The 67,741-nt window shown below is 38.3% G+C and overlaps 6 protein-coding genes across 12 annotated transcripts in view; 3 read left to right on the top strand and 3 right to left on the bottom strand.

The window, feature by feature from the left end:
• Positions 1-3,900, bottom strand: part of gpr158a (G protein-coupled receptor 158a) — a 71,191-nt gene extending 67,291 nt beyond the window's left edge. For both annotated transcript variants that reach the window (XM_016673269.1, XM_007555746.2), the window contains exon 1: positions 2,388-3,900. In XM_016673269.1, coding sequence (XP_016528755.1) covers positions 2,388-3,220 — 833 coding nt within the window. In that variant the 5' untranslated portion in view covers positions 3,221-3,900. The remainder of the gene's footprint in view (positions 1-2,387) is intronic.
• Positions 3,901-6,256: 2,356 nt separating this feature from the next.
• On the bottom strand, positions 6,257-11,344 carry ptchd3a (patched domain containing 3a). Its single transcript, XM_007555745.2, has 4 exons — positions 10,352-11,344; positions 8,914-9,035; positions 8,023-8,168; positions 6,257-7,945 (listed from the first exon to the last, which is right to left on the bottom strand). The coding sequence occupies exons 1-4, from the start codon at positions 11,060-11,062 to the stop codon at positions 6,375-6,377; spliced, it is 2,550 nt and encodes an 849-aa protein (XP_007555807.1). The 5' UTR covers positions 11,063-11,344; the 3' UTR covers positions 6,257-6,374.
• Positions 11,345-18,549: 7,205 nt separating this feature from the next.
• thnsl1 (threonine synthase like 1) lies at positions 18,550-24,779 on the bottom strand. 3 transcript variants are annotated; one of them, XM_007555744.2, is made up of 3 exons: positions 24,663-24,779; positions 21,242-22,648; positions 18,550-20,125 (listed from the first exon to the last, which is right to left on the bottom strand). In XM_007555744.2, exons 2-3 carry the CDS (start codon positions 22,613-22,615, stop codon positions 19,322-19,324), a joined length of 2,178 nt encoding a protein of 725 aa, XP_007555806.1. In that variant the 5' UTR covers positions 22,616-22,648; positions 24,663-24,779; the 3' UTR covers positions 18,550-19,321. The 3 variants fall into 3 exon arrangements, with proteins under 3 accessions (XP_007555806.1, XP_007555804.1, XP_007555805.1); XM_007555742.1 differs by lacking the exon at positions 24,663-24,779 and adding an exon at positions 24,263-24,342; XM_007555743.2 differs by lacking the exon at positions 24,663-24,779 and adding an exon at positions 24,194-24,249.
• A 172-nt stretch (positions 24,780-24,951) lies between these two features.
• Positions 24,952-29,938, top strand: enkur (enkurin, TRPC channel interacting protein). Its single transcript, XM_007555741.2, has 6 exons — positions 24,952-25,249; positions 25,702-25,847; positions 25,925-26,145; positions 26,743-26,880; positions 27,946-28,088; positions 28,533-29,938. Exons 1-6 carry the CDS (start codon positions 25,170-25,172, stop codon positions 28,603-28,605), a joined length of 801 nt encoding a protein of 266 aa, XP_007555803.2. The 5' UTR covers positions 24,952-25,169; the 3' UTR covers positions 28,606-29,938.
• A 1,234-nt stretch (positions 29,939-31,172) lies between these two features.
• prtfdc1a (phosphoribosyl transferase domain containing 1a) lies at positions 31,173-44,364 on the top strand. Of its 3 annotated transcripts, XM_016673275.1 has the most exons (10): positions 31,173-32,899; positions 33,061-33,152; positions 34,522-34,628; positions 34,697-34,880; positions 36,659-36,724; positions 38,759-38,776; positions 40,183-40,265; positions 40,530-40,576; positions 41,640-41,716; positions 44,108-44,364. In XM_016673275.1, the coding sequence occupies exons 2-10, from the start codon at positions 33,102-33,104 to the stop codon at positions 44,153-44,155; spliced, it is 681 nt and encodes a 226-aa protein (XP_016528761.1). In that variant the 5' UTR covers positions 31,173-32,899; positions 33,061-33,101; the 3' UTR covers positions 44,156-44,364. The 3 variants fall into 3 exon arrangements, with proteins under 3 accessions (XP_016528761.1, XP_007555798.1, XP_007555802.1); XM_007555736.2 differs by having other exon boundaries at positions 31,173-33,152; XM_007555740.2 differs by lacking the exons at positions 31,173-32,899; positions 33,061-33,152 and adding an exon at positions 33,696-34,433.
• A 6,946-nt stretch (positions 44,365-51,310) lies between these two features.
• The window catches only part of arhgap21a (Rho GTPase activating protein 21a), an 81,100-nt gene continuing 64,669 nt past the window's right edge, over positions 51,311-67,741 (top strand). Inside the window, exons 1-2 of one of the 2 annotated variants that reach the window (XM_007555732.2) lie at positions 51,311-51,726; positions 53,799-54,040. In XM_007555732.2, the coding sequence (XP_007555794.1) occupies positions 53,963-54,040 (78 nt within the window). In that variant the 5' untranslated portion in view covers positions 51,311-51,726; positions 53,799-53,962. Of the gene's footprint in view, positions 51,727-53,798; positions 54,041-61,894; positions 62,651-67,741 lie in introns of those variants that run through there. The other variant, XM_007555733.2, reaches the window with a different exon arrangement.

The following is a 67,741-nucleotide window of genomic DNA, read 5'->3' as shown; positions in this document are numbered from 1 at the left end:
TCCAAACATCCAACTGTTCATCCATCCATCCAAACGTTCATCCATTCATCCATCCATCCAAACATCCAACTGTTCATCCATCCAAACATCCAACTGTTCATCCATCCATCCAAACATCAATCCAAACATCCATCCATCCATCCATCTACCCGTCCAACTGTCTGTCCATCCATCCATCTAAACATCCATCCATCCATCCATCCATCCATCCAAACATCCAACCATCCATCCATCCATCGACCTTTCATACCTTCTTATCTCTGATTTGTTATTTTAGCTTTAAAAATATTATCCATCTGAAATTGTGAGATAAAAATTAATCCCTGCTGTTAGTTTCAACCTGCCTGAGGGTCTAAAGGTAAATTAGCTCAGACGACCAAATATCAACTAAAGAACGCCAGTAATTAAGCAGCAATGCTTTGTTTGTTTGTTTTTAATACATAAACTCCCATCATTATGTGGTTAGAAATGAGCTTTCCCTCTGCAGAGCAATAAGGAACAGCACCAACTTCATTCTACAACCATTTAATTACTAATCGATGTTTGAATGTATTTGCATTTAGCATAACAAAATGTAAGCCAGATTTCTTTTTCATCGTTTTTCTTAGAGTAAAGTTTTAGATGCTAACAAAAGATGGGCGTGTGATCGCATTCATCACCTCAGGCGCTGCTTGTGAATTTGCAATCAAATTGCTCCAGTCTAAACATGTGAAGCTGCTCTGAGAGGCTTCGGACGGGGATAATGTCTGCTATCTGATAGCCTATTACAGCGTAATCACCGCAGGTTTTGGTCTCATTTGCAATTAATGCTTGTGTGTGAGCAACTGGAGCGTATCAATTAAAGATCAAGTAAAAGCAGCACAACACGACGAGCCAATCATGGGCACATGCGGTTTCTGAAAGGGGAAAAAATGCATTTTATAGCGTAAAGGTGCAACCAACGCGTTAAGTGTTGCCTCGTTTGTATTTGTCAGATTTTAGAAACAGTTTCTCATGGAGGGGGGTGAAAAAAAGAAAAAGAAATGACACGCGACACTTCCTGTGCAGCAAAGCATCCAGACGAGTGAGTCTGAAAAATGAATTAGGGCCTGTAGCCAGAGGTTTTCCACCGCAGCTACATCCAGTAACATCAAGGTTATTTTTAGCATCCCGCCGCCTTGTCAGACTGGAGGAGAGGAGAAACCCCCTCCTGTAAGGAGAGGGAAGTCGGTGAGAGGCTGCGCGTTTGCAGGGGGAATCAGCTCAGGGAAGACTCTCCAGATTTGGAAATGAAGTGCTGAATAAACCAACCTGAACTCACAGATTATTAATTTGTTTTAATTGGCGATGTAGCGCTTCATGTTAGTTATCAAAATATTTTAATTCTTAGGGATTCCTGCAAAATTGACGACTGAATCCAATGGGGCAACTTTTCGCCACTTAAAGTTACAGCATCAGATGGCTTCGATTATACTGTTAACATTATTATAGGATTTATTCTGTTTTTTTTCAAGTCTTTATAACATTTTTGACCAGTTTTTAAAGTAATAAATCAGAAATTTATTATGAAAATTGACTGAATGGATGAATAAATTGACCTTTTTTTAAAAACAGATGGAACTAGGGCTGAAGCGATTAATCGTGATTAATCAATTATTGAAATAATCGTCAACTAATTTAGCAATCATTACAGATGCAAACAAGATTAAGATTCTAAATAGATATGTAAATATGTTCTACACAAACTTCCTCAATAGGCATAGTTTTAGCTTCACCTGGTTCAAATTACTGTAAAAATATCTCTTAAGTCCCTTTCTATTAATTTATTAATCAATTAATCCATAAAATAATCAACAGAGCAGCCTTACGTTATATTGTAGTCCAACAGAAAGGGCTGAACTTTCCACAAGTTGATGTAAGAGGAATTTTCTTCTCCATCCTTTGCTACAATTGATCAAGCACACACTAAAGGAATGTTGTGTGACTGGATTTTAGGTGATAAAATTTTCATTTTTGTATTTAAGAAAATAAGGAAATTGGTTATTTATTTGCATTTCTACAAACAAATAACTAATGTAAAAAAAAAAGTAAAAAAATATATAAAAAATGTTATTTATGAAAAATCTAATTAACTGATTAATCGTCAAAGTAATTGATTAATCGCTAAAACAATAGAGTTGCAGCTCTGGACAGAAAAATTTAAGCATCTAGGAATGGTGAAATGGTTATAATGTTTGGAGTTATGGATTTAAAAACTTAAAGACTTTTCCAAGTTGAGTCGGAACAGAACTGAGTCGAACATTATAACTAGACATGAATTGGACCTGTTGATCTTGTGAAATGCCCATAAATTACATGCATTGTCTGACTCTATAAACAAACTGAAGTTAATTCGGAGGCGTTTCTACCTGAACTCCGGATCCAGGTTGGACTTTAGGCCGTAGAAAGCTGCGGACAGCGTCAGAAGCCAACGGGGGACAAAATTCCCATTTTCACACTCCAGGTAAGGCGCAGACCATTTGACATGCGTCCGGTCCGGGATGAAACTCTCGGCTCTTTCCGGTGATCCATCACCACCTTTACTCAGAACCCTTTTGTGGAACCTGGGCTCCTGCTTCTCCCTCATCGCGTGGTACCACTCGGTGTCCGCGGTGCGGTTGTGCAGATGGCGGCGCGCCATGCGGGGGAGGTCTTGGAGCACAATCTCCCCGCCGGCCCTGGTGGCTTGGAGGAGCACCGGGGGCCCCGCAAACGACGCATCCCCTCCGAAAGTGACCACCGCCCGGTGGATCTTGGCGTCCGCTTCCAGGATGCTCCTCACCAGGGCATGGTACCACTCCATGTCTCGCCGCAGGTTGTGCTCCCTGGACCTGTTGGCTTGCAGGATCATGTTGAGGAAGTTGGTTGCGTGCAGCACCGTCTCCAGCACGCCGCTCATGGAGTAATGCGGGGTTTCGTGTGACCTTCCACGCAGCAGAGAGGTGAGCTCGTACTTTCTCGAGCAGTTGGCGTGCCTTAAGGTGGTCGAGTCCCCCGTGTGCAGGAAAGCCGTGACCACCCGGGGCAGATGCTCCTCCGGTTTCTCCCCAGGAACCAGGCGAGACGCACGGAGGTGCGCCAACCGAGCGCCCAGGTTCGCCTCCACCTCCTCCTCCCCGACGGCTGACCGGTCCGCGTCGAACCGGCTCGACCCGATCACAAAGCCCACATGCAGCAGCAACGAGAGCCGGAAAACAGCCATCTCCCCCTGCAGAAAGCGTCCACAGATGTCTGAAGAGGAGGCGGGGGGATTTTACAGCGTCGTCGGGCGGGCGTGATGTGAAGAATCGACCAAAACTGCTCCTCTAAACCATCGCATCACCACTTGTAGGATATTTCTGAAACACCTGCACCTCTATTGTTGGAGTCAGGTAGATAGTTCTTCTTTCTCTCTCTTCTCAGAGATGCCTCATGCAGCTTGTTGATGTTGAAGATCCCCTCTCAGTCTTGGCTCTGCTGTGCGGCGGATGTTCTCCCCCTGCGTGTGGGCTACATACACTGAATCAAAACGACACGGAAGGAAGGAGAGAAGGGAAGGAGGGAGGGGTAGAGAAAGAGCCTTGTTGTTATTATATTTATATATTTTTTAAGAGTCAGGGAGCTCCTCACTTGGATGAGCAAAACGCACTCCGCCCTCTTCCGACCGCGGCAAACACCGAGCGGGCCTATAGAAGCCGGGGAGAACCGCGTCAGGATCCGAGCGCCCCCTCCAAGTCTTCCCATCCGCCTCATAGGGCTCCGGGAGCGGCATCGATCCGCCTATGGCCGCCGTTTCTGTCAATCACCGAGCCGCGTTTGGTGGAGCGGAGAGAAGACGCTGTCCAGGGTGCTGAGGCAGACGGAGAGGTTTATCAGAGGAAAGCGCCTGATTTACACCAAATGCGACGATAAGAACCGTATATTACTCACAGAGTTGGTACTTACATTTACTCAGTTACTTTTACTTGAGTAACTTTTTTTTGAAAAATAAATTTTTACGCTGTACTACTTGAGTAACTTAATTATGAAGTATCGCCATTCATACTCAGAGCTGGGCAGAGTACCCAAACATTGTACTCAACTACTTCAACATATTTTTATTGAAGTAAAAAATAAAGAGTAGCTGTCCAAGAAATTACTTTTAGAGTAAAAATGTATTTGGTAAACAGTCTACTCAAGTACTGAGTAAATTGATCAAATTATGAGTCATTTAATATTTAAATGTAAAATTGTAAAAATTCTCCTAAGTATTTTTAATCAAAAAAGTAATCAAATAAACATATTGAGTAAATGTAATTAGCTACTTTTATTTGTAAAAATTCTTCACTGAATTTTTACAAATAATTTTTGGTTAAAAAATAATTTTTAACCAAAAATTCACCAGACCCAAACACATACTTTCCATTTTTGTTCAAGTTTCATAAGTTTCATATTGAAAGAAATTGATTTAGATTTTGTTTTTTTTTGTTGTTTTTGGTCAAGATTAAGTCCAAATGAACTTGTCTTCCGGCTGTATATAATACACTATTCTATCAAAAATATATCAGTAATCTAATACTATAGGTAAATTATATTATCAGTATTTACAAAAAATTACATTAAATATGAACAAATAAACATTTTCTCTGCGACACACTTGCTAGCACTCCCGTTTAGCTAGCTTCTACATAAAGCTAATAATTCATGGATAGAAACTAGTTTTTAAACATTAATTCAAAAGTAGAAAAAACTCCAGAAGATTATTTATCCCCCGTTCATCACTTAGCATAGAATCAAATGTAAAATAAGAATGTCAGCTTATTGTTTCTATTATTTTAAAAGCTAACTTTAGCGCTACAGCAGCTAGCTGCTAGCATAGAGAAGTAGTTCCTTGAACAACTTCAGTCATCAACCGAAAACAGGCGTTCATTTTTTTCTTTCTTACTGAGTTTTGCCTTTGATAAATTTCACAATTGAATTGATTATCAACAACTTTAACAATAAATGGAGGGATGGTCTGCTGTTAGTGAAAGCTAAGTATTAAAGTATAAAGCAAAGATTTGGTGTGTAGTTTTTCATGAAGTGGTGTTTAAATTTAATTATTTAATGTAATTTATTACCAAAGATACAAGAAAAATTGACATGAAACATGTCTGCTGGATTAATCAGAGTTTGATAAAACAAGCTTTCCTCCTCATTGTCATTCTTTTTTGCTTCCTAGGTTCAGCTCTTAAATTTTATCCGTCTTCCTTTTCTCCTCGGGGTGTTTGGGCCTGTCACGTCACGCTGTGTGGACCAGAAGCATCTCGTCCAGTGGTGAGAGAAGACAGGCGTGACGGAGGGTGACAGAGCCCAGAGTCGACCCAAGAGCTGCGTTGAAAGATGGAAGATATTGCAAGTCAGACCTGGAAGATCTCTTGGCTTTTGTTTACCAAACTACGTCAAGCTGCATCCCTGGTTTGTGTTTGATTTCTTTTAGTACAGCTGTTTGGGGAGCTGCTTTGAACCACCTGCATGACGGGTTTCATTGATTCAGACTGTCTGCTTCAGTCTTTGTGCTTCTAGCTGGACAGAACAAAATTCTTCACAAAAAAAAGTCTCACCCTTCAAAATCGTCACCAGAATATTCAGGCATCTTCTCACTCTTTACGATCTTGTTGAACAACCGAGTCAAAAACTCTACTGCCACCTCGTCTTAACACTTCCATATCCGGATACACTGATCCAAACAATAATAATTAGCATCAAAAACAGTGATTTCAAGCCAAATCATTGTCATAAATGGCAATTTCTGAAACTTTTTAACCAGTTTCAATAATAAACCCAACTTGACTGCATTTTTTGATAAATACGATCAATTAGATTGGATATATGCTTGGATTTAATTCTTGTAAAGTCCCTTATAATTACGTGTTGTGAATTGGTGCAATACAAACACACTAGTTAACACTAAGTATGGAACAAATACACCTGTACTTAGGGTACAGTTACATTTTACAGATTTTTCCTTCTTAAAGAAATGTAATTGCATTTTTATATTTGCTCAGATTATCTTTGCCTGGTATTAAAACCTGTTCAATCATTTTAAATCACTAAGGTCTGTGTGTGTTCAATGGTTCTGTGGTTCTGTGTTGGCCTTGTGATGGACTGCTGTTGGGTAAATCTGAAATAGTTTAGTTAGCCTTTTTGATTTATTTTGCAAATACTTAAACCTCAGAAACACAAAATGATGCAACAAAATCAAATGCTGTAACATTTATTTACAAGAATACTGGAAAATACATTATTAATCCCAGACAACAAATGAAAATAACATAAAATATATATACATTCAGTCATTTTGGTCTATAAAATTCTAAACTTTTGAGCCTAAAATGTTCCAACCATCCCTCCAGTGGTCACAATTTACTGGATTTTAAATCTTCCTCGTGCTTTTCGTCTTCATCTGAGCTGCATGTACCGGCTGTCAGGAATACCGGCATAAAAACAAGGCCATGAACCATCCCAATGAACATGACCAGGAAAAAAATCTTGAAGAAGGTCCTGAAAGTGTGAAACTCAGACATGGACAACACCGACACCCCTAAAACTGTGGACAGGGCGCCTTGAATGATGGGGTAACCCAGACTGGACAGAGCGTCCACGGCCTTGTCTTCAGGTCGGGGCTCTTTGCTGGAGACGAAGGCGTAGGACACGTGAGCGGAGAAGTCCACGGTGAATCCGATGCAGACGGTGAAGACGATCATGGAGATGGAGTCCAGACTGACGTCCCACAGAGCCATGAACCCATTGACCCCAACAGTGACTGAACCGATCGAACAAGTGACCAACAAGGAGCAGATCGGGTTGGGAATCAGCAGGAGCGAGACGACCAACATCACAGCCATGATAACCCCGACGTTTTTAATGGTGCTCTTCACCACAACGTCATACTGGTCAAAGTAGATGAACTCATGGTTGTAGACCAATAAAGACGCTGCCTGGCATCTGCCTACAGTAGATTTGAGGATTTTGAGCATTTTAATTTCCTCACTGGCTTTGGTAATATTCACAGTCTGGATGAAAAACCGGGACGCATGGATGGCGTCTCCGGCCTGGTTCACATCTTGCTTAAAAAATGGATATAAATCAAAAAACGGAGGCAGATTTGAGAGAAAAATATCCTTATCATCAAGGTTTAGATGTTTCTCTTGACCATAAGACATGTAAGAGTCCAACCAGGATGTGTAGATGTCTCTGTCAACGAAGTGAAGCTCCTTAAAATCCTCTATGCATGCCTGAAGCTGAGATCTTTTATCCTTATCCCAGTACGCCAATTTCCCTTTTACAATGACCATGACAGATGGGCCATAATCATAAAAATACTGCCTGTCTTTAATGTTGAATCTCGTAACATGAGAGTCATCAGCTGCCAGATCATAAAGTTCAATTCCCTGCTGAATATGGAAACATCCAAACACACTTGTGGCTAAATACGCCAGATAAACAAAGGCTACCACGCCTTTAACCCACGGTTTCATCAAACAAGGTCCGTAGTAATCCTTAAAGAAATTACTCGCTGGTTGTTTTTTCTCTGCTCCTGTGAGCTCATCGTAGCTGCCTCCCACGCAGCAGATGTTGTACATCTCCGTCTGGTTCACTGACTTCTCTGATGGTACTGTCATGCAGGTTAGCCAGTGCCGGTTGCTAGCCTCTCGCCTGCCATTTAAAGCCACGAAGGCGCCAAAGAAGGTGATGGTGTAGATGTAGCAGAATATGATGGAGGTGGCGGTGTACAGACAGAAGGACTGCACCGACGGGAAGTCGGACATGACGCCGATGAAGAATTTGGGAACGTCCGTCAAGGCGGTGATGGTGATGGACATCACCGCTTCTTTGTAGGTGTGACCCATCCGCTTCGGTACGGGGTCGTTCACGTGGCTGTGCTGCCAGTCGGACACCATGATGAACATGTTGTTCAGGCCAATTCCTAGGAAAAATAACATGCTTGTTTTAGCATCTGCTAAAATGATGTCGAATTAGAAATATGTTGCTTTGTTTCCTCACCGAGTATTAAAAAAGGAGAGTTGGCCACAGTTATGACAAACGGCACTCCGATGTAAAGCAGCAAGCCAAAAGAGGAGACGACTGCCAGCCCAGAGGTCAAAACGCCAAAAACAGCTACCCACATTTTGTTCCTGACATGGTCCGATCTGCCAGGGAGGTTAAAATAATTATTTATTTAGTATTTTATTAAAGCTGCAGTATGTAATTTATATAAAAATATGGATTTTTACATATTTGTTCAAACTGTCACCATGTTGTGACAGTTTGTTGTGAGACAGATAATCTGTGAAAAGATATGGTAATCGTCAAAAAACAACTTACAGCTACAGGAAAACTGTGTCTACGCTAGCTGCAGCTTAGCATAACTAGCATGAGTGGTGATTGACAGCGCTAAGACCCGCCCCCTGACTCTGATTGGTTGTTTCTAATTAGCCCTGGGAGAAGGCAGAGGTATCTTTCTCACACTGTCATGACATCATGACAGTTTAAACAAATATGTAAAAAAAATTATATATTTTAAAATAAAAGTTAGGTAATGCAGTTTTAACACTTACAAAAATATTTTTTAGAGATTTCTGGCTATCAAAACATTTCTGGTAAAAAAAATTTTACATTACTTTATGTGAAACTTGTGCAAGAATTCTCAAATTAAATAATAAAAATCTATTTTTTTTTATGAATTTTGCCAAAATAAAACTTTTTGTCTGACATTTTAATTTTTCCCCTTGCACTTACACACAAACATTTATTAATAGCAACTCATCTTTGAGCCCATTAAGTCAGAAATTATGCAGTGTTTCCTGCGTGTGTCACTCTTTCATCGCTCAAACTGATAAATAACCGCTCTGTGTCCTGCGTCTGACTGCGTGGCAGCCGCTGATCACTCCTTACCTCAGGCAGGATATCACAGAGAAGCTTATAGCGCAGGCGTAAGTGATGAGGAATAAAGGGAATCCATCTATGGTGTGGCTGTCGATCTCCTCCTGCTTGGATTTAGAGGTGTAGTAAGAGACCTGCAAAGCAGCACAGCAGAAAGAAAATCATGTTTCGCACAAATGTTGTGATTTGAGCTGCGCTGCAGTTTCAACATGGTTTGGATTGCAGCAGATTTTCAAAAACAAATTACAATTTATGTGGAAATATACATGAATGCCTCTTAGCAAGTGGTAAAATTTTATGTTTTTCTCACAAAAAGCAAATTCACAATTTACAAACTGTTAAAATACCTTAAATTTTAGCTGTTTTTATATTATAAATTGACATTATTATGACATTAGAGTTATTCTCTATTTTTCTTCCTTGGACTTTGGCTGCTTTTTATTTATCATAGCATATTGTTCAGTTAAAGCCAAAAGAAATCAGAACAGTGAAGAACTGAAACTAAAATAGAACAATTTTTTTCTGTTTCTAGTTTAATCTATACAAAAAATACCAAAGATATTTCAGTTTGGCATAAAGTGTCAACAATTTTGATTTACAAACAAGCCAATGAGATTTTTTCTGCTCAGTTCTGCTTATTTTGATCTTCTTTCACAATGAGCATTTTTAGGAGGTCTTGTCACTTTAAATCCAAATAATGCTACTGGCTATGCCCCCCCCCCAACTCAACATTTGCATTCACATGTGAAAATGGCTGCATGGATGTGCAATTATATATCCGTACATCTTTGAAAAGCAGAAGCGGAGCCTCCTGCACAACCAACAAGAATGCAGAAAGTGGTTTTAACAACAAAACGACTGTCTTTTCCAGCAGCCATTGTACAGCCCATACAGAGGCAAAACGAGCTGGCCATGTATGCTGGAACTCTGCGGGGGTTGCTAGGCAACAGGGTGGGCTCAGTTGGGGTTGCTAGGTAACTCCGCAATGCCTGTTGAATGTGACTTATCGGGAGGTTTTTTTTAAAACAACTCATTTTCCAGACACCCAAAAACATTAAGTTATTGTCCAAAAAAAGCAGTTGTTTTGTTTTTTTGAGTGTTTGAACTGTTGTTAGAAGCAATTGAGACCCAAATGGAGGTAGAAAAATGTACAAAATGCTAATTTTGCATAATAGGTACCCTTTATGTGATTTGCTAATTGTACAGATTTAGCAGTTGTGAAATTGAACACATTTTTCAGTTGTCGAGAAAAATGTGTTCAGTCATTTGACAAAATGGCATTAATACATAGGACCAGATTGGTTTTGAAAGCTTTTTAACACAACAAAAAAAATCTACAAATCTTTTAGATTCATATATTAAACAAAAGTTTCTAATCCCATTTAAAATAAAAGTGTGGATATGACATTTTTTGACTAAACAAATGAAATAAAATGGCAGTAGCACATACGTTTGTGTGGTTCCTGTCCATCTCATGCGACAGCAGAGCTTTAAATTCTCTCAGCCATAACTTCGAGGCCTGGGCTGCACTTTCCTGGCTGTTTAAATAGTAGTAGAGCTTCACAGCTTGAGCCCTCTGGATGGTGCTGTTAGCATCCGTTACCACTCCACCAAGAGCAGAACCCAGGAAGACTAAACCGGACCCGTGGTTGTGTTCTGGGTAGGTGATGCCGGTTTCATTGCTGCCGATGAGTTCCAGGATGATGTTCGAGAAGCACTTTCCATTGGCTTTGGCACACACCTGGCTGAATCCCAGGCCCCTTTTGTCCACAGAAATGTTCAGGATCTTCTCGTTCAGTCTGACGATGTCCTCAAAGGCGGGGCTTTCCAGAATATTGTTGCTGTTCTTTGAGACGGCAATGAGGGAAGCAAAGTTCCCCTTGTCGTACAAACGGTTCTCAGAAAACATGGAGGTGTTGTACGGAAAGTTCTCCCTGATGAAAGCCCTCGTTGCCTTTGAGGGTCCTTTCTTGGGGGTAAACTGGCGCTCCAGGTCATTGTCCTCTCTGTCTTTGAGAAAAACAAACCCCCCACTAAGAGACGCTGTGATCAAGACAGGAATGACGAAGAAATACAGCGGATAGGAGCCAACTGTGGAGCCGAGCTTTTCAAAAAGGTTCGACAGAGGCCGAGAGAGGCAGTCTGTGCGTCTGCAGCCCATCTTTACTGCTGGAGGACTCGAACAGCATTCCTTATAAAGACTGGAACAGTCTTTCAAGGAAGTCAAGGTCAGCAAAAGTACTGCTGTTAATCAGGCTCCTTCCAGTAACACTGATAAGCAGCCACCTTAAAAAGATTAAAAAGTTCGGCAAGACTAAACCCAAGTCAAGTGAAATCAATTATGACGTGTTGTTATTTACTTATGTCACTTTTATTACCATAAATGGGAGACATGTAGAGGAGTGGTCTTTGTAAATTACTATGTAATTGTTGCACCTTTGAGATGTGAAACTGGCGAGTAAAGGTGATAAATCACTAAAAGAAAGCCATAAAAGAATCCTGCTCAATGGATTTATTGTGTTGGAGTTTAAAGGTTAACCACTTTTAAAGTAAACAGATTTAACAACCGGATACTTACTTTTTTATTTCTCGTCTTGTGCCGCATGACCCAGATTTTCTAGGAGTTAAGAAGTGTGGGACATCTTGGAAATTTGTGCCATAAAGATTGTTGACGTCAAAATCCGACGTCAACGTTGGGTGAGAATAAAGCTGTTTATGACAGATTTTTACTGCAGGATTAAAGGATTCACATCCAGGAGTTTCAGTTATTTCTTTATATTTAGTCCATATCTTCCAAAATATCACCATTTCCTCCAAGTCACTTTAATTATTAGTCTGGTGAGTGTATTTCTATTTTCTACTGGTTTCACAAAAACACATCAATAATTATAATGCATTTCCTTATTTTTTCCATCATGTGAACTCTAACTACAACCCCACACAGACAAAACCTAAATTATTTTCTGTAAGTTTCACCTTTTGTTTATTTGCACTGAAGCTTTGGTGTACATCCAGTAAATATAATTATAAAGAATAGGGTTCTGGTAATATTATAGAGGGAACCTCCTTCACAGAATCAAGTTAGAAAGTTAGAATCAAATAAAACGAAACTTCAACTTCTAGAACTGTGAAAAGACAAAACCCAAAACCAAAGCCTTGTCCACAAAAATTAATATACTTTATATGCATTACTGGAAAACAGAAAAATGTGTGATGGTGCATTCCAAACACAACACTACGGGCTTTTCTACATGTTAAATTCCTCATGCTTAAACATAATAATGTTGTGAAAAAGTCTTATTCTGGATCTCCATAGTAACCAGGTAGACCATCTTACATCAAAGTAGACGCCTATAGGTTTATGATATAGTAATTCTGACTTCTGAGTTGGAAAAATCAACCGAAACACTCCATGAAGTTGGACTTCCCGCTCAAAAAGCCGGAGTATCTTTAACAAGCCAACTTTGAGATCCAATATGGCCGCTCCATGAGTTAGCTGTGTGAATATGTTGTGACAGTTTGGTATGAGACGGATAGTCTGTGAAAAAAACGAGCTCAACTACTTTCTCCCAGTGCTAACTAGAAATTACCAATCAGCGTTGTCAGTCACCACTCCGTGTGGCGCTGCCCATGCCTCCCTCAAGTTTCACCCATTGTTCTCTGCCATGCTGCAGCTAGCACAGCCAGTCATGAATGCTAATGCTAGTTAGCATAGCCAGCGATGTCGGCGGATAAACTGTTTTCTCCAACGTAAGTTGTATCTCGGCCATTAGTACATTTAGCAGCGAGTACACAAGGTTGATTGACAGCACTAAGACCCTACAGGCAGATGACTGTAGGTTTAAATTGATGTTTGTAAGAAGTACTACGAACAATGGCTACGTTAAAGGGTAAACCCAACTGTAATCGCCCGTTTTGTGTAAAACATTAAATATTATCAACCTGAAAATGAATTTCTTGTTCCAAAAAAAGCAAAAAGCTACCCTTAGGAGTCTCTTTAAACCTTACCATCTGCTTTCTTCAACCAAGTTAATTACTTTTGAAGGTCTAACTCAATCAAGAATGAAACAAAAACTAAAAAGGGAAACACAAACAAAAGAGGAAACAGAATAAAGTTCAACAAACTGATCCAACTGATTTAGGGTATATAGATTCAAAGTCCTGCTGAACACCGATCTTTGATCTCCAATATCTACCAAGGAACACTGAGTTTTAATTTCCCCAACACATTCAGGTTTGCAGTGTCTCCTCCCATGTTGCTGTGCCAAATAAACCATCAGGTGCACAAACCATTTTTATATGGAGAGCAACCCAAACGACTCCTGGTTGTGCTAATCTAAACAGCAGAATTGGGAGTTATGATGAAGTATTACAAATGTTATTTTTAAGATTTTAACATCAGATTTGACGTGGGAATCCGTCATAACTAGCCTTGCCGTTATTTAACGCCTGTCAATCAGCTGTCATTCTCAGCCGAGGCGACACTCGTGTCTTATTTCACACAGATCTATCTAGGTCATTTCTTTTATTATTCTATGACTGATGGATGCATTCCAGCTCTTTTATCACAGGGAGAAAATCTGACTGATAGTAGCCAGAAGCTTGATGAAGACATTGGGTTAATGTATTTTCTTTCAACATCCTTCAGTTATTCTGCTCACCTTTAATTGAGTCATTGTCTAGCACTATGTAAGGTCTAATTAAAGATACTTACTAATAAACTGGCACTTTTGGTGTTGCTTAGCCATGAGTTTGCATCAAAATGTAAATGAGTTCAATCCCAACACCAACAGTTATCATTTTCAGGTTGAACGCTCCTTCTGACACCTTCCTCATCCCCTCCTGTTTCTTTTTTCCTACTTTTCAGAGACATGCTAGGTGTAAATTAGTGTTGAGGCTAATTGGCTGCAAAAGAGAACAGGATGTTGAGAATTACTGGATGACACTTCTATGTCTTTAAAGTATTTTAATATTTAATATCTTTATGTCTCATCCATCTATCTATCTATCTATCTATCTATCTATCTATCTATCTATCTATCTATATTCATTCGTCTAGCTAAGCAGCTAGATATCTGTTAGCTTGACAGATATTTGTTAAGCTAACTACCTAGGTTATCTGGTTAGCTAACTATCTACCAACCTAAACAGTTGCCTATTCGCTCTCTATCTGTCTAAAATTAGTTTGGCTTACAACCTAATCATTTGTTAGCTATCTAGATAGATGATCATGTGCTTAGTTTAGTGGCTACCTAGCTAGCAAGCTAGCCGCTTCTTTAGCTAATGATCTAGCTACTTAACATTTATGCTAAGAATCTATGTGGCAAGTAAGCCAATTTTGGAGTTCTTGTTTTAAGCTAGCTAGCTAGGTAATTAACTGGTTAGAGATAACAACCTATTCAGTTGCTTGTTCACTATCTACCTAGGTGAAATTTGTTTGGCTGACTAGCATTTTTACAATCTAAATGCCAGTCTAGACAGATGAGTTATTTATCATCTAGCTATGAAGCTACTAACCTGCAAGCTAGCTAGTTATTTGCTTAGCTAATGTAGCTACTCAAAGGTTTAGTTCAGGATATTTTTTTTTTCATTTTTTGTCCTGTATTCATTTTTTTTAAGGAAATACTTGATATGTTTTAAATCAATCAACATGGAGAGGTACAATGTACCTGTGTAGCTTGTGCTGCGTTCAATTTGCACCCAAGTCAGACTTCCCACTCGGAAAGTGGGGCAACTACGACTACCCACAGTTAGGATGTCGAGATGGCAACTCACAACTTTAGCAGTAAACTCTTACTCTTATTACTAATATTAATTCTTTAAGGGTTTTTTTTCCACATGCAATCACTCAAACCAGTGGGTTTTGTAGTGTGAATCTCTACGATTATCCTAGTTAATGGTGTTAGCCAGTTTAGGTATCGACAGTGGAAGGATGGACTGTTATTGGGTCGAACCATAACCCACCGGGTTTTCAACAGGTTAATTTCCTCCTCTCTCTTTCCCTTTTCCTTCCCCTCTGAAAAAGCAGCTTCCATTATGCCAAAAGTTCACATTAAGAAGACGGGGAAAGGCTGGTACCTGCAATTATCCCTGCTCAGCCAGCCGTGGGTCACTAGATGCTGAGCAACAGCTGGCTCGCTCTTTACCATCACTACTCACACGTGCATACACACTCATGCACCTGCGCACTCCCACCCTCCTCTTCCTCCAGACTGTTAACTACCGATTCCTCACACTCACCTGCCAAGCAGCTTGATTAATAAGGGCAATGTTCACAGTGAAGCAAACAGCAGATACAGAGTGGAGATGAGGGGAAGCAAGTGCTAAGACCGGCTACAAGGAGGGCTACAATGTGTGACCATGTACTATGTAATATATTCATGTGTAGCCAAAGCACGGAAGAATTAATTCTCACAAGTGCAGGAATTAAATATGTTATTTAAACTTTAGCAGTCAGGAAAATAGAACAGAGAAAAATCTTGTTTTCTTCACTGCAGCGACTTAAAAAGGCAGCTTTCCAGTTCACAGGACATGCTAGCAAAGAGATTTACCAAATATGGCTCAGCTTTCCATCTATTTACACAACCACAGCCATAGTCCAGCAGATGCATGAAACTTCAAGATTCCCTACTGAAAGCTACTGTCATCAAATAATACAGGCTCATTGGCTTTAGTCCAGTTTTGTGTTAAAGCTGCAGTATGCATGTTTTTAAAATATTTGTTAAACTGTCACCATTTCATGATAGTTTATGGGACAGATAATCTCCTCCACATCCTGCCTGAGCTAGTAGAAAAAATGCGCTGCTCCAGACCAAAAATAGCCAATCAGAGCCAGGAGGCGGGTCTTATCGCTGTCAATCAACCTCCTGTATTTGATTCTAAATGTGGCAATGGTGAAGAAATGATTTACAGCTACAGGAAAATTGTTTATGTCCCATCATCAGTGGACATGCTAACTAGCTTTAGCATTCACAACAGGCTATGCTAGGTGATTTATAGCACTAAGCCCTGCCTCCAGGCTCTGATTGTTTTTAATTAGCACTGGGAGAAGGCAGAGAAGCTCGATTTTTTTTCCTAAGCGATTTAAAATCTGTGCAAATATATTTTTTAATAAAAGTTACATACTGACAGTCATAACTTGAATTTTTCAATCTATTTGAATGAATGGCAGCCAAATACGAACACAAAGCCAGTTTTGATCAAAGTTCCCTCAAAATGCCCTCAGTTATGTTTGAATGCAGGATCTTTGCCAGTCCAGCCAAGATGAGAGCTCAAACATCAGACAACAAAACATTGGTGATTCAGGTGCTACTTGCTAAAAGACAATTAACCAACAATTAGTGGAGCTGCGTGTAAAAATTAAAACATATTACTCTTATGACATGAGCACTCAAATCGTCAAACTTTGTGTATCAATTCAATTTGGTTCAAATAAATCATTAAAAGCATCAAATCAATTAGATTCATGGCCATAATGATGTAAAACTTTAAGGTACAATTTTAGGTTTGATGGATGTTGCAGGAACCAGTTGCTGGTCTCCATTAGTTCTGCTGAAGTCTGAACTTTCCAGAAGGAATTTTATTGGTTGCAAAATTCCTGCACAGACCTTTGTACTGAACAAAAATTAAGTAACAGTTTTCCTGGGAATGACATAAGTTTCTCAAGAAAGGCAAAACATTTTTTACACATTTCTTCTAAGAACTAAGAGCTGACCAAATTTCTGGAACAACCCAATTTGCCCCAGCAGGTACGGAAATTCAAAGCAACATCAAATCTACGTCCAAATTGTACGATTCATTTATGACTTTCTAGGAATGATTTAAAGGCAGTGAAACTTTAAAACATCAATAAAGATCCCATAAAAATGGCTACAAGGGAACTGCTTGTTTTTTGGTGCTATATCACCATATCCTGTTACAACATTTTACTTTATTGGCATTATAAGACACCTTCCTTATCAGTGAAGAAGAAATTCAATGTTCCAGAAATGCTGAACTGCTCTTAACATTTTTATTGTTTTTGAGATGATAGACATACCAATAAAGATAAATTGTTTGGTAAAGAGCACGATAATTACATAATCTCAGCAAGTTTTATAGATAATAGCTGAGTCCAGAAATTAATTTCATTGACACAGAATTATAATTACAGATTTAAATATACATAAAGCCCATCACTCTGACTTATAGAAATAATTCAATAATTATTTGAAGAATCTTCCGCCAATCTGATAAAACACTGGGAGAAACCTTGACTTATGTCTGTATCACTATTTCTAAACAGGAACATTCTGTGTTTATATTTCTAAGTGATCTCTGGGCTGCTCTGGGTCCGATCCCTCACCTAGGACCTGTTTGCCCCGGTAAACCCGACCGGGTCTCCACCACGATAAGGTGGCAGCCCACGGAGAGGAAAAAACAAATCCAGAAACAGTTCCCTTCTCTGAGCTGATCTGGAGAGAGGCCAGAAGGTGGCGCTCTGGTGTTTCTAACTAAAGTTTTCTCAGTTATTTTTCTTTCTAGATGCTACATTTGGTCTGGCGTTCTGATTGGCTGTGGTTCCTTCCTGGAGGAGGCAATCAGCTGACATGATGCTGCCATCATCTGACTGTCATCCGTCTCCTGCTGTTAACGTTTCACTTCCATGAACATGGAAAGTTCTCCTGGCCAGCTGACCCGTTGTTGTGTCTCCGCTCCGTTTTCTCTCAGCTCCAGTCAGTCATGGCTGCTGGTACTGATCCCGGTTCTGGTTCTGTTGGAGGTTTCCTCCTGGTAGAGGGGAGTTCTTCCTCCCCACTGTCATAACATGCATGTTCTGTATGAGGGATTGCTGTGAAGTCAATGACTCTACACAAGCGATTTGCCGTCGCCCCCTGCTGGTCAGGAGGAGTGAATGCAAAAAGTAATGACTCCATATAATCTGCTGGGTTTTATTTGGTACAAACTTTATAAACTATTTCATAATTAACTGAACCTAATGAATTTATCATTTGGATCAACAGTAATCTGACTAAATTGAAATGACTTTTTGTAAAATACCTTGACAACAACATTGTGAATTAACGTTATAAGCTTTGAACGTTTTGGTGTCTACTTTTGGGGTTTTGAACTTTCTTATATTAGTTGTTGGGGTTTTTGTTTGGGTTTTTTATAATGTTCATTGGTGGGGCTCATTTGTTAGTTTGAAAGTTAAATTTTATATATTGCCAATTCACAACAAATGTCATCTCAGTGCACTTTAAAGTAATTTTAGTTCAATCACATGTAGTCCAATTGTTGGTACAAAAAGCTCAGCTGCTTATTAAAGTAGCTTATAAAGAACTAAATAAACTTTATTTACTGGTCAGAATCCAGAGCTGTCATTCAGAGTTGTCATCATTACCAACTTCAACTGTGATCTCTACAGAAACATTGACGCTCAGCCTTCAGCGAAACCACCAGTCAGATCCACGTTTCTGTCAAAAAATTCATCTAGTTTCAACCATATTTATTATCTTTCAAGTCCCTTACTTAACTATGAACCATTTACTTAAAGAAAGTTGTAAAATTACAAAATAAAAATGGAATTTTCCTCCACTTTTCAATTTTCTCTCTGTTTTGAAAAAAAAATCAACTTAAGATAGCAGTAAAGCTGAACTGATAACGTGGTGGCATAAAACAACACAATGTGTTTTATTATACAAGACAACAGCTCAGTGTGGCAACTTCCTGTCAGCTGGACTGTTGCATCATGTCATCTGTTAGCATAGCAGTTGCTCAATTCATTGAACAATACAGAACACAAGCAAGCAAAGAGCTTATTATATTTTTATACCATCACAAACCACAAACAGTGTTAAAATTTACATTTTCTGTCTGTAACTGATGTCATATTTTCCACATTACACTAAAACAATACTGTTGGGTTTAATTCTCTTTCATGCTCAGTCTTTAGTGTAAGACAGTTCAGGACGCCCCCTTGTGGATGTAAATAATCCCTTCACTCCTTTCAGAGCCTGAGATTTATTGCTGCTGTTTTTCAGAGAAGAAAAACACATGGGAAACATTTAAACCCATTACATTACATCTGTCATGTAACAGAAACATATTTTCTGATTGCTGGTTAAACAGCGGATAAACGGTTTTCCTGTAACGGTAAGTTGTTTCTCTGTCATTAGCACAGTTAGCAACATATTCACAAGCTTGACTAACAGCGCTAAGCCCCTCCTCCTGGCTCTGACCGGTTGTTTTTGGTCGGGAACGAAGCATTTCTTCAGACTACATTCGTAGCTCAGGGAGGAGGTTGAAGAGTTAAACCTTTTCACAGATTATCCGTCTCATGTTAAACTGTCAGGACATGGCGGCAGTTTTAACATATGTGGAACAAATAGATTCTTTATAAAAGTTACACGCTGCAGCTTTAAGGTAAAGGTGGGAGTATCTATGCCACTTTGAGGAAGGAGTCCTGCATCATGCTCTCCACCTCCTCCACCAGAACGCTGTAATCTGCCTGAAGAGCTCTGCGTCCGCTCCCGCCTCTCTGCCTCAGGCGTCTCATCATCTCTCCGTGTGCTGCCGGTTCGGACGCGGCCGCTCCCAGCTGCTCCAGCTGCTCCACGGGATCTGGAGGAACATTCTGGATCCGAAGAGCTTTGAACACGGCGGGAGCAAACTTCCCATAGTGCGCAGTGGAGCAGAGCACCGTGGGGCACGATCCATCCTGCAGCCGATCGGCCACCACTTTCGCCACGGCGGTGTGCGTATCCATCAGGTATCCCGTCTGAATGTGGAGCTCCTGGATGGCGGCCAAGCAGTCCTCCTCAGAGCACCAGCCGGCCTGCACCTCCTGCTGCATCCTGCCGAGGAGACCCTCAGGAAGCTGGAAGCGTTTCTGCGCGTCTAAGTGAGTGAAGAGGTCGTCGACCAGGCAGCTGTTTCCTCCTGAGACGTGGTGGATGAACCTCTCCAGGTTGGAGGACTTCAAGATGTCTATGGCGGGGGAGTGGGAGAGCAGCAGGGGGCGACCCTGGAGGTCGTACTGGCCTGTGGAGAGGAAGTCCGACACGACTCGGTTGTGGTTGGACGCACAGATGACTTTTCTTATCGGGATGCCCATTTGCTTGGCGTACAACGCTGACATGGCATTACCGAAGTTCCCAGTAGGAATACAAACATCCAGAGGATCTCCAAAGTTAATCACACCGTCTCTGCACAGATCCAAATAGCAGGAAGAGTGATAAACAACCTGGAAGAGGAAAACAAACCATTAGTGTCAAAGTTTTTTCTCATAGTGGACCAAAATATCACTTTTAAAAACTTAAATCACCAAAAATGTTGTGATTTTTTTCTACCTACTCAACAACAAACTAATCATTAACTACTTTAAAGGGGCAGTGTCATGTATTTTCCAGGCGCATTGTGTCATTTTATACATGAATCAAGCAACTATGTTAACTTAAGTTAATATAAAAAATTATAAATATATATAAAATATGACTGAGGGGAAATTTGACTTCATAATTTAGAAAAATTGGGTCTCTGTCTCTTTAAGAAACTCCTGCTCTTTCTAAAATGTTGCCTTGAGGAAACTATCACAATATTTCAGGGATACTGGTACTGAAAATAAAGATACTTTAGCAGACTGCTACTTCAGCTAAGAGCTACTGGAAATAAAGTAGCTGTTAATCTGCTAATCAGGCTAACTGCAAAATACTTAGGCAGTTAGCTTAAGTAACTTAGTACTTTAACTGCTACTAAAAATAAAGATACTTGGCTGAATGCTAATTTCGACTAGCTTTAGGGACTTAGGCTACTTGCTAGCGTAGGGCATTGTTGTTCTGTTTACTGTTATAGCAGAAAAAATATCACGATGATTTATCAGAACAATAATAAGCTAATTGATGATGTTATACCAACAGTAGTCTTAACTGCTACTACTTTCTGGACTTTCATGTGCTTATGCTAGTTGCTACTGAGGCTAATGCTACAATTAAAGAGATTTAGGCTACTTGCTACTTAGACTAAATGCTAACAGAACTAAAGATACTCAGGCTAGTGCTACTAGAAGTATATGTACTTTGGCTAACTGCTCAATGTAGCTGAGTATTGTTGAGAAAATACATTTAAAATAAGCTAGTTTTAAAATTTAACATGTCTTGATTCAAATGGCCTAAATTGTGGTTTTAAATCAGTAACTTATTCTGGCCTATTGACCTTTATTTTACTTGTAGTTACCCTTAACAGTATGTTTTGCTTTTCCGTACTCAACCCAACCATGAAAATAACAGAACCAAATTCAAGACTTTTCCAAACCCCCCAGGATCTTTGAGTCGTATTGAGCTTTTGGAGAAAGTTAACACACCTGAGGTAATAGCCGTGCCCAGTTGATGGAGTTGGCGGTGCTGAGGACGGTGCCGTACTCCACAGCGAGATGCCCGGTCAGCCCCGACTCGCCAAACATCCTCTTGATGCTCTTCTGACAGAAGTCAAAGTCTGACAGGACGCTAACTGCTCTGGCGTTCCCTTCCCTGAAGCTCGTCATCTGCAGCTTCTGGACCTCACTCACTCCTTCTTCTGGGAAAAACACCAACACTCCTGTTCGGTGTCTGTCGGCGCCGCTCAGTCGGCTGAAGCCGCTCAGGACGGCGCTGCCTGTATCCCCGGACGTGGCGACCAGGATGAGGAAGTTACACATTGGTGGGAGGCAGTGGGCGAAGAGTTGGGGCATCAACTGCAAGGCGAGGTCTTTAAACGAGGCGGTTGGACCGTGGAAAAGCTCTTGGATGTATTGATTTTTAACAAGATGCTTCACAGGAGCAACTCTGTCACTGGAAAAATTGTCTCCATATGCCTTAAATACCATACTCCTGAGGTCCAGAGGAGAGACGTCCAGTGGGTGGATGCACTTTTCCAGCAAAACAGAAGCTCTCTCTGGGTATGACATGGAAATTAATCTGAGCCATTCGCCTTTAGGAACGTCTGGAAAGCCTTTCTTGGGAACATAAAGACCTCCATCTGCAGCCAGGCCCTCTATAACCACATCATTGAAATATGTTTTTCGATCGGGTGATTCTGAGCCGCCACTCCGGGTTGAAACATAAGTCTCCTCATCGTGTTCCAGATATCTCTCCACTGCCTTCAAAACCTTCTCTGCCACTTCCTCCACTGTGTCTCCCATCCCACAAAACACCCTCACGTCCAGCCATTTCTCATAGATCTGCTTCCTGTACAGTAAAATGTCTCTCATGGACACCCCGTCTTCTTGGCCCACTATCCAGTTAACCTCCATCCTGCCGAGTCTCTCCAAGATGTCCCGGCTGTCCACGTCCAGGTAAACCACGACCCCGTTCTGCTTCAAGTGCTGCATAGCTTCGCCATGAAGGGGATTGGAGCCTGTCAGGGAAACGATGCACCCAGATGCAGAGAAATTGCTCAAAGTCCGGCCTTCCTCCTCCAGGAAACGTCTTCCTCCGAGCTCTGCTAACTTGGCTGCAACCGGCATCTTCCATGCCGGCTCTAAGACATCGTCATCGACGTCTAAGGCGGGCAGGCCCAGTTTGTTGGCCACAATTTTCCCAACTGTTGTCTTCCCTGCTCCGGGCGGACCCATCAGCAGAATGTTTTTGACCCCTAGTGGGGTGGATTTTGTGGAAAACCATGACTTGGATGTGGGAAGTTGGCACAAACGGCATCTTGCGGTCCTTAAGGAAATCTGAATGGCGCTGAGTAATCCCATTCAGGAAAGAAGACGGAGCAGCTGCTTGTCCCTCTGCAAAGGAAACATGTTGGCTAATTATGACACAGATCAGAAGGGAAATGAAAATACAAGAACATGCATGCAGACACGACACAAATATTTGCATTAGTATGTAAATATTAATGATCAATCATCAACCAGAAGAATGAGATTCTGTGCAAAAACTGTGGACTTTTTTTTTCTTATTAAAGGTTCTTATTCTTGAACAGGTTATCGTCTTTAGTTGATGCAGAACATTTTTTGTACCAAATCATTCTTTCATAATGAGATTTTAATCTGCTCCGTTCTGTCTATTTTGGGTGTCTTGTTACTTTAATTCCAAATAAGTTGATGCTGGCCACAACCCAAACTCAACTTTTACACTCTCACATGAAAATGACTGCAAACAGATTATGCAACCGCACATCTTTGAAAAGCAGAAGTGGAGCCTCCTGCACAACCAACGTGGATGCAGCAAGTGGTTTCTAGATGGCAAGTCAGCAACAAAACACTTGTCTTTTCCAGCAGCCATTGTACAACACATAAAGAGCAATAAAACTAGCTGACCAAAGTGCTCGAGCTCAGCTGAAGTTGCTAGGTGATGGGGCTGGGCTATGCTGGGGTTGATAGGTGACGGGGCTGGGCTATGCTGGGGTTGCTAAGTGATGGGGCTGGGCTATGCTGGGGTTGCTAGGTAACGTGCAGTGCCCATGGAAAGTATTTAACAACCTGGAGGTTTCTGAAACAGCTAATTTTCCAGACACTAAAACATCTCGTTTTTTTTTTTTTGTTTCGGTTGGGGGGTTGTTTTTTTTTACCGCTTTGGCTGTTTTTAGAAGCAACTGAGCCACAAATGGAAGTTTAAAAATTTGTAAAATGTGAATTTTGAATAAAATCAATTTGAATGGAAGGCATAAGAAAGGGCCTTAGAGGAGCAATCATTGCCTTGTATCTTTACAAATAGTTTGATGTCCATCTTGTGGATGACTGGTAGCTGCTGCCCCAAGCTAAGCATGTGAAATGGAGCAATTAGATAAAAAAAAAAACAGGGCGTTACATCTTAGACTGACTTTAAAGGTCTCAGTTAACATGATAAATGTTGAAGAAAGTACAATTAAAAAAAACATTTGGGAATGGTATCTGAAAAAAACTAACAGAAAAGCTGAAAATTAATTACTTTTTGTTCATACCATCCAGGTTATCCAACAGTTAATCCATAAACACAGTTTTAAAGATATATATAATCCAATAAGGAGACTTTTTCAGTCTGATAAAAAAAATGAAACAGGTGTACTTAATAAATGCGTTCGGAAAAGTAAAAAATCCCGGCCATGTATTTGGATAAATAAATAAGTATATTGTGCATAAGAAACACCGCATTTTTCTAATCAGTTTTTATAATATTGTGTTAAATGGTTTGTCTACAATAACAGAAGAAAACTGTCGATTTGAGAGGCTTCCTGCTCAGATAACTGACTGAAGTGGACTTCAGACTATATTATCAAAAGGTTATCAATGTTGTTTTAAACTGTTTCAATAGCCTCCACAAATTATACACCTTCTAAGGAAAACACTCACGTAAAACTGTTTTTCGCTCTTTTGCCAAGATAATGATTTATTTACGAAACCATGTCAGTATTTTCTCACCGTTGTCAGTGTTCCTCTGTAAGCTACGGCCAGCCCATAGGGACAAAATTACTCCAAATCTGTTTGGATCTTTATAAAAATCTGTATTATATGAAATCATTCCCAAATCGTTTGATATATTAGGTCAAACTACAAGTAAATCGTATACATTTTGAAGGTTTAAAAGAATAAGAAAGCAGTTTCAGAAAAACTTAAATAAGCATGTTTGGTTGTCGCAATGTAGGAAAAAAATTGTTTTTAAGACAAAATCCCAGCATTATTAAAAATAAAAATATTTTAAAGAAAACATATTCAACAACAGAGATATTTAAAAACAACTATAACGGAATGAAGAAATACAAAATTTGAAGATGTTTAGATAGAAATATTAAAGTATAAATTCTAAATTAGAAGTAATTACCATGAAGAGAATGATGTTTTCTTATAAACAAAAATATGACTGAAAGCTCTAGTTATCACGGATTCTAAAATTAATAATCGGCAGTGACAACATTTGTATTTCTCCTGCGCAATCTTACAACAGTTTCGACAAGTCTAACCTCCACAATATGGCGGCATCATTGACGTGCAGAAGGGCTTGACATGTTACGTCAAACAAGAAGAATACTTGGCTGCTTTCAAGTTCACGTTAAAACCTCGGAATGTAGGGCTTTCGTAACAAAAGCGACAGCAGTTTGACAAACGTAACTGTTGGATTAGCAATTTTTCGACAGCTATTATTTCTAAAAAGTCACTTTTACTTACTTAAGATATTCTAACAGTATTTTTATGTTTTGAGCGCAGTGTTTTTATAAGTCAAGTGCTTTACGAGTGTTGCGGAATGTCACGTTTGTTGTACCGTTGCCTAGCAACGAGCTGGATAGCCGCTTTTACATTTTAAAGTAGCGTTTTCAGAACTCTACCAACAATGTCTGAAGCCATCTACCCAGCAGGAAGCGTCTACGACTGGATCCCAAAGGAGCAAGAGGAAATTAAAAAACCACCAAGGTGAGTTTTATAAATCATAAAACGCGTTTTAAAGAACATGACTTTAAAAAAGTACATTAACTGAGGTTTGACTAGTGTAATGGATCAACTTTTATCTAAATCTCATCAAATGTCTAGGTATCTTAAATGTACAGACCTAAATCACTGTTTAAAATTGGGTTTTTAAGTTCCACTCACTTCCCATTTCAACCAGTTCCTGATGTTGAACCGTTGTATTTTTTCAGTCAAGGAAGCAAAAGAGACATTTTAATATCTTTATTCAACTTTAGAACCAAAACAGACAACAAGAGAGATTAAAATGTTATCTTATTGTTGACCTCAAATGTAAAAAGTAGGATTTATTTAAGTTATTACAGTCATGATTTGTTTTTGTCGTTTCCCCCTTAAATATTATTGAATGTGGATTGAAGTGATTGTTTGGTGTAATATTATGTTCTGAAATCTCCTTAAAGATATGTGTCCAAGTTCAGGCCAGCTGTCATTCTTGAGCACATGCTAACCAAAGATGCGAAGAAGACGATGGGACCACCAAAAGTGGAACTGCCGTCTCCGGATAAGTACCTGAAAAAACACTCAAAGCATCCCAAACCACCTGAGAGTAAGTCCCTCTATCAAAATGTATGAGGATTTACCTTTGGGGTGTGAATCTGACGTCTGCATTTCCTTTTGGGACAGAGTCTGAAGACGGGCATAAGACTCGGACCTGCGCAGTGAGGAAGCCAGCGGTCCCTAGGCGGACTGAGAAACCGCTGATGGGGATCCAAACCAAAAGGAATTTCCTACAGACCACCGTCATGTTTCCCATGAAGCCTAAAGCCATTTCTGTTGACACAAAGGAAGGACACAAACAGCTCCTGGAAAACTCTGGACTTGTCCCTAAATACGTCATGAAAAAGGTATTTTCTATGTAGAGAAAAGGCATTTTGAGACTATTTTCTCTCCATAATTTTCCTTCATCCTGACTCTAAACTTTGTGTACTTTTTGTAGAAAGCTTGGATGAGTGTTTGTATTAATAGTTGTGTCTTTTTCATGGGTAAATGTCATTCTGTGTAAGTTTTTCTTTCCCTTCTGTGTTTATCAACCATGAAGAAATTGTATGGAGCTAAATTGGGGCCAAAATGTTTATTAAAAAGAAGAAAAACAAAAAAGATTTGAAGCTTAAGCTTCAAATCTTTTTTATTTCAGGACAATTGTCCTGAAAGTTATTACAATAAACAAGAATATTGTTGTTTTCAGACAGTTTTCAAGTAATATAATAATAATGGCATAATAATGTAAGAACATATTCTCAAAGATCAATAAAATTTGAATTCTGATATTTGTATGGTAAAACTCTGGCAACCACACCTGTCAGCATTTTACCCTAAACTAAAGCCTTTGTTTGTTTGTTTGTTTGTTTGGTTTTTACAGTGTACCTTGGAAATGCTTGAAAAGTTATTGAATTTTATTGCGTGAAAAGCGTAAGAACCCTGATTCGTGTTGCTATCTGCAGGATTACGGCGAAGTGCCGATGTATCTGCAGCTGCGCAGTGAAGCCGAGCGGAAGGCCCAGGCGGAGAACCAGCGCCTGGTAAGGGAGCAGAATGTGCTGCAGCGGCTAACGGAGGAGGATCACCAGGCCGTCCTGAAGGTACGCGATTGTTTTTAGAAGAACAGGGAGTCACTGCAACATCTAAAACCTCTGCTGAAGTAAACGGCGTTAGACCGATGAAGTAGGAGGCATGTAAACACAGAAATAAGTATTTTTTAATGCAAAAATTTGCTTTTAGCTAAATTAGCTTAAAGCTAATTTAGCTTTTTTTTTTTTTAGCTACTAATGTTTGCATCTTTTATTTAGAACACAGGTGTCAAACTCAAGTCCTAGGGGCCAAATGTGGCCCTCTAGGCTCCAAATCCCCACACTTTAATTATGCAGAAATGCGTAATTCTACGTTTATTGCAAAATTTCTTCAAAAATGATAAAAAACGTTGGGTATAAGTGATGCTAACTCCCACCTGCAGGTGGCAGCACTTTGTTGCTTCTACTGCACTGCTGCCGCAGCCTGACTTGGTGTCAAGTTATACCGTGATTGATGTGGAGAATAACTAAAAGTCACATGTACGTCATACGTAAGCATTACAATGGAGTACTGGGGCCATGATAATAATATAAACGTTTTTAAAATAAAATTATGAGAATAAAGTCACAATATTAGGAGAAAAAGTCATAATATTACAAGAATAAAGTTGTATGAGAATAAATTCAAAATAATAGAATAAAGTTGTGATATTTCAAGAATAAACTTATATTTTTATTAGAATAAATTGTAATACAAGAATAAAGTAATAATATTTTGAGAATATAGTCATAATATTAAGAGAGTTAAGTCAAATTATGAGAATAAAGTAAAATTTTGAGAACACTCATAATTTTAAGAAATAAATAAAGTTGTAATTTTATTTTTAAAAATTTTCTTTACGTGACCCTAATACTCCATTGTAAAACATAAATATTTCACACAAAAAAAAAATGAAGTAGCTCAACAAAGTCTGTGATTTCATTGTAAAAAATCACAAAAAGAAAAACAAAATTTAATTTGAAGACACAGCTACTATTGGTATTTTAGCAGTTTGATAATAGATTTTATTGATACATTTTGCCACAACCGTCCCTTTAAGAACATTCATGACATTGATGTGACTCTTCTCCTCTAAGGGACTGAAGAAGAAGTGGGACGAACTCCACCGTGAATATCAGGGCCTTCCTCTCCTCATCGACACGCCGTCAAAGAAAACCCGGAAGATCTGCCTGGAGGAGAAGATGAGTCAACTGGAGAAGGACATCAGCTTCTTTGAAAGGTTCAAAACCATTTTTATTTACGATGATTAGGGATGAACGGTTTTGGTCGCTAAATCGCACCACTAGAGGGAGCTGCTGCAGAAAATGTTGGTGTGTGAATTTCCAAAATAGCTTTAACAAATTATATACGTTGTTGTTTTAGCAGTTTGACTCTCAACATTGAGGTGAGAGAACTGTGGTTACGTTCACACAGCAGGGAAATGCGTATCCGACCTTTCCAGTCTGAACGCCCCGATTCTGAATCGGATCAGAGCAGAATCAAACTTGTGCTGTCTAAATGTGATTTTAAACAAAAATTGCTTGAGCATTTTGAAAATATTGACTAATTTAGAAGTTACAATAGAGAAAATCTATCAGCAGAATAAAATGAGTATGAACTATTCACAAGACTAGATAATATCTAGAGCCTCTCCATACTAACCCATCGTTTCTTCCCTGGATAGCATCGTGATGTCATCAGGGAATCCTCCCCCTGTTGCTCCATCCAGTGTTTTGGTGGTGGAATCAACCCATTAATGTTGATGGCTCCAATTGTAATTTTATTTCTCTATTTTCTAAACAATTTGCCAGAAACACCTTAATTTTAATTCCAATTCATTTATGAAATTTGATAGCCCATTTATCGCATATAATTTGGCCTGAAATAGGGCTTTTCTCCTTCTCCCCCTGAAAATATAATTAAATTATCAATTTGAGATCAATTTGGAATCTGTTATTGTTTATAAGATAACACAAGTTTTCCAAATCAGCTGTCTAGAATTGAAAATAGACTATGAGATGTTTTAGATTTAAAGTTTTATCAGTAACATTTTATCTCTATATTACGAATCCAGATAGACTTCAAAAAGCCGTTTCTGTTAGCTGTGTATTCTTTTTATGAGCTTCCTTCATGTTTCTTAATATGATCACGTTAAAGGTTAGTGTTATGTAAAACCGACTTTTTTGAGCTTTAAATCATGTTAAAAAGTCATTCCTTCATCAAAAACATGGATTATTGCTTTGATTCTTTCATTCATGTTTGAGAAATCCTTGAGTCTCCATAGCAACCATTCAGCTGTGCTAAACGCCTGGGTGGACTTAGCCCGGCCTTCGAGTTTCCACCTCACTGAGCAACCCTGTCCCACCCAGCTCCTTTAGATTTGCCAGCAGCAGTTAGCAGACATCTGCTGGAAATATGTGTAGCAGCTATTTCTCAGTGAAACGCTGGTAAAAACATTAAAGGGTTAACAGAGGAGCCATGTTGTGATGACTTCCTGAAGGCGGAGTTTCAGAAAGAGCAGAAGCTTCTTAAAGAGACAGAGGCTCAACAATTTCAAGTCATTAAATTACAACGTCAAATTTCTTTTATAAAAGCATTTTTATAGCAACTAAAGTTAACATAGTTACTTGATTGTGGTACGAAATGAAACTGTGCCTGGAAAAGACATAAAACTGCCATTTTGAAATCAATGCATGAACGGCAGTGTCTGTTTTTACTCCCGTAAACGGAGCGATGCTGCGTCACGTTTTTCATCTGCTCATGCAGGTCGGTTCGGAGATGTAAACCGTTCACTCACAAGTCTCATTGTGGTTTAATTAATAGTGTGAAGGACTGCACAAAAACAACTGAATTTCAGGACAAAAACCAAAACCTACTGTGTGAATGTAGCCTCCATGTTTTTCACATCAAAATGTAACATTTGATTCTTTCCGTGTTTCTTTTCACTTATCTTTAAATAATGGTTTTAGAATTAAACACTTATTTGTATTTAAAAGTATAAAGGCAGTGCTATAATATACAAATATGTTGTTTTTTTTTTTTTTTCTTTTTAGTAAGAACTTGCTAACAGAAAATCACTGATGGGGTTGGTTGCCACATGTTGGAAAATAAATTTCTACTCAGGAGATTTAAAAACGTTTGATTGTCTTTAGCTGTAAATAAAAAAATATTCAGCATTTAAAAACAGTGAAGAGACAGGCGGTAGACGGCCGCCCGCTGAGACGTGGGCGGTTCCAGGACCGGCTCGGCTTATCTGTCCAAACTGTGACTCAGAAAGTCAGTCAATGAAATTATAGCGTTTTGGGTCGGCCATATTCTGCTCTGCTACTGACAGTTTGATTCTCTTTTTTTATAATATGGATGGCCTTTATGTTCTGTCAGCATATGAAATGTTGAGAATATATTAAATTAAACCAGCGCTGCGACCAACGACTGTTTTAGTAATCAATTATTCTGACGATTAATCGGTTATTGAGATTTTAAAAATGGGCACACTTTGCTAATTTTTTGTGAAACCACTGAATCTTATTTCATACATTTAAAATACATTTAAAAGGCAAATAAGCAAATATTTCAATTGCTTTTTAAATAAGAATAAAGGCATTTTCCTGGCTAAATGCACTAACATTGAACATTGAATCATTTGTAGAAAATGATGCATCTCCAGCTAAAAAGAATCTTAACTTCAGTGTAGGATTAATAAATGGATAGTAAAGACTTTTCTTTTACAAAATTTGAGCCAGGTGAAACTAAAACTCCCACTTGAGTTCTGGGTAGAAAATATCTGCAGACAGAGAAGGTTTTTCATCTTAATCCAAAATGTTATTTTTTTGTCCACTTTTGGGTTATTTACTGCTTTGAACATGTTTTTTTCAGCAAACAACCTTTTTTCTGAGCCTCCAGTTAATTGGTTACTAAATTAGTTGACAATTATTTCAACAACTGATTAATCGCAATGAATTCAATTAATTGTTTCAGCCCTGAATTAAGTGTTGTAAATTGAAAGACTGTATTAAAAGTAATCTTTCTCCAGAATCCTTCTTCCAACTTAGTTTTCATTAAAACGTTATAGGAACAAGTCATATATGTTGTTTCGTATCTTTGAAAAACAGATATGAATTAATTTTTAGAAGAAAGTAAAAAGTGCGACAACCAACCTCGTTCTGCTCTATTCATTTTCTGTATTTCTGCAGATATTTTTCTGTGATTACTAAAGCTGTGCTACAAAATAAATGCTACTTTACAGCTTTATTGCCAAGTCTCCTTATTGAAATAAAGTTGTACCTGAAAATATCCTCCCATTAACTCTGAAATCCTAAACAGTTTTAATCTAATTCAGTTAACAGTTTGTGGTTTTGAGTTGTGATGCTCCATTCAGACGTGGTAATAAAGGGGAAACGTGGTTCGCTGAAACACGGAAAGATGTCGGCATTTCAAACAGTCCGTGCTGAATGATGTCGAACTCGAGAAAGAACAAAGAGTGGCCATCGTTTCCAGATTTATGCTGCGATGAATCGTGTTTATTTTCAACCCAGTGCTGCCTGGGGCCCCGAACAAAGCCTGTCGTTATTCATCACCCTTTTCCGCTAAGATCATCCAGACCTTTCAGTGACATCAGGTGACTAAACCCCCCCTCATTCCCTCTGATTTTTCAACTTAACACACATCAGCAACCACAGAACTCAACTGAAGAATGGATGATTGCTGCTCCAAACTGTGGTAAACAGGCTGCCATGAACAAGGAAAATACCTTGTGGAGGGAAAGTTTAAGGTTTCTGACCAGAGTGGAATAACTTTGGAGGCTTCAAACCTAAAAATGCTGGACTGATTACTAAAACACAATTGAAGGAGTGACAAAATGAAGACATTTTTCACCTATTTGGATCTTCCTCTTGGATCAAAATTTGAAATGGGACAGCAGATGAACATGACTTATAAGGCTTCCCTGAGCAGGTGAGGGCAGGTGGTCTACATAAAACATGTTCATTACATTTTGTGTTCAAATTTTCTTCAGATTTCAGTCTCTTTTGAGCTACAGTCTCTGTAAATCCAAATAATCTCCTGTTAGCCACGTTCCTTATCTCAGGGATTGCACTCATGTGAAAATGGCTGCAAACAGATGCACATTTTTACAACCGTACATCTTTGAGAAGCAGACGTGGAGCCTCCTACACAACCAATAAGAATGCAGCAAGTTGTTTCTTGATGGTAAGTCAACAACTAACCACTTGTATTTTCCAGCAGCCATTGTACAACGGTAAAACCATCCAACCAAATGTGCTGGAGCTCAGCTTTGGTTGCTAAGTAACTTAACAATCGGAGCGTTTTTGAAACAACTCATTTACCAAACACCAAAAAACAAACATAACATACATGTTTTTTAAGCACTTAGGCTGTTTTTAGAAGCAGCTGAGACCCAAATGGAAGTGTAAAAACTTAAAAAATGTGAATTCTGCATAATAAGTTCCCCTTAATTCTCTCAAACTCCATTCCCAAAGCATCAACTTGTGGACCATTCTTAAAAGCCAATCAAGTATTTAGCTTGTAAGCTAAATATCTAGTTATCAAGCTAAATATTTAGTCTAACTAAACATTTGCTTGCTAATTGCATATTTAGTTTGAAACTGTTAGATATACACAAAGTGGTGAAAATATGACTTAGAAAAACAAAGTCTTTAATTTTCTCCAAAATAACCCAAATTATTTCCGATAATGTTTGACTAATTTGACAAGCGACTCCCCATTGTTGGAATATTATAATATAGGACTCACTCAGTAATGGAATAAGGAACATATTTACCTGTGTCGTACATTTGACGGGTTCTGTGGTAAAAATAATTACCAGATTTAAATATTGTCCCTGAATACATCGACCCACCGCCTGCTTGGAGTCACATGAGGCTGATTAACCAGCATAGCTCTTCTCAAAACAAAGCTTTTCTTTTACCTAAATGACTTGAGCGTGATCGTGCTGCCCATGTTGCCGGGCGGACAGGATTTCTCTGGTTAACTCTGGAAAACAAAGTTTCCTCCTCTTCGCTCAACAAACCGGTAAGTTTTAGTCATAATAGATTAGAAACTGCTTGGCAATGCTTTGGAGATTGTTTTAGTTAATTAAATGTGATTGTTAGGAAAAACTGGAACTATTTTCAACTTAAGTCAAATGCATGTTTTTATCCTCTTGTCTGAACTATTCTAATGTTTCCTCTAAGGATAAAAAAGCCTTTTTGCCACAGCAGCGGCTGATTTTACCATGTCATCACCACAGCAAATGGATGAAATGAGAGTGAAAAGAGGAATTGTGGTAGGTTATTATGCTCACTTTCCAAATGTCGTAAACCAAAACTCTTTATGTTGAATCCAAGCAGCTAGAATTTATTGTAATATTTAAGGTAGGTCTGATCAATAGTTTTCTGGACTTTCTGTCAGGCCAAACAATAAATGTTTAATAATTGGGGCTTACCGTGGCAATGCACTCCTTTAATGGATCAAGTGATTTTTTTTTTGTCCATTTTAAGCAATTATTTACTTAGATTTTTTTTTTTTTTTTTTTGTCCATTTTAAGCAATTATTTACTTAGAACAAGCTCCTACTTCTTGCTAAAAAGTTATTTGTAAGTTAGTTTTGTCTCATTTGAAGTGTACTAGGACGTTTACACTAGAAACTAGACCAAAGTTACTTTGTAGAATTTAGTTTTTGCAGTGAATGTTGAGGAAATCTGAAGAAACTCTTGAAAATGTTTTCAAATCAGATACAAGAAATTAAATACTTGACAAATTAAAAATCCAGAAAGCTCATGCATCTTTTTACTAACAAAAAGTTTACAAGGAAGTCCAGTTCACTGAAAGTAAAAAAAAAAATAAAGGTGTTTTTCTTTTTTTTCTTTTTTTCAGACAATCAACTGTTATGTTAAAATGGCATTTAGTCTTTTGAATAATGTTTTCCATCATCTTAACCGGTATAAACGCAATTCTCGTCACACTTCGCCGAACTTCGGTTGCTATGGAGTTGCTATGACAACAATAAACAAGCCACGAGCTTAGAACTAGCTGCATCGTTCCTTAAATACATTACAACTATTACTTAAGTTTTTGAGTACTCTACCCACCTCTGTGTAATACTATGATAAATATCAGCGATATTTACAGTAGTTTTTACTGCCGAACTAGCAACATTAGCTTAGCTAATGTAGCTTTTATTTGCTAGCTAAGGCGGACATGTAGCCTACTGTTTGTACTCGTACTCTGCCAGTGACTAGAACCTTCTTCTTATTCACAGGAAGATCTCGTGCTTCCTTTACAAATCCGTTGAAACATTAATAGTATGCGGCCATGGTTTCAGGTGAAGCTCCTCCATATTGTTCACTTGACAGTTAACTAAATCTTAACTTAGTTGACTAAAGATCGGAGGCAGCTTGTCCAACTCCTCGGACATGTTTTCCTTCCTCGTCTCGTATGGGTCCATCCCAACAGTAGCCTTTTTTTTCATGTGTCTTTGTATCACACATTAGTTAAGAGTGTCCATATGGTTTTTTTTTTTTTTGTTGGTCTCAATGGCACGGATCACTTTCGGTGGGAACTTTCAGGTGATCTGCTTTAAAACGCCACCTGGATGATTTGCCTGATTTGCGGCTGTTGTATTCACTCATGTTTTCTCTCTGCTGCCTGGTCCAGATCAAAGACGACTGGCCTGGCTACAACCTGGATCTGTTCACCTACCCTGAACATTACCACGACGACATTGAGAACGTCTACATTCCCCACGGAGTCATCATGGACCGGTACGAACACAGACGCATGATGTGTCGGTAAACCGTCTCCTGCCGTGTGGTTTTCTCCTCCTGCTAAGGATAGAGCGCCTGGCCCGGTACGTCATGGAGGACTTTGAGGACAGTAAGATCATGGTGCTGTGCGTCCTGAAGGGAGGATACAAGTTCTGTGCAGATCTGGTGGAGTTCATCAAGGTTCTGGGGCGCAGCTCCAACCGGTACCTGGAGACCCGGGTGGAGTTTATCCGCCTGAAGAGCTACCTGGTAGGCAAATCGCATGGAAAGCTGACAGCTTTTCTGTTCCTCTGGTAATGATCTGGATAAAAACTTTAAATAAATTCATCATTTGTTGCAGAAACATAAATATTTGGAAAAAATTCAAGCTAATTTAGTAATGATTAATCGTTAATTGCAGTATTTTACGGGACACCCCCCCCCCAACATATTCAGAATAGTAATTAAGCCATATATGTATTTATTGGATTTATTAAATTAATGCTTTAGTATTACATTTTAGGTATTATTTTTAGATTTTACAGTGCAAAAACACATTTTACCAGGTATATTTGGTTTAGATTCCAGTGCAAATACCTTATTACACTTTAAATAAGACAAAACTAACTTACAGGTTACTTCTCAGCAAGATATGGGAGCTTGTTTTAAATCAATAATTCTTTAATATGGGGAAAATATCTTGTTATAAGTAAAATAAAAGTGAAATTTGTACTTTTTTCATCAATATTATGGACTTATTGACAAAACAAGGTTCTGTGTCTTTCTGAAAAATTACTTGTTAGTTATTTTTGTGTTATTTCAAGTATAGTAAAACTTTTCATTAGAAACTAGATTAAAAACTTGGTAAAATGTTTGTTTATGCAGCGTGAACACGTCAGTGTTTGACCACCGGGTGTCGCTGTTGTTCCGGTTTGGTGAGGAAGGATTTCTCCGAGTGAAAACACGATCCTGCCAGTATAGATAGATTCAGCTGCCTTTGCCAAGAAAAGCATCTCTGGGGAATGATAAAGATGTCTTTACAGTGATATCACTGAGTGCTTTTGAACACTGTCATCTGGACGATGTTATTTTATGGTGTGTTTTTGGCACACGTCTGAATTATGTTTCCCTGCATGTGGCCACATTCCTTTCACTCCCTTTCCTGCACAAGACAAGATGACAGGTTTTCTGAGTCAGACAAGGTCAAGAACCTTATTTTTTGTTTTTTCTTTACATAAAAAAATCCTGCATATTAAAGTTATATATTTCTGATCCACTGCTCATTTAAACTTCTTTAAATCACCCATTGTTGCTTGTTTTTTGCTCACAAAACGTTTTGTAATCTTTTAGCGTCGCTTCAACTTTCTCACTCATTTTCAGTCAGACCGTTTTCATGTCTTTATTGAAAAATACAAAAAAAAAATAACAGAGCTCAAGTATATAGCATAAAATAGATGATTATAAAATATCCTGTCTGAGATCTTTGCTGTATATTTTCCCTTATAAATCACTTTCAGATACTATTAGGAAATGATTAATACTTCTTCTTGTCCACTATCATGATTCCTCAAGGAAACCCAAAATAAAAAAGCTGCCTAAACACTGCAAAAACACAAAACCTCAACAATAATATAATAAAAATCTGACATAATATTGGAAAAATGTCTTGTTATAATTTAAAGAAACTACCAGTAGAACGAGCACTTTAAAAATTCAATGTTAAGAAATTATCGACTTAAAATAAGCTCTTATTTCGCAATGAAGAGCTACTTGTGAGCTAGTTATCTTATGTCAGTTATACAAAAAACATATTTACACTAGAAACTAGACAAAAAGTATTTGGTAAGGTGTTTTTGCAGTCCAGAAGAGCACAACAAAGTTTGCAGACGATGCAAATTTTTGTTAATGTTAATATTTTCCCATAATTAATGTAAAATGGAGCTTCCTTTGTTAGATTGTGTAAAATATAAATTAACTAAACAATTAATGATCATCATAGATCTTTGTGAAACAGTTAAAAGTCAAATCTTGTGTTTTCTTTCCTCCAGAACGACCAATCAACAGAGGATCTGCACATCATTGGAAGCAGTGATCTGTCTTTTCTACGCGGAAAGGTTTGTTTGTTTCAGTCTGCTCCCAGCCTGAAGGGGGCGCTGTTAGACTTGTTGTTGGCATGGGGTTCAGACCGAATCTGGAATAATGTGGAGAATGAAATCAGTCATTTGGAAATATTTGGGTATCAATGCTTTACTTCCTGTTCCTTTTGTCTCAATGAAAAATGTTGATTTCCTGTTTTGGTTTGATTTTAATGACTTTATAGGAAATCTATTACATTCATATCCATCCATCAATCCATCAATCAATCAATCATTCTATTGGTCTCTCTGTCCATCCATTTGCCCTTTCAGGGGGTAGAAAGTATCAAACTCTCTGAAACTTTCCTCCTTGTGAATCTGGTGTGTCTTTACCAAACTGCCTCTTTCTGCACCCAGCTAGATATTAATCAGACCTTTCAGGATGGACATTTGGACTCTTACTGTACATTTACTGAGCGTTTAACCCTGAAGAGCTGTCAGGAAAGACTGATGAATCAGGGCAGAAATGTTACAAACTCAGCTGAACGTGAGCACAAACATGCCTACACTGTATAGTCCTATGGCTAAAAGCAGAAAGGTTGACGCCATCATATCTGGAAAAACTGATGACTTTATACTTCCTGTCCCTTATGCAATAAAATAGAAGAACTAAGTTATTTTAAAAAGTAGCCGTTTTAAAACTACAGTGTTGATATTTTTAAACTCATACTGCGACATGTGGGTTTGTTTAAGACTTGGAAGAGGAAATAAATAACATAATACAGCAGAAACTAAATTTCCTCTTTAAATCCTTGTTTTCATACAACCTAGCATCATTGCAGCACAGCTAGCTGCTGCAAGACATCACAAAAAAGCATTTTAGATATAATGTGAGCCATTGCTTCAGAAATAACACAAATACTCCTACAGTTGCTCATGATATGTTAATTAATTGGCAAACAAAACACTAACGATGAGGCTGATGATGATCCTCAACTTATTGTACAAGCTAGCATTAGCAGTGCAGCACAGATAGTGCTTGAGAAAAAATTAGATATGTAAGATTTGAAACCTCCAACAAGTAATTGCTTTTCGCATAATACAGTTACTGATGAGGTTATCTGTTTATTGCTGAGACAATAATACACAGAAAAAGATAAATAAATCAGTTGAGATCAAATGTACGACTTCTTTGTGTTTACGTACAAGCTAACATTAGCACCTCAGTGCAACTAGCTGCTAAAAGTAGCAGTTTCAAGTTCTTGTGTATCTTTTTGTTTAATAAAAAAAAGAGGAGCAACAACTGGTGTAACTGGCCATAATGTTTATTAAAAGCAAATAAATTTAGCTCTAACACAAATTAATCTCCACTTTTTGAACCTATTTGAGTAAAAGCTAGCATTAGAAATGCTGCGCTGAAAGCAAAAAAACAGTATTTTAAAAGTCCCACAAGTACTTGTTTTATGAAAGTTTATTGTCTTTTTTTTCCATATATTTATTAATTCAATACCCAATAATGGTTGTGCTGAGTATTTTTAATGTTAGGGACATCTTAGGAACATAATAAATAAAATCAATAAAAACCTAAATCGCTAACACATCCAGCTCAGATTAAGGCATTGAGTTTCTTTAACTTGGCCCGATTAGTTCAGTGTCTCAAAGCGTGATGTGAAGGTTTCCAGGTACAGACTGAATAAAAATTGGCCAGCTGTCTGCATTCTCTCCAATCGCTCTCCCTAAACCATAGACACGCTCACAAAGAGTCCTCACAGCCAGAAGAAGAAGAATTCATCAGAAAACCCAGAAGCAGCGGGGCAATCGCTCAGCACCCGGTCACTCTGGTGACTTCTGGTCATTGTAGAAAACAGATGTTTCATTACAGCGGAGAACTGAAAGAGTTGTCTGTATTTTTTAGCTAAGACAGTGAAGATGCAGCCAACTTTGTTGCCATAGAAACCCCCCCATGGAAACAGCCTTGCTTTTATTCTCGCTTTGCTTGAACGGTGTGAAAACTCCAGGATGACTTACTTACTGATGTTTTTCTACCTTTTTCTTGTTTCACATGCGACCCAGAGTGTGCTCGTTGTTGAGGTGAGTCTATAAACTGTATAGTTTTTATTTATGACGTGAAATTAATTTGCTTGTCTTGGTTGTCACCAATTGCAACTTTTTCACGTTTCAACCAGAAACTTCAGTGTTTTAATTGGGATTTTAGGTGACTGCACAACATAAAACGGGGGTGACCAAAGTGTGGCTCCGGGGCCATTTGTGGCCTTTGGACGATTTTTTTTAGCTCTCCAACTGCAGTTCAAGAATGACTTTTTGTACCAAGTGTATAATTATTATTAACTTTCTTTTTTCTTTTTTACAATGGAAAACATGAAGTAAAACACAAAACATTCATCTTTTCACAACCAAAAATGTCCAAGTAGTTTGGGTCTGTCACTTAAAATTCAAATAAAATGTACAAAAGTTTGTGGTTTGAACATGTCAGGATGTGGAAAAACTCAAGAAATATGAAAAATTGAACAATATGCACTGCAAAAACACAAAATATTACCAAGTATTTTTGGTCTAGATCTTAGTACAGTTGAAATAAGATAAAATGAAATTACAAGTAAAAGGTTGAGCAATACATATGAGCTTGTTTTGAGTCAGTAGTTCCTTAATATTGATGAAAATGTACCAGTTCCATTAGCAGATTATTTCACTTATAACATGGAAAAATGACTGCTTTAAGTAAAATAATTACCAAAGAAAGAAGTGGATTTTCATCAATATTAAGGAATCGTTTAGTCAAAACAATCTCCCACTTCTCGCTGAAGTTAGTTTTCTTATTTTAACATATTTGCACTGGAAACTAGATCAAAAATACTGGATAAGATTTTGTGTTTTTGCAGTGAATGCATCAGATGCATCTGATAATGTAGTTTTATTAAATATTTAAAAACAAATGTTTTCAAATATTTAAATGTATTTAATTGGTCTAAATTAAATAAATTAATTGAAATATTTTATAATATTTAAATGTAAATATTTTCAATTTAAAAATATTGGTTTTATTCCAGTTATTTGAGTAATTTCTTGGATGCTACGTTTAACTTTTATTTGAGTAAAATATGATGAAGTGGTGCTTCTCTTACTTGAGTACAATTTTTGGGTGTTTTACCCACCTCTGATGACAAACATACAAAATATTTTATGTACAAAAATGCAGAAAAAGTCAGTGCATAAGTTAAGAACATGTAATCTCTAAGAATATTAAAGAACATCTTCTGATGTAAGACTTGCAGTAAAAATTGAGGTTTCCTCTGGCTTCTTTCTTCGCATTTACAGAACAAACATTCACAGAAATGTGGAAGTTTTCCAGTATCAGGAAACTTTCTGGGGGGAAAAACCGATCTGTGATTCTTTGTATCTTCATATCTCTGGTCTCAATGATCCGGATCCCTCCCTCCCTCATTGCTCCGGCTTCCTCTGCTCTTCCCTTCCCTCAGGCCATCGTCGACACAGGAAAGACCATGAAGGCTCTTCTGAAGCATGTGGAGACCTTTGAGCCAAAGATGGTCAAGGTCGCGGGGTGAGTCTGCGTCTCGGTCGTCCCAAAGTTTTTCCACTGTGAGGGAAATGCCGAGCGCATGATGAGCAGGAGGACAAGATGTCACTTTGTGTGTGTGGGCAGCTTTTCCAGAGATCAGAGGGAAGATTATCATCTTGCTGCACACATGGCTTATTGTAGCGCTTTATTTCCTTTTCTGTTTATGACAGAAAAGCAGAAACTTAGCCAGTCAGACCTATAAATCAATAAGAAATCAATTAATTAACAGTGATTGATGTGTTTCAGTCTGTTGGTGAAGAGACTCTCTACCATGACTGAAAGTCTGACAGACTGTAAGTATTTTTCTATAACTAACAACTGCTTTAGTAATCAGTTAATCTATCAATTTTCCTGATGATTAATCGGATATAAAAATGGCACATTCTACATTCTACTTGCCTAAAATGCAATTTTAGGCAATTAAATCTAGTAAATTTGAACCAGGTGGAGCTGAAAGTAAGGAGGCCAGTTGAGGCATTTTGGTTAAAACATTTACAGACAAAAGTTTTTTTTTTTTAATCTTTAATACAAAATGTATGCATTACAACTAATGATTATTTTAGTAATCAATCTAATTTCCTGATGATTAATCGATTAATCGGATACAAAAATGCCACATTTTACAGATATTTCTTAGGAGTTTTTTATACAAAATTAAAATTGCATTAAAAGCATCCTAATAAACAATTATTTAGATACTTTTTAAAATGAGAAAATAATCATTTTGTTACCTAAAATACAGTAATGTAGCATTCTTTTAGTAAATTTGAACCAGAAGAAGCTGAAACTATGGAGTTTTGGTTAAAACATTTACATATAAAAGTTGTTTTAATCTTAAAAGCAACAGTTTAGGCTTAATTACTGCTCTGAATATGTTGCTGTTCGTCAGCAAATTGCCTTTTTTGAGTCTGTATACTCCAGTTAATTTTTTTTTTTGTAAGCGATTGTTTCTGGTTGCTTTTATTTATTTATTTATTTTATTTCAATTTTTTTATTTCTAGTATACTACATACAGTCATTCTCGTCCCGCAGGCCAGCAGATTACACACATAAAATGCTCCATCGCATTTGTCTTTGCTACGTCTGTAAATATTAATATGTCAATGCCAAATTTACTTATAGCACTTTTAAAACTAAGTTAATACTGCACCAAGGTGCTGTACAAAATCAATAGCACAATAGAATAAGTTGATAGAGGAAAAAAAAGTAAAATAAAACATCACAACAGAAAAGTTACAGTATCAGGCCTCACTTAAATGAAAAGGAATAAAAATAAGTTTTAAGAAAAAGAATATTTTGATGAATAAGTATTTTGATGCACAACACGTTGGCTCAAACATCTGTTTGTTTTGACAGATGTTGGATTTGAAATCCCCAACCGATTCGTGGTCGGCTACGCCTTGGACTACAACGAGTACTTCCGTGACCTGAACGTAAGTCCTGAGTTTGCTGCTGCTGATCTCGTGACCTTTTGAAAAGCTGTGGAGAAAGAGATGAAAGAGGCGGAGGCGGGAGAGCAAACACAGTAAATCAAAGCGGTTCTCTCCTCCTCTGTGAAACCTAAACTCACCCAACAGGTATCCTCCCTGTCTGAGGAGGTTTTACATGCAGCTGCAGCGTTTTATAAGAGCGGTTTATGAGAGTACAATCATTTGAAAGACAGAAGCATCCAGGAGAGTCTGCTTTATGTTTGCACCATTTGATTTGTACTGTCCGTTTTAGTGGCACGGACGTCCATTACAGGTAAAACCAGAAGTAGCTTGGAAGAAAAACTAATTCTGCTGACATGGAAGCTAAAAGAAAACGTTTATTAATGTTACTGAGGCTTCAAAAATACACTTCAAAAATACACTTCACAGCTAAAACACAAAATCTTACCAAGTATTTTGGTAAAGTTCCTAGTTCAAATGTCTTAGTTTCAACTCACAAAAAACTTTTCAGCAAGATAAAGGAGCTTGTTTTAAGTAAATAATTCCTTAATCTTGATTTAAAAAAAAATAAAAATAAAAAATACTTATTCCACTGGCAGATTATTTCACTTTTAACAAAACATTTTCCCTTCTTATAAGTAAAGCTGAACTAAGACGTTTTCATTATCAAGACATTATTGACTTAAAACAAGCTCCAATTTCTCACTGAAAGTTACTTGTAAGTTGTTTTTTGTTCAAGTGTATGAAGACATTTGCACTAGAAACTTGGTAAAATGTGATGTTTTTGCAGTGTTGGCAACATTTTCCAGCAGATTACTCGACTAAACAAGCAAATATCATCTTATGCTTTTCTGATCAATAAAGCTTGAAATAAATATGTTTATTCTATAGTTAAAATAACAATCAATATATGGTATTAAGATTAGTTTCACATTTTCTAGTTTTGCAAACATGCAAGTTAGGTGTTTCATCCTGTGTCAACCTTTGCAAATAAATTCATAAAATTATTTTTTATTTTAGTTTATTGCATTATTTCCTCATTTTACCCAATTTACCTTTCAGTAGATAAAACTAGTTTTCTGTGCTCTTTCTTCCAAACCTGGACGTTTATTTCAGGTCAGAAATCAGTCAGTAGAAATCTCCTGTCTTTATTTGCAGACATGTGAACTGATATTCACCTCCAGCCGTTGTGAAAGGCTGGCTTCACTCCCAGAACGTTATGTGCTGCATGTTTGCACTGTATGTGGCTCCTATGCATGTTTGAGGGGGCGTTGTATCTCATTGTGAAAGTTTGAAAAACCGACCTGTGGAATGTGGAGGTTTGGAGTCTCTTTATCAGAGTTCAGGTTTACCCTCTTATCTGTCCTCATCCCACCGAAGAAGAATGAATCAAGCGCTCCCCCACCGAGACTCAGAGTTAGACTAATGGACGTCTTTAGATCACATTGTCTGCTTTCAAATAACTCCAGGTTTTACACAATTTATTCCTGTAGATGGAGGGTACAGTTTGCTTTTATGCAAAATGGAAAGTTGCATCTATTGACCCTTTGCAACTACGTCACTTTTCATTCGAGGCGCCATGATGGACGTCGGAAGTGAGGGACGGGAGTCTTGAACAGAGCGACTGAAATTGTTTTTTCCAGTTTATTCAGGGCTTCTACTTGTTCGAGTCGAGCTCATTTCTCTGTGACGTAACACACCTGGTTGGGGCTCACAGACGGCGGTGTTTACACAAATTGGAAACGGCTAGCTTAGAAACAGACCGTATCTACTCCCTCCTGACGTGTTGATTAAATTACAGAATGCCTGAATTCACACCAGGTGATTTATATCACTATGTCATAAACAGCGTTTCCCCTTAAACTGGAGCGGCCTTAAAAACGCTAACCAGTTTTTTCTATACATGCTAGGCTACAAGACGGTGCGGCATTGTCTCCATGGTTACTAATGGTTAGACGCGTACCTTCTCCATAATGCGATATTTAACATCTTTCTAATAATACTTACTTATAAAGTATATGAATGTTAGTCTTCTTACCTTGTAAAAAGTGTTTGCTGCTAATCCGCATTTACACCGAGGGCTGCCAGTCATTATAATTAACCGCTGCTTTCTATCACCGCCGTATCTTTCCTCATTAAAAGCTAAAATAAAATGACGAGTTCGGTTTGTGCAGCCTATGATAACTTTTAAAGTGAAATCAACTGAACAGAAGCTATATTATGTTACAGATGTCTGTTTTTAGACGGGCTTTAAAGGAGCGCATTGGTTGTTTTGACGTCCGTCATGGCGGAGCTCTGGAGAGCGTGACGTCACGCGCAAAAAGTCAATAAAAGGAAGTGTAAATGCAGTGAATTTAACATTTGGCACACACTCATTTCCCCCTCTTTTTTCAGCACATCTGCGTCATCAGCAAAACCGGAAAGATGAAGTACAAGATTTAGAGAATTAAACCCATTAATTATGCATTGTTAAAAAATATACTAGCCGTTTTCAGCAGTGTGGCTGTGTTTAAATTTAATTAATTATATGTCATTATTTTTTACATATTTTCATGTGGTTCAGATAAATTGTATTTGTAATATGGTTATATATATTGACTTCCTCTTTGCTTTGTTTAGACCTGTCACAATAAAAAAATTTGAACGATAAATTGTCCCTTAAGTTCTTGCGATAAACGATATTGTTCGAAGGTCATTTTAAGTTTTATATTGTAATGTCACAGAAATGAAAGAACACATTCTGAAAGATCAATACATATTTAACTCTGTAACTGGAAGATATTTTAAATATTCAAATAAACAAAACAGAAGTAACAAAATGAATCATGAAGTCTGTAAACAAAATTGTCCTTCATAAAATAAGGTCTAGTTAAGGCTAAAGCACTGACTGAAGACTTTTGTTGTCTAATTTTTAATATAGAGAAACAATAAATCATGCAAATTATTGAGCTTGTTTTAATTTATCATGCTATTGTTTTATTGATTGATTTATTGCAACAGGCTTTTTGTTGCACAGTAAATGTTTCAGATTCTCAATCAAATGTTGATATTAACCCCTTCAGACCTGATTTATCTGCATTTTTATCTAGTTAACTCTTATTCCCCTTTGACAAAGTGAGAGATTATACTCGTATAACAATAAAATAAATGAATTGTAAAATCTCAAATAAGTTATAAAATGCTTACGGATACCTTTTTATACATTGCATGGTAACACTATATAATAAAACAATTCCAGATGCCCGTTGAGATGGACAACTTTGAAAAAATCCTACAATTTAATGACTGAAAATTTCCATTGAATCTTATATTTGGGTCTGTTTATGTAATTTTTAAATATTTAATGATAGTTTGATCTGCTACTTAAGCAGGCTTTCTACCAAATACTTCTTTTTTTTTTACTATAAAGTAATTCTTGGATCGATACTTTTTACTTTTACCAGATTAAAACTATGTTGAAGTAGTGCTACTCTGAATATAATTTTTGGATGCTCTGCCTACTTAGAATACAGAATGATGCTAAAATTGGATCGCTAATTCTTTGTCGAGGTGAACACAGGGACCAAAAATATGAAGAAAGAAAAGCTGTTCACTACAAGAGGACATGGGTGACAGATGGAGGGAGCTTATGGACCTTGGCATCCTCACCGTTGGATGATTCCCACTCTGACTCATGGAAAACAGTGGGCGTTGTCCTCAAACTGCCGTCTTTACGCCACTTTATTCAAGCTAGTTTCAACTTTTAGCTTCCTTTTCCTGGAGCTTGGAATGAATAACTGACAGATTTAACTGCAAACAAATTAAAGCCATCATTTTTATGTCATTTATGTCAGCTTGTTTCTGCAGAGTAATAATTAAAGAGTTTGACACAAGAAGGCTTTTTTGCTTGTTTTTTGGGTCATTGGAGAAAAGGGTATAAATACTAATATGTCAAAACTTAAACCTTTCTTACTGGAAAGCAGTATCATTTAAAGACATAATTTCAGTATAAGAAAAATGTTCCCTTAGTTTAAAAATAAAAACTTAAATCACTTCACTTGAATTTAAATAATCCTTGACTCTTTGGCATCATGTATTTTGCCATCATGTTATTTTAATCTGTTAAAACCTCCGCTTTTTTGTCATCACATCTTCGCCTGCCTAGCACATCAGGTAAGTGTTGAATTAGAAGATCACGCTACTAACTTAAGGAGCTGGTTGAGTGTTTATTCTTCAAAGCAGAACCGCATAACCTACATCTTGGATCCTACACTCGACTCTGGACCGTTTCTCATTCCCAATTAATTGCCAAAAAAGGAAAAGAACTCTGAACGCAAAGGTGTACGTAATACAATAGTTGGCAGGTATGCTACTAAAAAAACATGTCTCCAAACCAAAGATAACGGTCCAACTGCTCTACACTGCCTCTCTAAGATAAATGATGTGCTGCTACTTGGAAAATTCAAAACCTTCAGGGAAGTTTGAAGTCCTTAGTTTAAACATGTTGACTCCATATATCTTTGCCTGACATAGAATAGAATAGAATAGAATAGAATAGCATACATACTGTAGGTTTGACAAGTTTGAGCCAGAAGTGATCCTCGCCATCTTGGTAGTGCAGTGCAGTGCAAATCATATGAACCATGGCTTTCAGACCAAACAAAAGGACAGTAGACTGACATTTTGACTAATGTGCAAGAGAAAGATATATATTAAAATCTTTGCTGTCTGGATCGACCGGTAAGAGACGGAGACAGGAAATACATACAGCGTGGACAAACTGCCTCTCCTACAATGACATGGTTCACTACCTGTTGAGCACGAAGAGTGTGCACGCCAAGCAGGAACTAAACAGTGTTTCAACGGCTTTGTAAAAGGCGTACAAACTCTTTGTGTGAATAACAAGAATAACTTACATGTAGGCTACATGTTTGCCTTAGCTTGTAGATAAAAGCTACATTAGCTAAGCTAATTTTACTGTCATGACACTTAGTTGCTGTACCTACCAAGATGGCTGCCAGCTACAATGTTCCCGGAATTTTGACATCACGTGAGAACTATACTTTATTGATTCCCAAGGGGAAATTGCTTATTAGAAGACATTAGAATATCCTGAATGTTGGTGAGCTTTTATTCAGTTCACACTAAGGTGCAGAGGAACAAGATGATTAAAAACCAGTAGGAAATGATGCTGATTTCTGTTTCTTTCTGTCTGTGCTGTCTAGGCAACAAAGACCCACAATGTACCACTGACTGAAACCCCATGTATCCTTATCATAAAACATCAGCACTTGTTGGTAGTTGTTAACTTATCCCAGCACTAATGCCCCCTGCATTGCCTTGGGAACTCGGCGGCCATTGTCTGTCGCCTTGAGCCAGGGTTTGGTGAAAGCGAGAGCAGACAAAAAGCCCGGCAGGTTTCTCATGCTGCAGCTTTGTGGAGCTTCGCCGGGGGAACAGAGGCTGGGGCCGGTCCGGAAAAGTGTACTACAGGTAAACTGCGACCAGCACAAAAGGAACAAAACCGGGATTGTCCAGTTGAATGGCCACACATCCCAGCTTTTGACATATGAAGCCGGTGGTTACAGATGGAGAGCTGGGATTTGATTTCACCTCAACAGAACAACACATAAAGCATATTTAATCTGTAGACCTAATCAGTTTATCTGGTTTGGTTGGATTAGAAAATTTAAGAAACACAGTTTTACTGGAAATATGACATCTTAGGTCTGGTAAGTATTAAAAACATCTCGGACTGAGTTTTTGGTTAAAAAATAAAATCTAAAGGGCCGATTTTAAAAGGATTTATCAAAAGTATTGTTTTGTGTATTAAAAATCCCAACACTGGAAAAGGTGTGGAAAAAATTATCTCAAAAAGCAAGGACATTTTTTTTAGGAATATCACTCAAACATTTCTCCTGCTTTGTATTCTTTTTTTTTCCTTTTAGAATAAAATAGACAAAGGGGTAGTTCTCTCATATGTGTCACACTTCCAAGAACTTTGTAGCTGACAGCCATCTTGGTAGATACGTAACTAACGTTCGTGTCAGTTGCTATGACAACAATAAACAAGCCACAAGCTTAGAACTAGCTCTCGCCTCGTTCCTATCCAACTTTTCAACAATATAAGTACATTACAACATTACGCGATCACAATTTTTGAGTACTCTACCCTCCTCTGTGTAATACTAAGATAAATATAATTTATATTTACTGTAGTACTTGCTGCCGAACTAGCATCATTAGCTTAGCTGATGTAGCCTTTATCCGCTAGCTTAGACGGACATGTTGCCCACGTGTATGTTACGCGAACTTACTCTGCCAGCCACCAGAACCTTGCTATTCATTTGAAACGAACTACATATTGTAATATAATGTGATCGCAGCATTGTTAAATTATCTGATTAACCACATTCATTTTAATCAGGTAAAATTAATGCTGGACCCTTGTTATTTATTTTATTTTTTAGAAATTATTTCATAAATCAGTTATCAATAATATCAATTAGATTATCAGATATCATATTATATCCTATTAGAGTCTTGATCTTTCCAATCAGGGTTGTCAAATGTTTTCTTTGCTGCTAATGTGAAACTACAAGCCGCATATTAGAATTTGACCTTCTGAAGTCAAACCATATTTTTACTTCATTGGTGTACCATGGTTTACAAATAGAAAGAACATCCTCTGCAGCGTCACTTGGGTTTGAGGCTGCGTTTCGTCCAGTCATCCAACTCAGTGCCAGATCCACTTACACAACCAGGAGTCCGCAGTGATCCTCATCCTCTTAACCTTTAAACTAAACCACAGGTTAAGAAAAATCCTCATAGAGCAGCAGTACATGAGCGTCTGATGACGATGGGACAGAGAGGCCTTCTTCCACAAAAAAATTAAACAAAAGAAGAAATAAAGACGTAATATGCAGAGTCCTAATCCAAGCCCAGTCTGGCTTTGAATTTGTGTTCATCTTCATGTAATGTCCTAATCCAGCCAAACATTTTTCTCCCATGGAAGAGCTGGTAATCTGCTGGCTGCCTGAGTTGGGCAGGAATTACTTAAATTTACTCAGCTGAATAACTTGTTGGAAAAATTTACTTTTAAGAATATTTTTTACTTTTACTTGAGTATTTATTTCATTACTCTCAAGTAAAATTTCTGGACACTCAACACACTAAGAATAACTTCACTGAATAAAGAACAAGCTTGTTTTAACCAAATTTTCACCAGACTCACACTTGCAGTTTTAGTTAAAGTTTCATAAGTTTTATATTTTAAAAAAAATTATTTGGCAATTTTTATCTTTTGCCTGATTTCTGTTTATAATTATGTCATTTATATGAATCATTTTTCATTTATTTCTTAAATTACCAACATTTCCACATAATTTTATATTTTGCTCTGATGTAATTTTTAAATATTAAATATTAAATAATTGATGTTTTGGTACTTGAGTAGACTTTTTACCAAATATTTTTTACTCTTACTTGATTAACTTTGACGATGATTACTTTGTACATGTAGTTTGAGTAAAAATATGTTGAAGTATCATTACTCTTACTTGAGTAAAATTTCTGGATACTCTACCCACTGTGAGTAACTTCAATGAAAGAACAGACATGTTTTAACCAAGATACACACACATGCAGCTTTTAAAAAAAAAGTTTCATAAATTTTATACTAAAAGAAATTGATTTGGAATTTTAACTTAAATATTAGTTTATTATGATCATTATTAATTTAATACCAAGAAGTAGTTTTGGTTGAGAAATTAAATGTTTTTCCATTTATTTTTGCATTTTGTGGTGTACAAAAAAAAAACAATATATATTTGTCAAAGTTCTGAACATTTGGTCTTAGGGTAAAACTGGTCCATAACTGTACTTTCAGGAAAGATATGTTGAAGTACTTGAGTACAGTTTTTGGTACTCTGCCTGTATCTCAGTGTATATTTGGAGCAAAAGCTACAGAAAAGTTGGGACCTTCCTCCCAAATTGGGAATAGGAGGAGGAGGCTGCATGGCTGTAAACCAGTAAAAGCTTTTATGGTTTCTGGAAGAATTTTTATGCACACATGTAATCCAAAAAGATGCTGGGAAACAATAAGCACAAGTTCTGTTTCTGCAGAGCTTAACGAGCAGGTTGCATTAAATGAATCTGCACCTCATGTTTACCATCACTTAATGCAGAGACCCACATCCATCAGATGAACTTCTCCATTGTCTGGATGAGAGCGCACAAGCTCTGTAGACAATAGGTCCTCTCTGGAACCGGGAAAGCTTCGTTCTATTGTCCGACCTTCTATTGTGCTGCAGGAGAAGCCAGTAAACCGAACTCTGCAGGGCTTTGTCTTTGCGTGGATCATCCTGGGATTTCTTCATGCCCTGGTGGAGTCCATGCGCACTACGGTACAGTTGGTAATGGAGAGGTAGATATGATTCATTGGGAATGTTGGGAAGTTGGAAAGCTCAGCATCTGTGTGTGAGTGTTTTTTATGATGATGTAGTGGTTTGTGTGCTTTAAAGATGGAAAACGGCAACAGCTAATGTGTGGCAACAAGAGGTTAAATGGAGCAAATGTGTCATACAGATCTTGTCAGATGTATTGTTCAGAAAGTATTCATACTCTCAGCTGTCACAGAAGCAGAGTTGGATAGTAACTACATGTACTCAGTTACATTTACTTGAGTAACTTTTAGGAGTATTTTTATTACAATGTACTGTTTACTTTCATTATGAAGTATTTCTACTGTAAAATTAGTAAAATTTCTGGATATTCTACTCTATTTACTCAATTGTCTTGCTTTATTTTGTTATTTTTTGTTACTTATATCAATTATTGTCATCTGTGTCCTTAAAATACCATAATGTCTTCATCGAAACTATTTTAATAAAGGTTGCAATAATTCTTGAAGGTGAAATTTCAGTCCAGTCTCGATTATTTTTCAGCGTATGGTTTTCTTCCAGAACTGCTGTGTATTTAGCACAATCCATCTATATCAGGTCAGAAAACTTTGCTGTCCCCTCTGAAGAACAGCATGCCCATAAAATAACCCAGCCTTTGTAATTTTTACATTCTAAATTTATCACTGCTTTGTGTCGGTGTATCAAATAAAATTGTATATTTGGAACAAAACACTGCATAGTGCTGTATTCCAAATGAATGGTGGTGTCAACATGATGCAGAAGTATGAAAATGTTCAAAAGCTACAATTACTTTCCCAAAACACTGCATAGCCATTGTAATTTCGTAAATTCAGTAGGGGACTTTTCTGTTTTTAATGGAGAAATGCATGAATACAGAAACAATAATGCATATATAAAAAGTACTTTTTTAAATCAATAGTATATTTGTCTGAAGTGATATTTTTCAATGCATAAATAATTAAATGTGTACTAAAAACCGCATGTTTTGGCCCCAGCACCAACGTAAACAATGTAAAGCAGTGCTTTTCAGCTGGCGACCAGAATAAACCAGCTTCCACCCTTTACTGAATCCGTTATGTAAGGACTTCTCCCATTGGTCCGCTTCTCAATTCCAAATTTAAACCCGCCCTCTGATTGGACAGCGTGCTGCCAGGAGGCAAGTAGAAAGGGGGCGGAGCTGCAGTCGGGTCGGGAGATTCGTCAGTTGGTAGTTCAGATTGTCACGCCGCCAAACGGGAGGACGGAGGAGTACTTTTTGTCTCAATTTTTCTTCGGGAGGGGGTGATTTTTTGCCTCGAATTGGATCTCTCAAATGGACGGACATGAATGAGGACCACTGGTTAAATTTTCTCGGCGTCCCTTTCGAGGAGAAATGCTTAGTGAGGGGCGTTTACCGTGTTTTTTCCAGCCTGTTTTTCCTAACAGGTAGCGAGCGGCAGCAGCGGTCAGTCGGTGTGCCGCTGAAAAGAGACTGAATATCCCGCTTTGTAATCTCCTGACAGCCCTTTTAACCCATCCGTGGATTGACGGAGGGATCTGGGAACAGCTTTACTCTCATCTCAACCATGGATATCGTGTTTTTTTCACTCTGTTATTCATGATTTGTAACAGGTAGGTTTTGTTCCCAGTTATAACAACAACCTGTCTGTCCTTGTATTTTTCTGCAGCGGTTCATAGCTGCTCCATTGAGATTTAGATTAATTAAAGCATCGGTTAAAATAATATTATTAATAATAATAAGGATCCTAACAGCTGCTTGGTTGCTATTTCAGGAAGCTGGGTTTTGTATCCCGTGGTTGTGGTTTGAATTATAATGGCTGTTGTCGTGCTGTCCTTGTTTGTTCACTTTCATCTCATAGAGAATCACGACTTTCCCTTTAAATCGACATTTACATCCCTGTTCCAAATGTTTTCAAAAACATTTTACCTGACGGGCATTTTTATTTTGAAATTATTCACAAATTAAATAAATAAAAACATCCTGTGCACCTGCCATCGCGCCCCTCTATCATCACTTTAGCAGGAAAATAAAACAGAAATTGTTTTTAAAAGTAGTTAAATAAATAAAAGAAAAACCCACAAATTCACTTATCTGTGTAGACTATTCAATATTGTATTAAATGCTAATAAAATATCATATTTTGTGGATGCAACCAGAGCTGGCCCAAGACTTTTTGGGGCCCTAAGCAGATTTTCATTGGGGGCCCCCCATACCAACATGTGAACACCAGATTATTTATCATTTCTAAACCAACATGCCTGTTATCATTTGCATAATTTGTAATTAACTTACAACATACCAGTGTTATTATGGGTGTTGATTTTTATTTAACCTTTCAGAAGCAGAAAACTAAAAGATTTTGAAATGCAGTGTGATATTTAAGTGTGCCAAATTATTTCATTTATTTGAAAGTAACATCTACAGATAAATACCACATTTCCATTAAACAAGTTAGTAAGTTTGATATATTTCCCCAGCAGTGACAGCAACCAACAGCAGGAAGAAATGAACCTATTATTTGTGTAACAACTATAAAAAAAATAAAAAATATATTTTTCCATGTTTAATAACATTTTGTTCAATGCTATTTTAAATGTATATATATATTTTTATCATGCTAGTTTGGTGCTCTTGGGGGACCCCTGGTGGTCTGGGGTCCGACTCTGAATGCACCAATACAAAAGTTTGGTCCAATATTGTGTCGATATAAATCGTTTTGGTTTTGCCTGAAAAGTCGCTAAATATAGCAACAAAGTTGGCAACTTTTGGGTTAGAAGCGCACATGCAGTCGTGACCTGGTGGACGGGTTCATCAGTCAACCCTGTCTCATGACAAAACAAAACAACAGCAGTTTATTTTTAAACCCTTGTAAAGTTGGATACGATTGGTTTCTCATGTACGAATCAGCTGATCAAAATATATGACATACCTCTTAAAGCTGCAGTATGCAACTTTATAAAAAAGATTTAATTTTATATACAGTAACATTATAATATGAGAGGTAATCTGTGAAGAGAGTGAGCTCCTCTGCCGTCTCCCAGTGCTATCTAGAAACAACCAATCAGAACCAGGAGGCGGGTATTACTTAGTGCTGTCAATCATGCTTGTGTACACACTGTTCCCCCACTTCAGCTTCTGCCTGCTCAGTCTAACTAGCATGGCCAACGTTGTTGTTTTTGCACCATCAACACATTGAGCTGCTCGTACATGAGGTTGATTGACAGCGCTCTGACCCACCTCCTGTCTCTGATTGGTTGTTTTTGACCAGGCTCTGTGCATTTCTTCAGACGGCAATAGTAGTTCAGGTAAGAGTTGGAGGACATCAATCTTTTCACAGATTTTATGTCTCATATTAAACTCTCACAACATGGTGACATTTTATATATGCTTTTATTTAAAAATAAAAAAGTTTGAAACTGCAGCTTTTAAATGCAGTGAGCTAGAAGTTAACATCTACGGTCTTCCTTAAATCTGGAGGTTCAGCCAATCAGCTCTAAGAAATGAATGGCCGCTTTACAAATGCTAGATAATGGTATATAAAGTAACATTGCGGTTTGGTGTTTCAGCTGCATTTTCTTTTGAATATTTTAGAAATGCTTTACGAAACAATCTGCAATTAGTACAAACTGACATCCAGTTTGAGGTAAGCTTCGACTGATTCCTCCCTGTTGTTCATCTGCAGATTTGGGGCCACCGATCGACATGAAGAAAGTGGACGGTGTGGATTAGGATCTTTTTATTTTCCCCCCCTTCTTTTTTTATTTTCTGTTGTTTTCTTGGGGCTTCATCCTCCTCACGTCAATGTGGGCTCTGAAGGACCTCTCCCCACTCTGTGGTTTGGAATAAATGATGGCAGCGCGTTGGAGTGATTCCCCAAAGGACACTAAAGAGCGGAAACACTCAGCCGTAGCTCCCGCCTGTCAGGTAGGTAGCTGGGGTTTCACGCTGTCGTGTGACGCTGCTGGACTGCTCCGCTGTTTGTTGTTGTTGTTTTTTGAATGCATCGCAATGTAAATAATCTTTAACACGAAGTGGACTATTTCAGACACAGTGGTGGCTCTGTAACAGAAAAACACTTGCTTGAGGAGTCGCTTGTTCTGATTTGTAACCTGAACTGTGTTAGGAAGTCGACTGGATGAGGAGAGCTGCTTTTCGCAGGTATTTTCTTGCAGAAAACTTGTGACATGCCTGAGAAGTGTCAGCGCGAGCACTGGGAGAGTGAGCTAAGCGTTGCAGCACATCTGCCAGTGTTTGGGGGTGATTGGGTTCATTTTGTCCCTCTCTTTCCTCTGACAACTGGTTAAGTGCACAATGAGAGTTTTATACTTGCAGGGCTGCTGATGTTACTGGGCTCTTTGTTGGTCTGCGTGCCAAACTCTGAAAAAGTGGCACATTGTCAAACTCATCCGTTTTTTTTCCTTCCTCCAGCGGTTACATCATTATAATCATCACTACGAGCCAGCTCTGCAGCGGCGGCATGTTTCGGATTAATCCATCATCAGAAAATGGCAACAGTGTGTGCCTGTAATCCTCTTACTGTGTCAGAACTAGCTGAGGATGGATGATATAAACCTTTCAGCATCCTGATAGAGAGAGTTACAAACTGCAAATAAATAAAACAAAAGTCGGTAACTCAGTGATTTTCCTGAGGTTGGTTGTGATGTGTGATTGTCTGATGGAAGTGACCAGGGCGTTGTTGAAAGTGTATTAGTGGCGCCGTTTTGGAGAAATCTCATTAACCGAGGCGTGGTTTTGTAGCTATTAGCTTCCATGAAATCTTTCCCCTTGCATCCATCTCTGCAATCTAATAAATACTTCCCACAGCAACACTCTGCTCTGTCTCTCTGCGGAAAACTAAAACCACTACATCCTCTCAAACTCCCAGCTGTTAGACAGAAACATCCGAAGCACATCAGTCAGCTTCAAAACTCGATTTCCCTTCTCCTCAAAGGACTCTGTACCAGCTAATCAAAGATGATTTCTGACAGACTATATTGAAAAAAATAAACACAATTTCTTACTTTTGTCTATAAAAATATTCCTATGATTTTGAAGCATTTACACAATGAATTTAAAATTAAAAGGCAGAATAGGATTTTACTGGTTTTATTTAAAACAGGTGTGTTGCTTTGAAAATATGGGATCATGTAATTATCTTTTCTATGCCCCATTATACTTAATCTTAAAGTATAAACTCATGATAACTAAAGGACTACCTCTCAAATAGAGCTGGACTATATGGACAAAACATTATCAAAATATTTTGTTCTGTATTCAACTATTTTGATGATTCAGTTTGAAGTGAACAGTTCGTTTTCTTAGTCACTCAACACAGACTGAAAGAGCAAATATTAGTAACTAACTACTTTCATTTCAAGATTGGTATGAAGTAAACACATTCTACTCTAAATCATTGTGTTACATTATGAATTATGAGTAATTGTAATGTAATTTTATCTGAACATTTGCAATTTTAGTTGCACATTTTCAGCAACAAGGCAGTTCAATGTAGTTTACATGTATTGGAAGGAAATATAAACAAAACAACAAAACCAAAAGAAAGATAAACAAAAGAAAAACTACACTTCAAAATGTTCCAGTTGATCTGGTTAGCTAAGTAGAAAGTATAAAGCTAAATATTGGTTCTCCATGTTTGATTTTTGTTCCTGGTTGCTAAATTTATGAGGAATGAACTACACTTTCTCAAGGTGGTCAAATTAGAAGAATCAATCAGAACATAGCTTCACTTCAGGCTTTAAGCATGCCGATGTGAGTCATGCAGCAGAATTTTTCAACATGCTATAGTGTTAAAAGTATAGTAAAGCAATGTCAAACTGTTATTTTCTGTTGGTTTCATGCCTGTGTTTTATGGTTTCTGGAACATACAGATTATGAAAAAACAACTTAGTGAATATTTTATGGCTGAGTGCACAGAATGAGAAAGACAAACCCGAGATTTACAGCTCTAACCGCCGTCCCTCCAGGCTATGATGAGAGCTGAGGGCCCTCATCTGCATCGTCTTGACTTGATAATCAGGGGGTCTCTCCTCCACAACGGCCCCTGCAGCAGACTCAGACACATCCCGCCTGTCAGAGCCGGAGCATGGCAGCAGCATGGGGGTAATTTAGGCCCAGCTGCTCTGATCATTAAGAGAAAAACACCCTGTGTGTCGCTCACAATCCTGTCCTCGTTCGACCTGCTGTCATGGTTAAACCAACCGGGTCAGTCCAACCAGCTGAGACCCTGAGCTGGTTCTGTCTCAGGGGTAAAGAACCCGACTGATAAATATTTTATAATAAGAGCAGCTCATTTGTTATCTCATTTACATTTTCACTCTGTCTGCATTTTTACCATCATATACTGGAATAAATGAGGTGTTTGATTCATCTCATTTCCATCCATCCATCCATCCATCCATCCATCCATCCATCCATCCATCCATCCATCCATCCATCCATCCATCCATCCATCCATCCATCCATACATACATACATACATACATACATACATACATACATACATACATACATAGCTGCAGTAGAATGGTGTCTAGTAAAACCATGTGTAATAAATCAGAGAGTCGTTTCGACTGCATCCCTCAGTCATTCCTGTCGGTGGGATGAGGCCAATGGCGGCCCTCAGAGCCATGTTCTCGGCCGTGTCGCCCCCTGCTCTTCTTTCCTCTTCCTCCTGATCCACATGCTTGCCTTTCACCCGTCCTCTATTCCCGTGTGACTTCAGCGCTCCTATATTTAGCCCATAGAAAGATGAATGTTAAGGGAAAAATGGAGTCGGCACTCTGGCATTGCTCTCTCTTTTCCCCCTGAATGGTGCAACACGAAGCGGAAATGTGAGCGTTGGTCATCACTTTTGGAGACAGAGACTGGGACTGTGGCTAGCTTGTCCCGTGTTTTCTTTTTTCCATTAGAGCTTTTTCCACTTCTACGTGTCAAACTGAGACTTTTTTTTTGGTTTTTATTTTTAATACTTTCACTGTTCCGTTCAGTCACTGCAGGAGTTTTTCTGGCAAGAGGAGGATTATAAGCTCATTTATTACCGTTCAGAGCTGTGGCAGCTCATCAGTCAGAGCAGAGAGAGAAGTATTTTCATTTGCATGAATCTGAGAAACAAATTTGCATTTGGTCAGGACGTCAGGGCTCTCTTATGTTAACCAAACCAGACACTGAACAGGACGTGACTTGGGTGTAGTCTTAGCATGCAAACACAGAGTGGCTGTTGTGTTGGATTTAAATGGGGCGCCTTGTAAGAGTCACCAGATTTAGACCAGAGCTGCCATCGCTGCAAAGGTCGAACTGAATCATTTGGGTGCATGTTTCATACAGGATTCAATGGTTACTTGTATAGAACATTTCAGCAACAACGCAGTTTAAAATGCTTTACATTGTCCATCCATCCATCCATCCATCCATCCATCCATCCATCCATCCATCCATCCATCCATCCATCCATCCATCCATCCATCCATCCATCCATTTCCCTACACCCTTATCCCATTGGTATTGGGAGGAGCGACATTGGAAGGACTGACCCTACGGGAGGACTGGCCTGCTATATCTATCGTCCATCTCCCTACACCCGATATCTATCGCAGGCCAGTCACAATTCATAAAAACTCGCAATTCACAATTCATAAAAACTCAAAAATAAAATATAGAGTTACCAACTGAGAAACCATCAATAATGATCACCAATACTCATCAAATATGTTGGTCAATGTTCCATTTATCAATAATCAAAAGCAGCTCTAAACTGGTGGATTTTTAGTTTAGGTTTGAAGGAATTCAGTGTTTCAACTGTTTTACAGTTTTCTGGAAGTTTGTTCCAGATTTGTGGTGCATAGAAGCCGAATGCTGCTTCTCCATGTTTGGTTCTGGTTCTGGTTCTGGTGCAGGACTCGAGAGGTCTGGAAGGTTGATACAACAACAGCAGATCTTTTTTGGTGCTAAACCACTCAGTGATTTGTAAACAACTGTATTTCTGAGCTACAGGGAGCCAGTTTAGGGACTTTAGAACTGGGGTGATGTGCTCTATCTTCCTGGTTTTAGTCAGAACACCAGCAGTCTCGTTCTGGATCAGCTGCAGACCTGTGAAGACACTGGTGAAATAATTAATGCAACTAAAGATAAATGCATGGATGAGTTTCTTGAGATCTTGCTGGGACGTTAGTCCTTTAATCTTGGAAATGTTCTTCAGGTGATAGAAGGCTGACTTTGTAACTGTCTTTATGTGACTCTAAAGGTTCAGGTCAGATTTCAGGCCTGATCTCTGGTTTCCAGCTGTAATAACTGAAGCTGTACATTGACTGGATTGTTCCTCTTTAAGTACAAAGATAATAACTTCAGTTTTGTTTCTGTTCGGTGCTTGGTTGGGTTCAGAATCACCTGGTGACATTTTAATGTAGGGCGGTGTATCATCTTCGTAGTTATGGTAGCTAATCTTATCATTTCCTGGAATGGAAACTGCTCTTTCCTTTTTATAGTTATGCAGTACTTTTGTCTGTTCTGAGTCGTTAAATCAGAAAATCCATTGAAGTTTCCGTCGCTGAATTCTCCAGTCAGAAGCATAGAAGAGTGATTGTCAGATTTGTGATTGTCGGTTGTTGCAGAGAGTCCAACAACCGGAAAAATGCCCCCCTTTCTGGCGACTCGTATCCCTTTGTTGCCATTTGGCTCGATGTCACAGCTTCTGCTGCCTGGGTGCCTCCGTCCTTCTGTCTGTGTTGAAGAGAAAGACGCAGGCAGAAATTCAAATCTAAATCTGATGATCTGTCAAAACATGCCAATCATCTGGGTCCATCTATGACTTTAGGTTTTGGTGCTGCTCAACGTTGGTTTGTTTGCATTACACATTTCTCTTGGGCAGTATTCGCACTCCCCCTCCCTCCTAACTCACTCCACTCCCTGCAGGCTTCATAAGCCACAAATTATGCAATTCTCTGTGTAGTAGCAGGCAGATAGTAAGAGGATAGACACCTGAAAGGACATTTAGCACAAATTATCCCCTTTACAACAAGTGCCGGCTCATGTGAAATATCAGTCTGGGGTTTTCAGGCAGAGTTGCGTAACACGGTGTTATCGGGAACGTATCTTGGCCCTCAGTGGCGGGAGTCTGGGTTTCTCGCTTGGCAGGAAATCGCATTTCCTGAAAGCATCTTCTGTGGAAAGGAGCAATTGTGGTCAGACTGAGGAGGATTTTCATTAATGGATGGTGGAGAAGTCAAAGAACAGATCCAGCTGCCATAGATCGGGTCGTTCCCCATCCTCAAACAAGCAGGTTCAGTCAGTTTGGTGTTTTATTGACTCTGGCTCAATGTGCCACTTTGTAGCCAAATTTCATACCCAGGGATTGCTGTTTCATTGCTTTGGAAATGCTGTTTCATTTGCCTTTGTTTGCAGATTAGGCCGAAACGATTAATCAGATTAATCGTGATGAATCATGACAAATTCTGATAAATCAATTATTGAAATAATCAACTAATTTATTATTTGTCAGTTTCTCTCTTAAAAACTGTAATTACTAACAAGGGCTGAAACAATTAATAGGATTAATTGTGATGAATCGATTATTGAAATAATTGTTAACTAATTTAGTAATCGATTAATCGTTTGCTTTGAAGCTCTGATATTTTCCCATTTTAGTCAGTTTCTCTTTAAAAGCTCTAATTACTAACTAGAGTTGAAATGATTAGTTGGATTAATCATGATGAATTGATTATTTAAATAATCCTCAACTAATGTAGTAATCGATTAATCGTTAACTGGAGCCTACATACTCAAAAAAAGGCCACTGCCTTAATAAAGTAAGTAATTAAGCCAAAAATTTACCAAAAAATATTCATTTTGCATCTAAGCTTAAAAAAACCTTTAAATAATTTCTACTCACAGATCAAGTAGCTTAGTTATGGCTTCACCTGGTTCAGATTCTGTAAAAAAATCAATCTCCAATTGAGCAGCTTTTTGTTATCCAGTTATTGATAAAACAAAAACAATAGTTTTTTTTCTCCGTTTCAAATGCATCCTTTTGTATTTCTAACATTGTAAAAAAAAATGAAAATGAAAAATCTGCTGTATTTTTTAATCCAATTAATCATCAGTATAATTGATTTATCAATATCTAAGATAATTGTTACTTGCAGCCCTATTTTATATTAATATTTCAGCAAATTACCAAGGTAAAAAGGCTCTAGCATAACTTAATTTACCTGTATTGTTTTCTGAAAACTTTACTGTTTCCGTTGATTTTAGTTCTGATTTGCGGTTTGGCCGCTTGTTTCTTCAGAAAGTTAGCAGGTTAGTGTCTCCAATCCAACAAAAAATGTTTCTGACACACCTACATTTGCTAGATATCATTAAATGGAGTCACATACCCAGATTTCCTCACAGCGCTCAGAGTAGAATATACTCTTACTGGCATTTTAACATGCAAAGGAAGACGCTGCGGTAAATCACCTGCACAAAAAATATTCTAATATCCCTCAAAGCATTGATCTTTGGCTACATTTTAAGGGTTGTATTAGTTAAAAAAGAACTTTAATTTGTTTTTTAATGTCTAATCAATTCATTTAGTGCTATATTAAAAGAAAATGAATACATTATGAAGTCTTCATTGATCATTGACATCCATTTAGGAAACCGCTGTGACATAATGCAGCAGGAAGCATCCCTCCGTTGTTTCATCACCAACCAGGGGATCGTCCAGCAGAAAGTAAAATGTGTCCCCTTCCCCCACAGTAAAGTAAATATAATCCAATCAATTCTGATTTATGGATCTTGTGTTGCTCTCACTCAGTCAGAGCACAGCGCTCCAGATTACAGCTCACAGAGTCCCTGAAGCAGAGAAACGTTACAACATTATAGTAATTCCAGGTGAAAGTTTGACTCATTAAAGTTGCAAATGGTTTGTTGGTCTCAGTGTTGACTGGATTTCCTCTTTGCAGATGATCATTTAGTTTAGAATTAGCATTATGAAAGCCTAAAATCCAATGGTATTTCCTGAGATGATTACAAAACAAAGCCAGTAAGCATGCAGTGTTCAGTTATTGCATTTTATTTCATTTAAACTGAATTATAGGCTTCTTTAACCCCAAATTAGCATGGTACTGGTCTGGTTTCCAGTTTAATTGATTCACATCTTCACAAATGTTTCTGAGAAAGGTAACTCCAAATAATTAACGGAAAATTTGCCTGTTCACAGAGTATATCTGAAATATTTCAAATAAATCTTAGAGCAGTGTTTTTCAACCACTGTGCCAGGGCACACTAGTGTGCTGTGAGTGATCGTCAGGTGTGCCGTGGAAATTATCCAATTTCACCTGCGGTACCACATTTTCCGGACTATAAGCCGCTAGCAAATGAGGTGGATTAGCAGAGCTTCCTAACAACTGATATTGTCATCCAGGACACATTTATTGGATTACTTCTGTCCAGAAATTGAGCTGCATGTTTTGGCATTCATACAGCAACAGTCTTCAATCAGAGGCCTTTTTAGGTTTGTTGGAAGACTGACTGCTGCTGGAGATCAGTCGGATGGTAAGAGTTATGACAACATTTAATTTCCCTTCAAGTATTTTTGAATTGGATTGAGATACTCTGGTAAAAACTTGGATTCATCTTGCTTATTTTTGTGAGTTTTACGGGAGTCTCTGCGCTGCGGCAGCGGGGGCTGCAGCAACAGGGGCTGCAGCAGCAGGCTCGACTCCTGCTGTACTGTTTTTTGCAGACTAATGCAAAAAAAAAAAAAGAAAAAAGCATCCTGCACTGCAGATGAAAGTGCAGCAAGAGCAGTCAGATTCAGAGTTGGAGGTAGCGCAGTCCTCTTTGCTTGGGACAAGTTTGATTTTACAAATTCTGCCGTTTAAGTCGTGTTTGGGACCATGAGAGGAGCCTTTAGGAGTCCTGCACTGCGGCCTGATTGACGGTTTTCTGGATGGATCTGAATCTCATTGTGCCGCTGCGGAGACAAGCACAGGGCGGCACGACGAGCTGAGCGGAGAGAGGGAGCCTCACCAGCATGGAGAGGACAGAAAAAAGTGCAACTTGCTCTGTTTTCACTCATTCTTCGTCTTCGCCGTTCTGCAGTTTGGATCCTGCTGCCTAAATTTGGCCTCCCTTTCAGGTTTTCGCTGATTAATACCCCCTTTTTTCCACAAAGCTGTTTTTCTTTATCTTTTGAATTCGGGGGATTATCTCAGGCTAGAGCAGCCGGAGTCATTAACACGCGGCTAATGAAGCGTGGTTGGGCCGTCGGCCACAGCTGACGGGTTACCCGTTGGGCTCACAGATGGGAGCGGAGGTGTGTGTTCGGCTGAATTCCCTCCTCTCCCCTTCGGAGGAGCATCGCTGCCTGCAGGGAGCCTCCGGGAGCAGCGGGGTCCAACCTGGACGGCTGACGGGGCAGGTGTCCGAGCAGCTTGTGTTTTTTCAGAGCAAATGTCACATCTTATAGTTCTGGACTGCATGATTAGAAACAACTGGACCCTGATCTGTGATCTGTACTGCGCCTGGAGCAATCAGGTCAGTTTTGTAAGGGTTTTTTTAATTTTTAGGATGTCTTTTCTCTTTGTTTGGTTGTTTGTCGTATTTCCAGTTGAAACATTTTAGATTTTGCTTAAATTTGTAGATTTAGGTCGCCGTTCCTCGTCTTTTGTAAGAGCAGGCGGCTCTAAGATGAAGATCTGTACGACGTAGAAAACAACAAAATCACAGCGTTGGACACATAAACAAGCTTCCTGAGCAATCTGGAAAGGACGAGGAGTTAAATGTTAGGATATTGTCAGGTGTCGATTAATCTGATTAATCACAATTTATTGGATTAATCGCGATTAATTATGATTAATCAGATTCATCGTATTAATTGTGATTAATTGTAATTAATCATGATTACAAATAACCATTATCTAATTTAGCAATTGATTAATCATTAACTATAATATTAAGCCTAAAAAAAAGGCCATTTACTGAAAAAAATATATGTTCAGAGCAGTAATAAAGCCAAAAACTGTGGGAAAAAAAAAATAGGTATTTGGATTTAAGATAAAAACACCTTTGTCTCTAAATACGTTTTAACTGAAGCTTGAGTGGCAGTTTTAGCTTTTCTCAGTTCAGATTTGCTAATGAAATGCTGTGTTATTGCGTTTTAGGAAACAAAATGTTAATTTTCCTATTTAAAAAAGGAAATATTTGTTCATTTTTATTTTTTAATGTATTTGATGAAAAATCTGGAGAATGTTCCAATTCTTTGTCAGATTAAATCATTAATCGATTAATCCGTTGCTAAAATAATCAATTGCAAACCTACTATCAGTTTCCACGAAAAGAATGAAATGGGGAAAATGATGTACCTGTCCAGGGTTTTTTTTTTTCTTTAAATTGTCTCAGTTTTGTATCTATCCAAACATCAGTGCCCTCCTAATCTCTAAAGGGTTACATGGGGGAATCTCCAGCGGCCATAGGTTGAGAATCGGGGACCTGGCACGCTTACAAACTTTGGTCTTTGTTGGGTTAATTGAACTCTGCTGTGGTTTGAATGCATATGTGAATGCAAGCGGACTGGAGACTGTGCCAAAAGCAGGAAGTGGACGACAGTGCAGGGCAATCTGGGTAAAGACAACCAAATCAAACACGAGAGTCTACCGCTGGCGGGAGAAATGGCTCACGGTCTTTTACCAAAACAAAAGAGGAATCCTACAGCCACTAAAATCTGATGCAACTCCATTTTTGTTCACATTTTCTGAAAATGGAAGTTGTGCTTATTGTCTTTTTCAGAGGTTTTTTTGTGATGTTTCCTTCAGTAGTTCTTGGTGCATCGCCCCCACAGGCGAGGAGGGGAACAGGATTTTAAAGAATTTGGTTCATTTGAAACAATACAGTGTGAAAGCAATCTGAAAATGTAAGAAACACTGCAACTTTGGTCTCCAATCGAACCAGACTATGAGGTGTGAACATGATTTTTGGGTATCGTTGCACCCAGATAGAAAAATCCCAAGTTTTGGGGTTTTAATCATCTAGAAAAATCCAGAACTATAGGTGAAGTTTTGGAAAGGGGCAGCAAAAAAGTTCTTGTTGTTTTTAAGTCACGTTCAAGTTTAAAGTCCTATAAAGTTCATATTTTATCCTTTTATAAAACTGAGGTACAAAAACGTTTGTGTTGCTTGGAGATCTCTGTCGCAGGAGAACATGCTCTCTTCACAATTGACTGCTGGGAAGGGTCAAAAAATAGTAGATATAGAGGAACTGGGACCCTTTTGAGTCTGACACTTTTATATCCTACAGGAGTAGGATGTGACATTACAGAAATATGTAGCCGTATAACAGGAAAATAATGAATTTGATGGGAGCAATATGAGTTCACAATGTCCTGGCCTCTTTTTTTGAGAGGCTGGAGTTCTCCAGGAAAGGCATCCCTGACATTTGGGCTATTATTAGCCAGCCTTCATTCAGAAGTGTGGAACAGGAGACCGTGGATTGCTCGGCACGCTGACCTCCGGGTGTCCCTGTGTGTCCACTGGGAGTGCCTCATGCAGCTTCAGGTGGTTTAAAGGCCTGTTTAGTTTTAATTTTTTTAGTCCAGAACAACTTCCATGAAGAATTACCGGTGGGTTTTTAACTCCACAACTGGTAAAAGTTGACTCGGAGGAAAGAGACCAGTATTGAGATAGTTTCTAAACATGGAAACCGGAGAAGAGAATGTAAATTACTTCATTTGCAAGGAGCTAATGTGTCAAGAACAGCAATAGAAGCGAGTTTCTTATGGCAAACTGCAAGAATAACCCTGTTAAACCCAGTCGACTTCCAACCAGTAGGAGATTCTCACCGCATGATTACCTTTTACTAAAAATACTTTGACTTTGACCATCACTGCTGCTATAAAGTAATAAATATTTAGGTGTATTAATGTTATCTAAAATGTTGCACAACTTTTAATGCAACCAGAAATGTTGCAGGACGACAAATTGTCCCAGAAGTTTTTGGTATAAACTGTAATATTATTGTTTTGAGACCATTTTCAAGTAATATAATGGCAATACCAGTAAAATTAATAAAGATTAATAAAGTTTAATTTCTAATGAACATCAGAACTGGAAGATATTTTATATATTCAAGATAAATAAGCAAAACAACAAAAACAACAAATAAAATGAATTATGAAGTCTCTGTGAACAAAATCGACCTTCAAGAAAATGTTTAGTTGAGACCAAAGCACCAAACTGAACTTTGGTAGAAAACGGCAAAAATTCACACAAATGGAAATTATTTAGCATGTTTTAATTTATCATGTGATTGATTTATTGCTTACAACAGAAACATGGATATTGAATCTGTGTAAACAAAATTACCCTTCAAAAAGGGGCCAGTTGAGACCAACTTTACTCTGATTTCTCTGCTCGCCTCTTAATCGCTTTGAGATCAATAATGTGATATTAGTTGGTTGATTAGCTGGGATTTGATATGTGGCTTGTGGTTTGCAAGCTGTAGTTTCAAAGCAAGGATGTAAAGGAAAAAGAAACTGCTTTCTGTGGTATGGTAGCAGTTCATTTAGGCTGTGAGAAAGCAAGACTTCAGAAGCAGATATTAAAGGTTTCTTTTTGCAATGGGACATGCTGGATTTGGAGAACAAAAATCCAATTAAAAACTGGCCACAAATTTCTAATTTTTGAAGCTTGACTTTTCGCTCTCGGAGAGAAAATTGGCATGTCAAACATAAATAGAAAACTCAGCTGAACACTAGAGGAGCTGTCCATCCTCCCTGCTACTTTTTAGGACAGTTGATTGATGCAGGACGAGTCAGAATCAAAGCGGTTCAGTGTTCACAGAATGATGTAAGTGTGTTAGCATCTAGGGACACTGATATGGGTTTCTGTCTGTCATAAAGTGCTCTTTATCGTGTTATCTTGTCTGATGGTTTGTGTCTGTGTGGACAGAAGTCAGCTTGGCATCCTTACAAGCGTGTCGTATCTCTGACATGCCTCTTTGGCTTTTCCCCTGCACTCTCGCACAGACAGCTCATTGTTTCATGCATTTTCCTCCCGTCTCTCCACTTTTTAATTTCGCCCTGGAATGTCCGATGTGAGGAGTAAAGAGGTCTCGCCGCGTTGAGCAACGCGCCGCCGCCCCTTCCCCTAATTTAATTTTAGCCGCGCTGAAAATTGTTTGCGTCGCAAGCCGAACTGATGGGCCTCTGTTTCCAGAAAGCCGCTGAAAACAGCCTCTGTGTGCCAGCAGCACGGCACCGAGGCCTCATGAAATATTTACAGGCCAACACCTGGTGTGAGGCTGAGGGAGAGAAGCTGTGGATGCAACTGCTCTGCCACCAGCAACTGGGAGGCTCTAATAATAAACCCGCCTGACAAGAATACCCAAAATTCTGACACAGGCAATTATCCTGAACTTGAAAGAAAATGAAATGGGGGTTATTTTGAAAAGCATCCGTCAATTTCCAGTCCCAGTTTGTTTCAAAGCTCTGATATGTACAGATTTTTCGATAATCGATTATTGAAATAATTTTCAACGAATTTAGTAATCTATTAATTGTTAATAAGAGTATATAGACTCTAAAAAAGACCATTTGCCATTCCCTCAGAGCAATAATTAAGCCTAAACTGTAAAAAAATTTACATTTTAGACTTAAGAAAAAAACTTCTGTAAATATGTTCAACCAAAAACTCCTTAAGTGGAAGTTTTGGCTTCAGCCAGTTAAAAAGTTTTACTATCCAATTTTGGAACTAAAGATAGTCAGCAGATGTATTTCTAATACTGTATAAAAAGACTTACTGCTGATTACTGCACTTTCTGCTGATTTTACATGAAAAATCAGCAGAATGTGCCTATTTTTATCTGATTAATTGATTAATCATGAGAATAATCGATAAGTAAAGTAAATATTTAGATGAGAATCAGCTTATAATTTTTTTTACGTTGAAATAAACATTTATTCTGCAGCTAGGAGGGTCAGAGAGGCTTTGCATAATTTTGCATATATTTGAAATTGGTGATATTCCCTTTTAACTGTAATACCAACTAAGCGGTCTGAAATACGAAGAATCTGTCAAAAGCTAAACTGAAAAATGATGGAAGCGTTATTTAATTTAAACTCTTATTGTTATTTCCATGTGAAGAACACGCATAAGGTGGCTCTGGGGGCGAGTTAGCCGGCCCAAACCTCACAGAGCGACACCGATTAATAATTCATAGATGAGAAAACCAATTACTGGAGGGTCTGCTTGCACCGGGGCAGGGGGGACCCCGGGGACTCTGATTGGCCCACCTGCCCTCCGTCTCCTGGGGGTCGGCTGAGGTGACGTGTGGGCGGAGGAAGAGCGCCGTGTGCAGGTCCGTTCCTTTGTTTGGGACGTTCTGCTCTGAGATCTGGCATGTGGGGGTTGGACCTGCTACAGGAGAGGAAACACACCCAGCAGGGAGGGGAAACTGACGGGCACAAGACGGTTCTGTCCACCCGACACACGACGGTTCTGTCCACCCGACACACGACGGTTCTGTCGACCTGACGCTTCTCTTCTCCAGGCTTTATAATTAATGTTTCTTATTTATATAAGGGGATCTGTTAGTTCAATGCTTCCTCTAAAAGTTTGGGTTTTTACATTTAAA

This window comes from Poecilia formosa, unplaced genomic scaffold (assembly GCF_000485575.1).
Source record: "Poecilia formosa unplaced genomic scaffold, Poecilia_formosa-5.1.2 Scaffold72, whole genome shotgun sequence".
In the NCBI taxonomy this organism is placed as follows: Eukaryota; Metazoa; Chordata; class Actinopteri; order Cyprinodontiformes; family Poeciliidae; genus Poecilia; species Poecilia formosa.
This window is presented reverse-complemented; position numbering and strand designations above follow the sequence as displayed.

Excerpts from the sequence above, each read along its gene's own strand:
- thnsl1 (XM_007555744.2), bottom strand. The coding sequence starts at position 22,615 with ATGGGATTACTCAGCGCCATTCAGATTTCCTTAAGGACCGCAAGATGC. Across the intron at positions 20,126-21,241 it reads GGGCACGGCTATTACCTCAG|GTTGTTTATCACTCTTCCTG; the intron begins GTGTGTTAACTT and ends TTCCTCTTCCAG.
- ptchd3a (XM_007555745.2), bottom strand. The coding sequence starts at position 11,062 with ATGGGCTGCAGACGCACAGACTGCCTCTCTCGGCCTCTGTCGAACCTT. Across the intron at positions 8,169-8,913 it reads TCTGTGATATCCTGCCTGAG|ATCGGACCATGTCAGGAACA; the intron begins GTAAGGAGTGAT and ends CCTCCCTGGCAG. Across the intron at positions 7,946-8,022 it reads CTCTCCTTTTTTAATACTCG|GAATTGGCCTGAACAACATG; the intron begins GTGAGGAAACAA and ends TATTTTTCCTAG.
- prtfdc1a (XM_016673275.1), top strand. The coding sequence starts at position 33,102 with ATGTCATCACCACAGCAAATGGATGAAATGAGAGTGAAAAGAGGAATT. Across the intron at positions 40,266-40,529 it reads AAGATGGTCAAGGTCGCGGG|TCTGTTGGTGAAGAGACTCT; the intron begins GTGAGTCTGCGT and ends GATGTGTTTCAG. Across the intron at positions 41,717-44,107 it reads AGTACTTCCGTGACCTGAAC|CACATCTGCGTCATCAGCAA; the intron begins GTAAGTCCTGAG and ends CTCTTTTTTCAG.
- enkur (XM_007555741.2), top strand. The coding sequence starts at position 25,170 with ATGTCTGAAGCCATCTACCCAGCAGGAAGCGTCTACGACTGGATCCCA. Across the intron at positions 26,146-26,742 it reads CTAAATACGTCATGAAAAAG|GATTACGGCGAAGTGCCGAT; the intron begins GTATTTTCTATG and ends TGCTATCTGCAG. Across the intron at positions 26,881-27,945 it reads ATCACCAGGCCGTCCTGAAG|GGACTGAAGAAGAAGTGGGA; the intron begins GTACGCGATTGT and ends TTCTCCTCTAAG.